This window comes from Sapajus apella, unplaced genomic scaffold (genome assembly GCF_009761245.1).
Source record: "Sapajus apella isolate SASKATOON/1434 unplaced genomic scaffold, GSC_monkey_1.0 scaffold57, whole genome shotgun sequence".
Taxonomy (NCBI): Eukaryota; Metazoa; Chordata; class Mammalia; order Primates; family Cebidae; genus Sapajus; species Sapajus apella.
In genome coordinates this window covers 3,548,330-3,613,661 of record NW_022436997.1, presented here as the reverse complement: position 1 = coordinate 3,613,661, position 65,332 = coordinate 3,548,330, and the positions used below count along the sequence as shown (strand labels likewise).

Sequence of the window (65,332 nt, the reverse complement as noted above, 5' to 3'; positions counted from 1 at the left end):
AAAAAAAAAAAAAAAAAAAAAAAAAAACAATTGGTATTTTAAAAGAAAATATGCACACACACACACACACACACACACACAGACGGCATATTGCTTTTTAAATTCTTACTTGCTAAAAGAAAGCCATTCTAATATAGAACTATATTAATAAATAAACATACAAATGGGGTGGAATTTTTAAATTACATTTTACAGTTTTTTAAATTACATTTTACAGTTTCCAGTAACGTCATTTATTCAAATAAAGATCATTAGTTGTTGCATTAACTATATTTTATAATATTCTATTTGGTTTCAAATAGAATTATTTTATAAATTAAGAGAATTATTTTGTAAATTAATAGCTAATTCAAAAGAAAAATATGTATCTTTATGGAAAGTTCTGACAATCATCACTTTAACCATGTGCTTTACTCATCCCACATTACTTTATAACAGATAACTTCACTGTTAGGTTTTTCTTATTCACTCTACTCTGCAGTTTCTCCTGTCAGCTTATCTCCTCTTATATCTCTAAACACACCTATAAATCAATGAAATTGAATCACTATTGTTAATATACATTCTATCCACATCTTGGCTGTTCTTATCTGTCTGCTTTTCATGGACATTTAATCTTCCAGATTATTAACATTCTGTCCATTTCAAACAAAGTCTTTCATAAAGTCTTTTCAAATTCCTTGGCCAGATGTTCATTTCTTCTCTTTAAATCCCATTCTAATTTTTACTTTTAATACTCATTGTAGCTTAAATCGCATTATTGTCATAGTACGTATGTGCATTTTCGTAGCCTTTTCATGTCTTCTATTGTGTTATATCCTCCTAGTTCCTAGAGTGCTGTACACTAACTAATTATAATCAATTCATTATTTCAAGGATAGTTTTTATTGTCTGACACTGTACTGGAATGTGAACATGCAGAAATTCGTATAGAGTAGAAATTGTTGAGAGCTCAATAAGGTTAAATATATTTAATTAAGACAAAGTTGAAAAAATGGGTTTCTTTTCTTTTTTTTTCCTCTGAATTTACTGAATTGCCTTGGTATTCCTAAGTTTAAAGTGAGTAATGTGGTGCCATTACCTGACCTATAAAGCAGGATTAAGTAATATTTTTCTCTTACTCTCATTCTGTCTTATGTAAACAGGCTTGTACTCAGAAATTACTGCTTTTAATATTCATCTTGTCAACTTCTTGATTCTTAGCTCCTTGGAGCCCAAAGTATAGAAAAGAAAAACCTACTTGAATATCTACTTTATCTCTTCCAGGGTTGTTACCAGAAAATATTTTCGACCAACTCTACATAAATGAACTTAGTGACGACACTTTTAGATTGGTTACTGCCATAGCCTAGCCTCTATATCCCAGCCATTTTTTTTTTTTTTTTGAGACGTAGTCTCACTCATGTCACCCAGGCTGGAGTGCAATGGTGCAGTCTTGTCTCACTGCAACATCTGCCTCCTGGGTTTAAGTGATTCTTGTGCCTCAGCTTCCCAAATAACAGGAATTACAGGTGCCCATCACCACATCCGGCTAATTTTTTGTATATTTAGTAGATGCAGGATTCCACCATGTTGACCAGACCGGTCCCAAACTCCTGACCTCAGGATATTTGCCCAAGTCTGTTTTCTAAAGTGCTGGGATTACAGGTGTGAGTCACCGCACCCAGCCCCCAGCCAATCTTTTACTCAATTCACTATCTCATCAAGGGCGTGGATGCTTGAGATTGAATTTTACTTTTTTATACCGAATCAAGTATTTTATTAAATTCCAACTCAACTACTTCTACTTTTCTATGTCTGATTTTTATTCTCACTTTTTGTGGAAAGTATGTCTGTTTATTTGGAGTAAATAAATGATCCATATAACCCACGGTCAAATTTTGTGAATTGGATACTTCTGGAGCTTGAATATTATCACTAAATTCAGATACTCAATTTGCTCTACATCCTCAGAAATTTCTCAAAAATAACAATTTCTAAATTAATTTAGAGTTTAAACTAATTTGGAAGAACTCAGAAAATATTCTACCACCTTTACTTTTGCATTTCTATTAGTGCAATGATTGACTTGTATCATTATCAATGCAAGAGCTAAGTGAATTCCAAATCATCATCTCAAATTTTGTGAAGTAGGGACCATGTCTTTCTTTGCTTTTATACAGAAAACACATTGCCTCTTGGAGTCATCTACAGGCCCATATGCTTTAAAATGTTTGAAACCTTGAAATGATGATGGCATATCAAACGAACACAAAATGAGGTGGAAAGACACTGTCACTTCATGAATTTAAACTCATTTTTCCTTTTTAATTTTATTTTTAAAAACATTTTAAATAGTGACTGTGAATTAGTCATTCTCAATATTATCAGTGCTAACTATGTTTTTATATATTAATTATCAAGACAATTTAATTGGTTCCACTATGAAGTTATCTATTTTTTTTATTTTATAAAATTTAAAATGTCCTTTAAAATGAGTTTAATTCCCTAAGCTATGGAGCTGGGAGGAGCAATCAAAAACCCATAGATGAATTTCTGTTTAGACCTTTCATATTATGGGTTAAGTGTAGCAACTAATTAATTTCACCTTTCGTAAGATCTCCCTCCAATATTTGAAAAGGAGTAATTTTCTCTTCTTTATCTCTGAGGGGAAATATTCTTTTTTTTTTTGTTTTTAAGAAAGAAAGGAAGAGAGAAAGAAAGAAAAAAAAGTATTAAAAAAAAAGAATGAAGGAGAGGAAGAAAGAGGAAGAGGAAGAGGGAGAGAGAACAGGAGTGTTGCTTTATTGCCCGGGCTAGAATGCAGTCTAAAAATGTGAATGCCAATAGTTGTGCTTAATAATGGAGATATGAAAAAATGAGGGAAGAAAATAACAAACAATCAGCCAACCAATATTTCATTTAAACCTGTAAGTAGATGTGATGTTGTACTGATAAGAGTGTATATTTTGTGTATTTAAAGTGGAGAGTTCTATAAATGTTTATTAAGTTTACTTGTTCCAGATCTGAGTTCAAGTCCTAGATATGCTTGTTAATTTTCTGTCTCGTTGATATGTCTAATATTGATGGTGAAGACTCCCACTATTATTGTGTGGGAGTCTAAGTCTCTTTATAATTCTTATGTATCTGGGTGCTCCTGTATTGGGTGCATATATATTTAGGATCCTTAGTTCTTCTTGTTGCATTGATCCTTTTAACATTATGTAATGTCCTTCTTTGACTCCTTTGATCTTTGTTGCTTTAAAGTCTATTTTATCAGGCCGGGCGCGGTGGCTCAAGCCTGTAATCCCAGCACTTTGGGAGGCCGAGGCGGGTGGATCATGAGGTCAAGAGATCGAGACCATCCTGGTCAACATGGTGAAACTCCGTCTCTACTAAAAATACAAAAAATTAGCTGGGCATGGTGGTGCATGCCTGTAATCCCAGCTACTCAGGAGGCTGAGGCAGGAGAATTGCCTGAACCCAGGAGGCAGAGGTTGCGATGAGCCGAGATCGCGCCATTGCACTCCAGCCTGGCTAACATGAGTGAAACTCCGTCTCAAAAAAAAAAAAAAAAAAAAGTCTATTTTATCAGAGGCAAGAATAGCAACTCCTGCTTTTTATTTATTTATTTATTTTTGCCCTCCATTTGGTTGGTAAATCTTTCTCTATCCCTTTGTTTTGAGTCTTTGTGTATCCTTGCATGTGAGATGGGTCTGGATGCAGCATACCGATGGGTTTTGGCTATGTCTTTTGATTGGGAGATTTAGTTGATTGAAATTTAGGATTAATAATAAAATATGTGAGTTTAATACTGCCATTTTGATGTTAGCTGGCTGTTTTGCCCATTAGTTTATGTAAATTCTTCATTATGTTGATGCTCTTTACTTTTTGATACATTTTCAGAAAGGCTGATACTGGTTGTTTCTATGTGTAGTGGTTCTTTCAGAAGCTCTTGTAAAGCAGGCCTAGTGGTGATGAAATCTCTGAGTACTTGCTTGTTCACAAAAGATTTTATTTTTCCTTCACTTATGAAGCTTAGTTTGGCTGAATATGAAATTCTGGGTTGAAAGTTCTTTTCTTTAAGGGTGTTGAATATTGGCTCCCACTCTCTTCTGGCTTGTAGGGCTTCTGCTGAGAGATCTGCTGTGAGTCTGATAGGCTTCCCTTTGTGGGTAACCTGACCTTTCTCTCTGGCTGCCCTTAGTATTTTCTCCTTCATTTCAATCCTGGTGAATCTGATGATTATGTGCCTTGAGGTTGGTCTTTTTGAGGAGTATATCTGTGGTGTTCTCTCTATTACCTGGAGTTGATTATTGTCCTGCCTTGCTAGGTTGGGAAAATTTTCCTGAATAATATCCTGAAGAGTATTTTCCAGCTTGGATTCATTCTCTTCGTCACATTCAGGCACACCTATCAAACATAGATTAGGCCTTTTCACATATTCCCATATTTCTTGGAGACTTTGCTCATTCCTTTTTATCCTTTTTTTTCTAATCTTGTCTTCTCGTTTTATTTCATTAAGTTGGTCTTCGACCTCTGATATCCTTTCTTCTGCTTGATCAATTCGGCTGTTTAAACTTGTGCATACTTCACGAAGTTCTCGTGTTGTGTTTTTCAGCTCCATTAATTTACTTATATTCCTCTCTAAATTGTCTATTCTCGTTAGCATTTTGTCAAACCTTTTTTCAAAGTTCTTAGTTTCTTTGCATCTGAGGGGAAATGTTCTTTGCTTGTACATCAAAAAATTTAAGAAGTGGAATGATTAAACATACCTCCAAGACCCAGCTTTTTCCAGTATGCGAAGATTTATGAGTACTACTAACACTGCCAGCAATAAGCAGGGAAACCATGCTAAAGTGGTTTCCCTGATATGTCCCTGTTTTCTGGTTCTCTCTCTCTCTCTCTCTCTCTTTTTTTTTTTCTATAACATTGGAAACTTGTAGCTGGACATCTCTTTTTGTCTCTTCAACCTTAAAATTCTATCTTTGCAAATTGACTTATTTCCTAGTGCTAAAGAATGAGAATAGATGATATTACAAATACAAGAAAGGGATTATCATAAATTAATCAAGTAGCTACTCTGCACATATTCCTTGAGTATCTGCCACATGCCCCAAACAAAATGAGAATAAATTACAGAGCAACACATAAGGAGGCTTGAGATATAACAAGACATTCAAAATACATCCACAATATATAAGTTAACAATGCAATATATAAACATAACTACATATATATTTATGTGCTTTATGTTGTAAATAAAGAATGGATTCAAAGAAGTGGAAGAATAACCAGAACTTCAAGAGCTTTAAGAGCTAGTAGAGGGTGGCCTCACAGAAATGGTGCCTCTTGATCTGACATTAAAAGGCCATGTTTAATGTAAAAAGACAGAAAGCCAACAGTAGAGAGTACTGGGCAGGATACAAAACCAAATAAAATGAACAAAAATCTTGAGTAAAAAATATGATATAAGTGTGGACAAGTAAAAACAACGTGAGAACTATATGTGATTATGAACATAAAACCAAGCTATCTACACACAGTCATTTTCTCACATTGTATAGCCTTGCATTGTTCTTACTTCAGGCCATAACAATGCAAAAATAACAACAACAACAACAACTACCCCACTGAGTTCCCATCTCCATCCTAGTTAATTACTTTTATTTTTTTACCCAATCTGTTTTATCCTATAAACTACTGATAATTAGTTCATCTAAGCACTGCCTGGATTCTGTCAGCCCCCCCTTCTCAAACTCTTAAATGCTTTAATTGTCTATGGTATGATGTCCATAATTCCAATTCTCATATTCAAAATCTTCAATGGTCATGTTTAACTTGGCTTTCTGAGAATATTTCTTACATCCCCCTAAGTGTTCCCTAACCTTCAGTTCAATCTGTTGACTCTGCTTAGAGTGCCTCTCCTATCTTTCAGTTATCAAAATTCCTCCAGAGATTCAAAGTGCACCTTGGTTTTTATCTTTTCTGTTCTTTGGGTGCTCCCCAACAGAAATGACAGCTCACTTTTTAATATGCCTATGTTTATTTATTGCATTCCTCTAGTCTTTAAACATGTATTTTAAACGCTAGTTAATTTTGATATTTTAACTTGCCTTCTAGTTCAGGTAGAAACTATACATTACCAGTAGTCCAGGACTAAAGATTTAGTTTGTGCTCAACAAATGGATGTGAATTGAACTAAATTAAATTGTATTCATCATGCATGAACAAATGCCTTGGCCTGTCGGATCTATTTACATGCAATGGGAAATTGCAAGGACAATTGCTCATTTTATAGAAGTATTGTTCTTAATCTCAACAATGGTTTGAAAACTTACTTTAGCATATTATTCCATGTATTTCCAACAGAATAGTGTGAAAGGACATTATTATCTTATTTTACAGATGAGAAAACTGAAACTCAGAGTGTTTATGTGCTTTGTTGAAACTGTCGCAATTAGGGAATTCCCAATCTAAGCTTCCAAATCAGTATCTTCTCATTTCAAGACTTGGGCTCATTCTAACAGACAACTGTGAAATATTCTTATCAATTCATGATAACTAGGGAATTCATGTACCTATGAATGACTGTAATTTTTTATCTCTCCACATCACCTGTGATCCAGTAAATTAAGCCATGTATTCAACAAATATTTATTACCACCCCAGCCAAACACACACACACATGCAAACAAGCTTAGATAGATACTGTTAGGCTTAAGAAAGCCTGAGCCCCACATCCCACATGGAGGTCTCTATGATTCTGAGTGATGGGGAGGATAATGGCAAATGGACTCGTCATCCAGTTGCTTCTCAAAACATCCAGGAATTAGATTTTTGTTGTTGGTTTTAAATTTATCTACAAATATTTGAGGTCACATTAAACATAATCTCTCTCTTTTTTTTTTTTAACATGAACATGTACCTAATGGGTTGAAATTACACAAATTCAATGGCAGGATTTGACTGAAAAAGAAATAATCAATGAATGAAAATTTAACACAAAGCCAGAGTGCTTTCACTGAGGTCAAAATAAAAACCAGACCTGAAGTCTATATGTTAGGCATACCACAATTATAGTGTCTCTTTTGACATTATGGATATTGATGAACCCTCACAGGTCAGGAGCTCAGCCTTGGAAAATTGCTTATTCAAATGATGTTCAGTCTCGTAGTTGCTGAGTGAGCCATAGCTCAGCCTCTCTGTGAATATTCCCAGGGCTTCTCAGGCTGTTCTCAGATGGAAAAGTTGGCAGAAATGCTCAGCTTGCAGTACCCTACATTCCATTTGGATCAATTCCTAGATGGAACAGGACCTAAATTATGTTGAATCATCCAAACATTTGGGGAGTGGGAGCAGTTGTAGCATGTGCCTCTAAATACATAAGGTGAAGGGAAATGTTTTCATAATTTAATTTACTTGGTCCATTTTTTATGTTTGCATTTTTAATGTGTTTTTATCCACAGTTGAGGACCCATGACTTTTAGTCCAAAGTTTTTATTTACCAGCATCAGTATCAAGCTGTTGGTAACAGTAAGCAAGTAAACATAGGATGAACTAGACGTGAATTTACGGCTGTGAGACAGTATACTCCAGAATTTACAAGGAGAGTTAATAAAGTGGGAATGTGTGTGCAGCTAACATGAATTCATGGGGTAAAAATTAGGTAAAAGCTTAAAGGTTTCCATTCAGAATAGAATAAAGAAACACAGCAGATCTCATGTTGGTACTTAAGAAGAGCCCAAAACACTATGATACAGAGTGTGAATAGATACAAATGCTGAGGCTGAGTCAAGAGAAACCAAATATAATGAAGACATGATACAAAATTCATAGTCTATAAATTTTAAAAGACTTTTGTGTCCAAAATATAAAGAGAAAAATATTAAATATAGGAAAAGAATACCAGATAGGAAGACTTGTTTAAATACTACTGAACCCAGGTTGCTTTGTATGGATAGGCCTATCTAAAGGCATAGCAATGGCAGGAAAAGATGATCCCAACCAGGTTTTATCTATTCTTAACCTTGATGTTAAACAGCCTTGTGGTATGAGAAAAAAAATGAAAGGAGAGTTGATTACTATGCAGTGTTCTCCAAAGAAAGCCCTCCTTGTAGAGCCAGGCCTGGTGAGTGCACTACAGTACAGGGAAGATTTAAATCCTGAACATCTGTGTTTTATCAAGCACTTTACATACACTGCTCCATGAAAGCCTGCAAGGTACTTATTCACTGAGCAAGATGAGGAAACCAAGTTGCAGAATAACTTGCTCAATGTCACACAACCAATAATTGAGAACGATGAAGTTCAAGTCATGATGTGTCTGTTGACAAAGTTTGTACATTTTCCAGCCATGCTAAGTGCTCCTTGGTTGATAAGATTTCTAGTTAAATAAGTAGAGGTCATTTTCTGAAGTTGATGAGAACTTGGAGAAAAGAAAAAGAATAAAATATTATGACAGAAAGGACACTTACATAAGAGAGCTGTCTACACAGCAATATTAACTCCTCAAAATATAATAATAATGAATAAGAAAATGGTTTCAGAGTGCTGTGATGCTGCTAATGACTAAAAGTGTGACTGCAGTTATTAATAATATAAAAAATTTACTCTGAAATACAGCATCTTCTCAACAAATACAACTAAACGTGCCCAAACATATGAAGAACTGTAAGATCAATTTCTTCCCCATATTACAATTAAATGTTTTAGTAGTTCATTCTTTTCTGTATTATTTAGTATTCTCAGAGAATTATGCATATATTTTACTATCTGTATTATGCATACATTTTTACTATCACGTAAGTGAAACGTGTAAAATTTGAATAGCATGGTATCAGATTTGGAAATAAATATGCTTGCCAAATACTGCCTGAGCTCTGTTGCCAGTTGTACGTTCAACTCATGATTCCAACATTCCCAGGTTTTCCTTTCAACTCTTCCTTGTACAAATGAATTGTCCTAAATTTGTGGTTTAAAAATGGTATTTGGTTTGTTCACTCATGCAAGAATGAGACATCCATTACAAAATTTCCTAGCATCCTGAAATTAGTTTGAAGGGAACACAGTTAGTAGAGTTAAAGGAAGGCAATTCTGCAAAAGGGAACAAAGGCAGAAAACTTGATAAAGACTAAAGGTTTGAGTATAATGGTTCCAAAAAGGAGGTACTAGATGAACAGAGTTGCTAAAACATTGTTAGAATTTAATGCTGGGAGAAGAGCAGAGTGAAAAAAATCACGAACTGGTCATCATCTCTAATGTACTAGGCTTCCAACCAATTCTATGACCTTGAGAAAGCTGTGTTAAGACTTAGGGAGTAATACCAGTACAAGCCAATCCCAAAATTCAGTGTCTTCAACAGCAGTGGATTAGCTGGGAGCTCATCTTCATATCGTGGGAGCAAGGGTGACAGGGCAACAATACTATCTGAAACATTTCCAAACACCAACGTGACAAAGGGAAAAAAGAATCTGGAAGAGCGTTCTTGGCTCTAAAAAGTTCCACATAAAATGACAACATCACTTTTATATAATCAAACAAATGATCTGGCCTCATCCATCCTCCTTCAGGTGAGGTGAAGTGTAGCCTTGAAGTCTTTTAAGTTGCTAGAGTAGAAAGGCCTTGGGATTTTGGATAGCCCTGCTGGTATAAAGTTTATCTTGTAATGTGCCTGTGAAACATACTGCTGAGAATGTAGACATAAGAGTGAGGAGGCAATGCTGTGCATGAGTGCCTTCTTGTTCAAAAAGAGTCCTTGCAGGACTGTCACTACCGGAAGTAGTGCTATCTCTTGGAGGCCTCTAAAACATATCGGTTTTAATTTAATCAATCCCTCCTGATTCTAGGAAGGTAGCACAGACCAGCCAACGAAATTGAATAATTCAGATTACAGAATTAACTCATTAATGCCCATTTGTACCACTCCATAAAACAAACCTCAGTCATAAAAAGACATAGATAAAGTATAATTTTTTTTCATAAGAGAGGGGGAAATATTTCCATCATGGGCAACCAATGTCCAGGAATGCAATGCCTTTCTAAGTGACAAAAGGCAGTGAAATGGCACCCCTGAAAGCAAAGCACTGAGTTTGAAGAAAGAAGGATAAGGTAGGAACGGTTTCTCAAATAATCTTTGTTTTCTTTTTTAACAATATTGTTGAGGCATAATTGTATACAAAGAATTGCACATATTTAAGGTTGCAATTTCATGAGTTTGAACGTATGCAAACACTTGTGATATCATCACCACAATCAAGGTTATAGACGTGTCCAACATCTTCCAAAGTTTCCTTATGTTCCTTTGTTTTTATTTTACTCTTTTATCTTGTTTAGTGATAATAACCTTTAACCCGAGATCTATCTTCTTAACAAAATTTGAAGTGCACATTACCATACTGTTCACTAGAGGCAATATGTTGTACAGCAGACATCTAGAACTTCTTCATCCAGCATAACCAAAATTCTAGTCATTGAACAACAACTCCTTACTTTCTCCTCCCACCAGCACCTGGCAATCATTATGGTATGCTTTTGTATCCACAAACCTTGCTATTACAGATACTTCATGTAAGTGGAATCATGCGACTACCTTATTTCAAGTAGCATAATGTCCTCCAGCTTCACCCACGTTGCTTAAAATAGTTGAATTTTCTTCTTTAAAAAATACTCAATATTATTCGTAGCATTAGTAATCATGATAATAATTATAATCCTATATGTGGAAATGTTATGCATTTATATTTATTATCCCATTAGGTCTTGTAAAAAAAAAACTGTGTAAGACAGAGCAAGTTACTTTCTTGAAAACTCTTAGAAATTTTATGTTACATGCTCATATGATTAAGATATGTTATTGTCCCAAGAAGCAATACGCTTCATATAGACAGGAAATAAAGAACTAAGACATGCACTTTAGCAAGGAGAGAATAGAAGGAGGGAAATTCCATGATTTAATAGCAACCATTCATCAAGATAGGTATACTGTCACTGCACCATTCCAAATTTATAACTAAGCCTGAAAAATATATGATATGATATTTAATTTTCAGTTTTAATTTTTCTCTCTACATGCTGAGAATTAGGGATACAAATTTAAATGGAAAGATCATTTTTCAGCAAACTTTTGAGCTTATGTCTAGTTCAGGGAAGGCATACATACATACCTACATACATATCTGCATATATAAAATAAAACCACCTGGTATTTGAAACTCCATAACTGTCACCATGATATTTTGGTTAAAGATCAGAATCCAAAGGAATAGAAAAACAACAACAAATAATTATTAACTTAGTATGTACGGAATAATATTCAGATTCCTTAGTAGAGCACTATTTCATAACCTTCCAAAATCTATCTAAAATATATATTTATAACTCTTTTCTCCAACACGTATCCCACAATAACAATGAATTGCTTAATATTGAGAAACCATGATCTTTATCAATATTTTTTCTTGTATAAATGCCTATAAACATTTAAATGTTTAAGTTTATCTTAAAGTTACATTTGCAATTAATATCAGCAAATTTGTTGCTATAATTACTCTCTCCATTTTCTATAATCCCATTTTACTTCCTATCACTATTACAGCACTTAATACATTTTACTCTGTGCTTTAAGTCTTGTACTACATATGTCTATTTCTGTGTGTGTGAAGATCTTGAGGGCAGGTATTGTGTTTTATTGATCTATTAATCCCATCAGTTACAAATTCTACAAGCATTTGTGTGTCTAATACTTTCCCTGATTTGAAATAAATTCCCATTGCTCTTTTAGTACACCACTTGCCTTCAAAGTATCTAGCCATTACACAAATTATAATGATTACTTTCAAACCATCCCAGGATTTGTGTAAGAGCAACCTGTTTAGATATAGGTAACTGAGCAATTAAAAAATGTCAGCACATTAGATTATAATATAGGACATCAGATGATTCATGATGTCACTATGAAAATTCTCTAGTATTTAACTTGAAGCCAGTGCTCTAGTGCTGGGAGAAAAATTCAGGTCATCTGACCCATCCTCCCAATGCTATAGGCGATAGAAGTCTGTGTAGCACAAAGCTGGGCTCTGCTCACCCTGAGATTGAGGAATGTTTGGAAAACATGTAGGGGTCTTAAAGAGTGCTGCCAGTGTTCTTTTTACAGTGATATTATAGAATTTTCTGGGATAAAAATCCATCCTTGCCTTCAAAGTACCTAACCATTACACAACTCATAATTGCCATCTTCAAAACTTCCAACTCTTCATTAAGCCAAACCATACACTAAACCAGGATCTTTATTTGTAATGATGCAGAGGGCAAGGGATAAGTTGTTCAAATAGTCTGAAATGTGAAGCACCAGAAGAGCACTTCAGTTTTGCCTGTATTGCAGCCCTCCTGTGTAAAGTAGTATGTAAAGTTCTGATCCATATGCCAGCTGGTTATATTGTGATGCTGTTAGGTACCAAATACCTCACCAAAATTCTGTTATCTATATTATATAGGGAGGTGGTATGGTTAATTAGATCTCTATTATCTTTGAAGTGTTAAAATGCTATCATTCATAGTCTGATTAAAGTTAGAGATTTTGTAAGGAACCCTCACATGTCTGTTGCCACTTTTGGGAATTTCCTGACTGCAGGATGCTGTAGTGGAAGTAGTCATTCTTTACAGTACAGAGGAGCTCTCTGTATTTAGCCACCTTTAAGCTAACAGACCTGAACCCCTGTCTGCTGACTTGTAACACTATATGGAACATATCATGTTATTGGTAACATTTTCATCTCTTAGAGGTTATTTCAAATCACAACACAACAAAAGGAGCTGTCTTGTGTTTCTTGAGTGAAATTTTATTGCCTCCCACTTTGCCTCTAGTGCACTGATGACACATTTAGCTTTTTCATTTTCATTGTAAGGGGAGAGCTGTCAATTTATAAGAGATGGCAGACATGTTCCAAAGGTCAGGCACAAATTCTGACAGTATGTTATGCTTAAGATGGTGTTGGGAAAACTGGCTAGCCATGTGCAGAAAACAGAAACTGGACCCCTTCTTGACACTTTACACTAAAATTAACTCCAGATGGATTAAAGACATAAGACCTAATACCATAAAAACTCTAGAAGAAAACCTAGGCAAAACCATTCAGGACATAGGCATAGGCAAGGACTTCATGACTAAAACACCAAAAGCATTGGAAACAAAAGCCAAAATAGACAAACAGGACCTAATTAAACTCCAGAGCTTCTGTACAGCAAAAGAAACAACCATTAGAGTAAACTGGCAACCAATAGAATGGGAAAAAATTTTTGCAATCTACCCATCTGACAAAGGGCTAATATCCAGAATCTACAAAGAACTAAAACAGATTTACAAAAAACAAACAAGAAAACCCACTCAAAAGTGGTCAAAGGACATGAACAGACACTTTTCAAAAGAAGACATATATGAAGCCAACAAACACATGAAAAAAATGCTCATCACCACTGGTCATTAAAGAAATGCAAATTCAAACCACACTGAGATATCATCTCGCACCAGTTAGAATGGTGATCATTAAAAAACCTGGAGACAACAGATACTGGAGAGGATGTGGAGAAATAGGAAGGCTTTTACACTGTTGGTGGGAGTGTAAATTAGTTCAACTACTGTGGAAGACAGTGTGGTAATTCCTCATGACCTGGAAATAGAAATTCCATTTGACTTAGCAATCCCATTAGTGGGTATATATCTAAAGGATTATAAATCATGTTATTATAAAGACACATACATACATATATTCATTGCAGCACTGTTTACAATAGCAAAGACCTGGGACCAATCCAAATGCCCATTGATGATAGGCTGGATAAGGAAAATGTGGCCCATATACACCATGGAATACTATGTAGCCATAAAAAACAATAAGTTTGTGTCCTTTGTAAAGACATGGATGAATCTGGAAGCCATCATTCTCAGCAAACAGACACAACAACAGAAAATAAAATACCACATGTTCTCATAATCTGGCATTTCTCCCCATGTTATCCCTCCCCAATCTCCCTACCCCTCACTGTCCCTGCCCTATTCCCCTACAACAGATCCCAGTGTAAGATGCTCCCCTCCCTGTGTCCATCTGTTCTCATTGTTCAACACCTGCCTATGAGTGAGAACATGCAGTGTTTGATTTTCTGTTCTTGTGTCAGTTTGCTGAGAATGAGAACATGGGGAGAAATGCCAGATATAGGTGATGGGGGGATGGAGGCAGCAAACCACATTGCCATGTATGTATCTGTGCAACAATCCTGCATGTTCTGCACATGTACCCCAGAACCTAAAGTGCAATTATATATGTATTTATATATATATATATATATATATATTTATATGACAGAATATCCTGAATGTAGTTTTCTTTAAGCTATTTTTCTCTGCTTGGGCCTTCCTAAATTAAGAAATTGAATAAAAGCTAAAATTAGAATCCAAATTAGTTTTTCAGCTATTTACTCACATCTTTTTAATGTGATTATGACTAATTAGGGACACAGGTTTTAAAAATGCCTAATCATTACATTGTTAATTACATTTATGAAAGATATTCCAGGAGATTAAAAGCAGGATGACATGAGGAAATAATATGATGACTAATTCTTCCCATTTACTATTGGACAGTAGAAAATCCAAATTATGTTTTAGAGAGTTATAGGGAATCCTATATTCTGGGTCTATTTTGCTTTACGCTAAGCCACAAAAATAAAGGAATCTTGACTAAAGGAGCATAAGTCATCAACGCCTAGCACAGCCTCAGAAAGTTAGCTTCTGACATTTGTTGTCCTGGTATCTTTCATTCATGTATCAATTTAACACACATTGACTAGGTACTTAGTGTAAGACATTGTTCTAGGACTGGAAAATAGATAGCTACGTCATAGCTATTATGAGGTCTATCTTTCAGTGATTGGGAACGGAAAATAAACAAACAAATCTATGCTTTCTCAGAAAGAAGTAAGAGCTATGAGGATAAATAGAGTGAAGGTGGAGATGAAGCAGAAGTGAGGGTTCAATGAAGCTGCTTTGAAGAAAAGGATACTGAGTAGACAGCCAGAGGAAATGAAACAGCAAAGGCTGCTGGAATTCTAGTAGGGAGAGCATCCCATGCAAGACGGTGGGGGGGGGGGGGGGGGGTATGTGCAAGAGAGCAGTATGCTTGATGTTTCTGATAAGCTGCAAGACCAAAAGTGGCTAAAGCAAAATAAAGGAGTAAGCGAAGAACAGAATTACAGAGGCTCCTGGTGGAGACCATGGAAGCCTTGCTGGTCGTGTTCAGATGGGAAGGTTTTGGAGGGTTTTCAGCACAAGAGTGACATGATATGGCTTATGATTTAAAAGAGTAATTAATTAGGACTAATGTGTAGAGAAGAGTTTTTTGGAGAGTGCTTCAAAGATGAAATTAGGAAACTATCAACAGACTTTAGAAATATCCAATAAAGGGTTGATGATAACTTGAAGTGGAATGGTAGTAATGGAGACGGTAAGTTGTTTTCAGTTAAGAGGGTAGAGCTGAAGAGCTATGGAACTGGTGGATTGTGAGTTCTGTTTTGAGTGTGTTGAATTTGAGATACCAATTAAATATCCCAGTGGAAATCCAGAATAGATCAATATAAGATAATGCTGATTGAAAAAAATATATATTCTTATGAGAATGAGAAGGAAATTCTTCAAATGTCAAATATAATTCAAAAAATAGCTCTGTAGCATGGTATTAGAAAACAAATATAAAATTTTAAAACAGAAAATTTAGGCTCAAATCTCCTTCCTTCCATTTTGAATAAGTTATATAATATCTCTAAGTCTCAGTGTCCTATCTATAATATGGATTCAAAAACAACCTTTCTAAATAGTACACATGGTAATTTTTTGAAGATTCAATGAGTTATTGCATAAAAGTACTTTATAAATTCTAAATCAATATTGTTTAAAAGTTTCTGCTAATCAGAATTGTCTGCTAATGTTTTATTTGTTTTTGTTTTGATTTTGTCTTATTTGTATGTTGGCTTTTAAATCTCATTATATGATTTTACCTGAAGTTAACTGGGACAGAAACTTCAAGAATGAAGCTTATTAATCTAGTGCTCTAAAAAAACCAAGAGCACAACTTTCAATTTTCTTCTAGTTTTGAAACTCTCTGGTCCAAATCTGTAACATTTACTATATTTTAAAAATTATATTTCATTATATAAATAGCTCTGTGAAGTCAAGCCAGTATTATATCAGATTTGATATGCAAACCTTTGCTTTCTTTAAAATTTTTCTAGTTGGGATACTCTATGAGATGACAATTCTGTGACAATTCTAAAGCCAGATGTCCAGGACAATTTTGAAGAACATGTTTATCTTCAGAGCCTATCATTCTTCTTCACATTCTTTTTGTTTACCTTACATTCACACTTAAGAGCTCAGGTCCTCTTGGCTAAAGTAATCTGACTGAATTACATGCATTCACTACGGTTTTTAACAACTTAATGCATTATTACACCATGCTCTGAAACATCTTAAGAAATCCTAAGTAATACATCAGCATATTCTGCAATAGAGTTTTGGAAGAGGGAATATTGAACACAAAAGACTAAACAGTAAAATCTGAAGTATTCCCAGATTTGCATTTATTTAATAAAAATAAATTGTAAAAATGTTTTTTTACTGTGTGCTTTTGGAAAGTAGTTCCTTTCACCTTTAGAAAAGATGAGTCTCGATCAGTCTGAAGGAAGTTAGGGAACGTGGCAGCAACCCAGGTCCCAAGTTAGTCATTTAAGAAGTCAACTGACTCAGTTACTTTTCATCTGACACGGATGCATGATTGTGTGAGGGTGGTGATAAAGAAACTGAAGAAGAACTGACAATGGAAGAAAAAATAAGGTCTACTTTAACCAGATATAGATCTTGATATCAACACTGTTGTTTGAAAATTCTCTTTTTTTCAGACTGTCCTTCATGAAAAATGTGGAAGGACTCAATTAACCAGATGTCAAAATAAAACTAAGTTATCTTGGGTCATATAGAATTATGAAACCTTAAAATTCTAAAATAAAATTGACTTTCTGTGCTAATAGCAGAGTTTAGACTGGGAGCTTGACATTTTAACTGCCAGTCCTTTCTCATTATAGCTTTTCTGTCTCTTCATTATTTTTTTTTTTGCAATGTACTTATTTCTATGATAGTATGATGAAACTATTAATTTTTTAAAAATATTTCATGGCAAATTAATTACCACTTGTAAGTCAAATATCAGGTCCATAAATAATAAAAATTATTTTTCTATTTATTGTTGTAATAAAAAAGCCAACTAGCATAGCATATGTGTCTCATTTTCTATTTTAGTAAAACTACATATAGATAACATAAAATTTAAAAATTTAGTGAAGGGCTTCCTCCTAGTGTCTTCCCATGAAATATGTTTTCAGAATATGACTACAATGTTTACACTATCTCTCTTTGGAAATGAATGACTCCTTCTCTGGCTAGCTTTTGGGAGTGAGTATACAGACTCCATTGTCCACATATATTAAATAGAGAAACAAATAGAATAAGAAAAGCCTGGATATCTTGGTGTCCAAAAGTTCTACATTGAATATAAAACAACATGTCTGTCTGCATCTGGAAAAGCGGATTTCTCTGTCATCCTCTCTCTATACATGTATTATAAGCTAAATTTTGTCCCCCACAAAATGTATCTGTTGAAGTCCAAATCCCCAATACCTCAGATGTGACTGTCTTTAGAGATAAGGTCTTTTAAAAAGATAATTAAGGTAAAATGAGGCCCTATGAATGGACCCAATCCAATGACTAGTGTCCTTAGAAAGAGAGGAAATTAGAACAGACACACACAAAGAAGATCATATGAAAACAGTGGAAATAGACAGTCATCTGCAAACCAGGGAGTGAGGTTATAGAAGAAAGTGATTCTGATGACACTTTAATCTCAGACTTCCAGCTTTAAGAGTTGTGAGAAAATAAATTTCTGTTTTTTAAGCCACTCAGACTGTGGTATTAGTTATAGTTACCTTAGCAAACTACACCAACACTTATCTTTTTTATTTTTTTAACATTCCTCAGAGTGCAAGCCTATATTTGTTTTTTAAATATTGTCACTCTGTAATTCTTCATATTGTTTTCTGTGTACTTTCCTTATAATTATTTGAATAAGATTATCATGCTATAATGCTGGTTTGTAGTCATGTACATCTTTACAAATATTCCAGCAACATTTGTTAGTGTGATTCCTTTTATAGCTTTTGGAAACTCAACTTGAAAATTTTGCTTTTGCAGTTAATAACATGTTTGAGATTTAGTTGTTTAGAAAGCATCCAGAATTTGGCAGGTACATATTAATATGCATAAATAAAGGCAGAGCTGCATCAACATGGCAAATAGTTTGTTACCCAACTAAAAAAATTGGTTACTGCTTCAAAATAAAGCATTTTTCATACAAGTGGAATTATCAACTCGACCCCTCTACCTCATCTGATCTCCCCGTCATCCATGACACATCATCATGATTTTTTTTTTTTACTGTTTTCAACTTGGTTTCAACATGGTTTTTCTCTTTTTTGTGTATTTTGGCTCTGTGTGACCTTAAATCTAAATTCTGTCTATAATTCTTACTCCCTCCAACCATGCCCTTTTTTCCATCCCCAATTGCCATCACAGATAAAATGCAAATGTTAGTCTCTGATAAATTGTCAAATTTCCAAATGATAAAAAACATTACCTTTTCTACTTTATTCATGAATAGATTTTTTGTGAGGATTCTTTTTACTATGATGTAAAATATAGATGTAAACTTCTAGAAGCAGTTGACTACTAACACATATCAATATCTATTTTAAAAGCTCTGCAGTTTAACTTACTAGATTTTCTTTTTTGCATCTTTGGATTCAAAGAAATTCAATATACATTTTCTGAAAACCCATTTCCACTCAGAACTAATCACTCTTCTACCATCCTCTCATGTAATCTGCACATTTTGCTGTAGTGAAATTATTATCAGCCCTTTTATGGAGAGGAAGAAATCGAGACACTTAAATATTTAATAACAAGGCAGTCCTCACTCAGCTAGTAAGAGATGAAGCCAGGATCCACACCAACAGAGCCTAAATATGGAGCTCATGTTCTTATCCATAAGATATAATGAGAATAATTTTTTTTAGATAAGAAAAAGAGAATTTTATCTAATAAAGCAATTTAATTAATTCACTTTACATCAACATAAAGTCAAGAACTATGGAATTTTACTTACCAGAAAATGAATAGAAATATTTCCATTAAATTAGGTAAAGCTTTCCCAGTTCATAAATAATCAGTCCTGTCCATTTTCTATTAAGCTGTGATTTGGCCTCATAATTCATGTCAACATGATCGTCCACATAGTTATGATCACTGGATTGTCATCAGTATTGGAGATGACACCGAATTGTCACCTTTGCACCAAACACTCAAACATGCATGTTTAGAGAAGCAGATAGTAGTTCTTAAAAATGTTCAGTGGAAACACAGAACATGTTGTTTTATTTTCTTTTTTCTTTTCTTTCTTTCTTTTTTTTTTTTGAGATGAAGTCTCATTCTGTCACTCAGGCTGAAGTGCACTGGCACGATCTCCGCTCACTACAACCACCACCTGCTGCGATCAAGCAATTCTCTTGCCTCAGCCTCCCGAGTAGCTGGGACTATAGGCAGCATGGTAGCTCACACCTGTAATCCCAGTACTTTGGAAACTGAGGCAAGCGGATCGTGAGGTCAAGAAACCGAGACCTTCCTGGCTAACATGGCGAAACCCTGTCTCTACTAATAATTCATTTTCTTTTTCTTTCTTCTTCTTTTTTTTTTTTGAATTGGAGTCTTGCTCTGTTGGCCAGGCTGGAGTGCAGTGGCACCATCTTGGCTCACTGCAACCTTCACTCCCTGGTTCAAGTGATTCTCCAGCCTCAGCCTCCTGAGTAGCTGGGAATACAGGCGTGTGACACCACACCTGGCAAATTTTTGCATTTTTAGTAGAGATGGGGTTTCACCATGTTGGCCAGGCTGGTTTGGAGCTCTCAACTTCTAGCGATCTGCCCAATTTGGCCTTCCAAAGTGCTGGGATTACAGGAATGAACCACCATGCCCAGCCACACTGTTTTATTTTCTACTACCTGTGTGTTATAGATCTGTGTTAAAAACAAACAAATAAACAACCACCACTACAACAAAAAGCCCTGGGAAATTAAGTTAATTAGTATTCTCATTATTTTCAGTATTTGCTATATATTAATATCTGACATTATCATAGAAACTAGAGGTGATAGAAGCAAAATACACAATATTGTGTTAGCTTAGAAGCAGCTCAGTATAATGAACCAAAGCAGGGACTTTAGGTTCAAGCAGCCCTGGATTGCATCTCTTTTTGTGATCGTGGGGTTTTAAATTAGATAACATTCTGATATTTATCTTTATCACCAGTAGAACTAGAATAATATTGCCAACATCTTGTGTAGTTTCATGAATTCAGTGAGATAATATGCCTTATATAGTTTAGTTTTAAATGTAATCCAGTATATGTTTCAGGTCCATACTACTGTGAACAGATGCTGGATAGGAAGACAGAAGAAATGTCACAGAAAGATTTCCCATTAAGTGAGAGTATAAATTTTAAACAACTCATCCCAACTGTAAGGTGATGGTATTAGTACTAGAGGTAATAAGGCAGCAGCACTAGCATCACACTGCTCTCTGCAACCTGGATTGGTAAACGATTTTGGGATGAGAACCAGGCTTATCTCTCATCCAAGGATTATATATTATTATGGATTCTATGGATTCTCCACTGGATAAATGACATATGACTATAACAGAAGCTAAGGCAATCCTTTCAGTAAGCTCCTTCCTTTTCTCTCTGATTCATGTGAAGTAAATACGTTTTCTAATACTTTTTCTAAATTTGATTAAAATCTAACATTTACAGTGTCTCAAACTTTCATTAACTAAATAAATATTCACTGATCTTACTATATGCAAAACCCTGACCTAGCCTCTATGAAAATTTAAAGATCAATAAATTTTATTTTCTTATGATGGTCTTTAAAATTAAACCATGACGCTTTTAAAATTGATGCTTTAAGAGAGTACTATACAGGTTTATAAGGGAATAAAGACTATCCCTATATGCAATTGGGGACTTATTTCCAGAATACATTGTTAAGCATAAATATAAAGTAGAAAAAAAAACATGTATTTCATGTTTTCATTCATCTAATAAAGAGGCATATGTAAATACACACACACTCATATTTATGTTAGAAATTAGAAGAATCAACCCCAAACTTTTAAAAGTATAGGAGAGAAGGGAACAGCCTGAGTGTATAAATAGAAGATAAGCTTTAGTTAATATATTTTTGTTAAAAATTTGACTTTAGAAAAATGAAAAAAATTCATGACCATAAAATAGAACTGAATTTAAAAAGAAATTTTTTAAGTAAAAATAAAAAACAAACAATAGATATACTTAAATGAAAGACTTGATGGCATAAATACACAGGAATTATCTCAAATGACTTTTAAATGTAATACATTTAGAATTATATAAAATATAACATTTTGCATATATTTAAATGTTCTTAGGATGATGTACCTTAAGAACAAAAAGAACTGCTCTTAGAGTATGTTATATAATATTACTAAATTTTAGGAATGATATTTTTTGATGGTGATATTAGTAATGTTTTCTTTTTTTAGTTTGGTTATAGTTGACTTCTATTTCCCTTTAAAAGCCTTTATTGAGGTTTAATTTACATGTAATAAACCATGCACAATTAAAGCATACAATTTGGTATGCTTTGGCACTTGCTGTATGTATATTTTGGTACTTGTTGTATGTATGAAGAAGTCATTCACTTTTATTGCTGACAAATATACCATTGTGTAAATATACCCCATTTTACTTGTTCATTCAATTGTTGATGAATGTTTGATTTGATTCCAGTTTTTAACTAATACAAATAAAGCTGCTATGAAAATTAATGTACAAGTCTTTGTGTAAATGTATGCATTCATTTGTCTTAAGTAAATACTTAGGAGCAAAATGACTGGGTCATGGAATAGGCATGTTTTTTACTTCTTATGAAAATTACAACTTACTTCCTGAAGCAGGTGGACGTGCTATTCTTAACAGTAGTGTACGAGGGATCCATTTCCTCCATATCCTTACCATCCCTTGGCATTCTCAAACTTTAATTTTTGTTACTGTAATTGTTGTGCAGGGTATCATATTGTGGTTTTAGCTAGCATTTCCCTAATGTCCAGTTTCCTTGGAAATTCTCCTCCATATCTCTAGTTGCTTTTGACAGGTAAGTTTTCTTAAAATATATTTGAATTCTAAAATGCAATGACTCTTTTAACATAGCTGTGTACTATGACAACAATTAACACTATTACTACAATTAGTACAATTTGAAAGAAAATAAATTAGCAATAAATTCTAGTTTTATTCCACTTGCAAGACCATATTTTTAAATGTGTAATTACCATAAAATATTTCTGTAAAGACCAGAGCTGTGAAAAATGTCTGATTCTCCAGGTAGTGGGTCCTGTTGTTACCATTTACCTTAGCTGGTGTTTAATGGTGATATAATATATTATAGATGTTCTGGTCATTTTTCCCTCAATCTTAAAGAAAAAATAAGACATCTGAGACATCCAGGCCCACATAATTTTATTAGCCAAAAATTTCTCAGAATGTAAAAAAAAAAATTTAAGAAGAAAAGAAAAGCAGTGATATAAAATAGATAATGATGTTAAAATAAGAAATGATATAAAGGAAATGGATAGAAGAGTAAAGAAAGGTGGTTGAAAATAGTGGCGAGAAAAGGAAATGAAATATAGAAAGTGAATAAAATTTAGAAAAAAGTCAAAGAATGTGGGAATGAGCCAGTTGATGAAGTCTCCTTGAGGAGAGTGGAATGGTATAGAGGAAAGGACAGGGCAGACCATGAAATCTTCTTGAGCACTATTTATTCCTACTTGAGTCAATTGCCTATGCTCCTTGATCCTCAAGTTTTGCTTTTGTATAGTAAGGATAATGATATAATAGGGTTAATGATATCTGCTCCAGATGATCATTATGAAGATTGTTTTAAAGGTGTATTAAAGATTTCCGTGCTCAGTAACTAATGTTCACTAAACTGTGCAAGGTGATCCACTAGCGAAACTTGAAAATTCAGTCAGCAGTAAGAGAAGCCTTATTACAGAGTCCATTGGCAGAAAGTCTGCATTGAAATGGGTTGGGCAAAAGCAGCAATTTATTCATGTCTTACAAACGTGGTCTTACAAACATCATACAGAGCTGGCACAAAAGAACAGACACTGTCTCGTACACCATGCTTCCTTCCAAAACACTTCTATTGAGTTACAACATCAGAACAAGTCAATTACTGAGTTACATAGTTCTTCAAACATGTATACCTCCCCATTCGGGTGGTGAGATTTGCTAATCAGACAAACAATTAATTTACATGTTTAATACAGTGCAGGATTTGTAACAGGATTCAAGATATTCACATTGATATTGTAATACATTCTAAAACAGTACAATTTTCAAAAATGATGAGATTACGTATTAATATCTCCCTGCCTGTTTCAATTCCTTTCTTGTTTTTCTTCTTTCTTAAAATCAGTTGCAAATAGTTTCACTCAACTTTTCACACTCAAAAACACTTGAAGTTTTAAAAGCTAAAAACTATTTACAAATTATCCATTTTAATTTTAAAAGTGTTTGTTGTTGGTTTCATTGTTCCATGTTAAAAAAAAAAATCACCTTCTTCCAACAACCAAACCTCACCTGCTACCACCATTAACTTCTGGCTGCTGTGAGAATACTTAGAATTGGCCCCTTACAACTTTTCAGAGGTCCAAAATATATTCTGTTCCATGGCCCATGATACCAAAAGCATATACATAAAAAGGCCATTTAACTTCCCCAAACTACACACCAACTATGGTTCATTTCATGTTGCTTTCACAGAAATGCTGAGTGGAGCAAGATGCTGTGAGGTGACTTTGTAGTGAAATGAAGACAATGATTGGGAAATATGCTTGTTTAATCCCAAAGTCATTTTAAAGCACAAAAAGAGGTTGACTTTTAATCTTTGTACATACAGAATGTAATACATTTTCTTTACATTAGGCATAGTCATAAAAAGCATGTATAAGTTGTTTGGAAAATGCATTTTTCATAGAATTTACAAACACTGTGATATCAAACACATTCTCAAAAACTGCTAAAGTACTGACACAAAACCTGACTCAAAATGTAAATTTTTCAGTAGACTTAATTTCTAACTTGCATATTTAATAATTCAACTGTACTCAAGTTCACTATTACTTCTCTAAAAACTCAAATATAGTGACATAACTCTCAAGTTAATTCTTTCCAAATAATCACTGGGTACAGCTTTAATCTAACAGGTTCAGAATGAATTTCAGAACCCTGGCAATGGAAAATGATACAAGACACAAGTCTGTAAACTGCTCTATAGACAACAGCTCAAGACAAATTCGCCTAGAAAAGATAGTGAAACACATTCTTTGTGTTGTGCCAATTTGACAGCCTAAGTATATTTTCTGTGAACATATGTAAATTATATTAGAATTTCTCTTGAACAATTTTGTAGCCTTACATTTGTTTGTTGGTTAAGTTACACTTTTTATCTGGCAATGTAAAAAAACTTCACAGTCTTTTCAAGTAGTATCTTAGTCTTTTCTGGGGAACAATAAGTTAAATGAAGATGTAAGTGGCCATGTCCCCTCTGGGTACAAACGGTGGCTCTAAAAGTACACTTGTACACTGTACATATTTCCTATAAGAAAATGCACTTCTAACGGGATTTCTTTTTGAAATTTCTTTCTTTATCCACTAACTAATTCAACAACTTCATGAGGGTACATAGGGGTCTCTCAGGCCACACTGAGGCTTATGACAGGCAGTGAATAATCCAAGGCCATGGTTCTTATGTGAGGTTATATTTTACAAAATTTAGACTCACATGTAACCTTAGCGGGGAGAAAAATCATATTTCAGCCACAGTGTTCTCAACTCAGCCCTTTGATAAAATAATTTCTCAGCTTGTTCACTGTCCTTTTGAAATGAATTTGTTGCTCTTATGATAAAATTGCATCAAATAATTACAAACCAAACTGAAATGACCAGATACTTTTGTATGCAGGACAACCATTTGCACATGACATAATTAATAAATACAAACTAGAGAACATTTCTTTTGTATCTTTGGATTTAAAGAAAAATTGATTTCCCAAACCTGAAGATAAATGGATAAATTTTCACAAGGCAAGGCATACTTTTTATTTTTAAATCTTAACAATCACATGAACTTTTTGTGACATGTTCCAATGAGATTGTCACATTTATAATTTGGGATTCTGGCACAGAATTCACAAAATGTCTTACTATTCCTATTTATATCACTGGTAACCTGAAGGAAAAATGGAATATCTTATGAAAATTTATCCAACTCTTCTAATAAATAGGGAAATTATCATGATACTCATTTGAAGTTACTTTCTGGTCTACTAATTTAATCCATTTCTAACAACAACAAAAAAAAGATAGCTTGGTTTCACAAGCTTGCAATCCAGTATGGAAAGAAAGAAAATTTCTCCTTGCCTAGTAAAAATCTTTAAGTTCCAACTCATGGCTAGGATGCTAACCATCACAGAGCACATGCCACTTGGCAATTTGTCTCCTGGGGTAGTCACAGATCTCTTTCCAGTGCTCTCCACCAGTTCCTTCTGCTGCTGCACCCAAGACTAACTGCCCGATCACCTCATTTCGGGCCCCCCTTTCAGAATCCAAAACCAAAAATTCAACACTTATATCTTCAAGACCCTCACAAGGAATATCAAAGACAAACAGCTCATTGAACACTGCATTGGGGGTGCATTTCTTCACATGAGTCTTCTTCTTGGAGATTCTCTTTTTGGCATGGTACAGGTTCACTTTGACATAGGGATCTGCAATAGAACATAACAGGCATTACAATGGGGAACTGGGCTAGAGAGCTGATATCAACATAACAGTGTCCTTAGAGATCATGGCATGCCAATGAAATGTGGTTACCATGAAAATAAGTCAGAACAAAGGGAAATATGGATAAAACTTGGCTTTTCTCTTGTCAACAGAATTAAAAATAAGGAAGAATATGCAAAATTAGAGAAAATGGCTCTAAATCAGAAAATAGGGAAAAAATAATGGTAGGAAAGAGGTAACATAAAAGGAAAGAAAATAAAATGTTCTATGGAATCATTCTGATTACTAATAACTTAGTGTAGAAAATAGGGTAGAAGGAAAATATATATATTAGACAACTTCTAGGTTTATTGACTTGTATGACTTTGGGTAAGTCTCTATTTCCCTGACTTTTGGCTGCTTTTTCCACCTAATGAGGATGTAGAGACCACAATGGCAATGGTCTTTTTAGTTTTAACTTTTCTGAATTTCTTCAGCCACAGGCTAGATTTGCTTTCTGTTTCCCAGTGTTGAGCTTCTCTGTGTCATTGATAATATGTAGATTTTAAGTTAATGCTATTTTATCACAATTACTTTAGTCTTTTTCTGGTGGCAGCATACAAGTTAATTTCAGCTTCCTAATCTAATCTTTTAAGACCATGTTTTCAAATCCCATCATTAAATAATAATAATAATAACATTAGATGATATTTAAAGAAGTACATATTTCTAGCTCCTACAATGCCTGTCAAGATGAATAGCATTATTTCCAGTTTCTACATAGTTTAAGAAACATACCCAATAATATTTTGCTAAGGGATGAAATTAGGACTTGAACTCAGGTAATTTTAAACTATAGCTTATTTTGTTTCTCATTGGACTATACAATAAAAAATTGGTGTTTTGTTTAGTTTTTGTAAAGTTAATCACAAAACTAAAAGCTAATTTTTAAAGCAGACACATAAGGAATTAGAGGAAAGATAAAACAAGAGAAGAGTAACAGTAGGTCATGGGCTCGTTTGCAGTAAAATACATTCCACTCATACAATGAACCTGAGTATTTCAGAAGCATTCTTACCTGAAAGTCCGGATACATCAGATTTAGGCAGATGTCTAGCTTTTAAAACAACCACAGTTAGAGTATTTGTGGTGGACTGATAGCAGAGAGAGATCAGTAACTCACCCCTTCCTGAAGACTTCTAAAGAAAGAGAAATGTAATATAAGTATTTCTATTATTTTTTTAGCTTTGAAGTTTGCACTTTCATTCAAGTTTAAATAGCATTGTCATTTAAATGTAATCTTCTTGGTTATTTTTATTTTAATATGCTAAGGAATCAAAGAGTAAAAGCTTTTGTGCAGTACCATCACTGCTTGAAAAACTACTGCCTGCCATCTTGTGGTTCTATTGGGTACTACAGGATGTTTCACTTTGCAAAAAATTGGCCACACCCATTACTTAGCAATGTTTAAAGGATATTTAAATTATATCTTACACAGAATTATATATATATATTTTTGCTTTTTAATAACACCTCTACTTTTCAAAGTTATTAATAGTAATAAAGTTTACCTAAGTCTTTGCATGAGTATGTGTAGGGTCAAATGACTCTACATATACTCATGCAAATAATTAGATAAGTTTGATTTGATTTCAAATTCTTTAACACTGACATATTGAAATTTGAATTTAGACCAAATGAGATTTATTCTGATCCCAACTATCTTCCTAGCCCAAAGGTATAATGGAGTTAAAATTCTCTGCCTCTTTCCCAACAGCAAGTTTCCATTTAAGCCAAGGAATGATTTGATTTCAAGTATTGAAGAGAATAGATTCTGAATTTTTAATACATTGTTTTTGGGCAGTATCATAGCGTCCTTCTTTTCATGCTACTTAGATTTTATTTGTACTTTAAAGATAATGAGTAAGACATCCGATAATTCAAAGTAAAAGTTTTGACTGAAAGTAACGAGGTATTAACTTGGATTTTTTTTGCAACTAAAATGATGGCTGACACAAAACTAAAGCTGCAATATAGTTATACAAAATCTAACATGGATCAGCTATATGAGTAAGCACTCTAAGGAGAATCAGGGTAGGAGACAAATTCTCATTCCCACTGTGCCACTAAGCCAGCCAGGTGTCTCAAACAAACTGTTGAATGTCTCTGAACCTTGACCTTCATTAATTTCAATGAGAGGATATAGTCAAAATGAGCTGTCAAGTTATTTTCAGCTCTAAAACACTATGTGGTTAAAAAAACACATAAATTAGTATATTTATTGATTTTTATAAATCATTCTATTATAGAGAGAAATTATTCTGAATTACCACTATTGAAATCAATTGAGTTTCAAATTTAAAGTGAAAATGGGGTTAAATTTGTTTAATGATATTTTATTATTTTTAATAAACCCAGAACTACTAGAGTAGTATAACTACAAAAGCAGAGGAATTCTCTTCCTACTATACAATTTAGAGATGGACATTTGTAATTGAATATGACGTGATATTGCCTCCTTGAAAAGCAATTCCATGAAAGTCAATACAATTTCCAAACCCTCAGGAAGAATTGATTTAATTTTAAATTTCAATTTTAAATTCAATTATGCTGACCTTGAAACCACTTTGTTAACTTGATTATGAATAAGAAATCTTCACCTGTATTTTAAAGTAACAGTGTCTGTCAAAATATTTATAATCGAGATTAACACATTTATATAAGTGATATCTAAATATCCTTCTATAAATAATACCTGTTTACTTTATGTCATTAAAACAATTTTAATATTTCAGTATGGATTAAATTTTATTTTGTCTGCTCTATTCCCTTGCTCTCCATTTGATTATAATTAATAATAATTAAACATGGTAAGGATGACATGTACAAGCTTATCATATTAATTAAAATTCCTTGGACACAGAAAAAGCTACATAAAAGATTGTTTATAAAAACTTTGAGCACTGAAAATAAATTACCCTAACATTTCTTTTGATGATCTCTCTGTTCATTAACATTTTTCCTTCAGATAATTCAATTCCCGAGAGAGGAATTAGAACTTCCCCAATGATATCATCTCTTGAAAACCTGTCAAAGCTCAAAATTGTGAAGTGCAAGGCCAATTCTTGGATTTGGGTATAGGGGATCCCATAGAATGTAAAGGTTTCATCAAAAGCTGGATCCAAGGTTTTCCTCAGCACTCTAGTTTTCACTTTATGCTTCTTCTCTGGGAGGATCGTCATTTTGATATATGGGTCAGAGGTCATCGACTGCTCATCCATGGCTGGCAAGCCACGGGCTTCCTTTATATTGACCACAAATGCTTTTCTCTCGAAGTTGTATTCTAAGGAGAAGAAGAGCGTTCCCAGCTTCTCTTGTTTCTCTTCTGAAGAAAGGGAAGTGCTGGACTTTAAACTATCGGGGGAAACTGCCTCTTTTTCCCCTTCTAAAATGAGCTTTGGGGTTGCATTCTCTGGATCAGAAGGGCTGCCAGCTTTGAGGTTGGTTTTAGGAAAATTGCCATTGAGATCTCTCTTTTCAAGATCCAGATGTAGTGAATTCTTTGGCACAGCTGGTTTATTCTTTTCTTCATTTTTGTCATCTGCTCCAAACTTCTTTTTGCTATTTAGGTTTTCAGGGTAAATGTCAACTCCCTTAAGCACATGCACAAACTTGTATGGAGGAGTCTTGTTAGACTTGGATGATTTTCTCTGACAGCAGATCCATGCAAAGAGAGAGACTGTGAAGACCAGGCCAAATGCACTGAAGATCCCCACCACTGTGGGGATTTCATCTGAAAAATCAAACGACCAATAATATACATTAAAGAAGCAGAGCCGGAGATAAGAGCCTTTGACAAGCCTAACAGAGCTGGCAATTGTTATAGGTTGGATAGGTTGAATTACTTTCCAACTGTTCTAGGTATGAGTTAAGCACATATTTCACAGTAATTTCATGGATAAACAGATCCCCACAGGGAAAAACAAAACAAAACCAAACAAAACATAAAGTTTGGGGGAAACTCTTACATTTCAGTAGTTTTTCATTAACGAAATGAAAAGATGAAAATGGTCCTGAATCAGATGCGGAGGAATGCTTAATGGCTCTGACTTATCTTTGTTTCCTCAGATAACATGAGGCAACTACAGTATGATGGATCGGTACTAATTTCATTATTTTTAATTGTCATTTTGAGGCTTTCCAGAGCGTCATTTCTTACTGGAATTCTAAGTAGTTCTTTATATACCAAGAATTCAAGCAGCAAACATTTAGGAACTCAGTGGTCCATTTAATTTTAGGAAATTGTGAAACAGTATTTACCATTGCCACAAACTCATTAATAATTTTTATCCCTATTGTGAAACAGTGGTAAAAATATACATATATTAGAGAAAATTAAACAAAAACAGAAGAGCAACAATACATGCCAATATTATGTAACTTATAATACTACCATTCCCTTTTATGACAACACAAAATTTCTCAAACACCGAATTATACAAAGTATAAATTAATTAAACTTTAAAAGATAAAAGCAGAACAATAATTATAAGTGAATCAGCATTCCTTGACATGTAATGAGAACAGTGAGATTTAGACTTCAATTTTATCTATAACTGTGTTTTCCCCTAGCACATGGCATAGTAAATGATAATCAAACTGAAATTGTCATTATTTTCTTAAATGATGGCACATTAAATTACTGACACTAGGTAATATTCATTATGCATAAGATTTATCCTATTTTATATGTAATCATATTTCTTGAACAAACGGTTAGTTACACTGTGGGAGTAAATGCAGTATTACTACATCTGTACGTAGTGAATCAATAGAGTCAATGCTTAATATAATCAAAGTCAATATGACTACTGTAATATTATATACATTTAGTTCCATTGCAATATGCTTTTTGTTCTAACTAGCAAATAATAAAGTTGAAAGTTCCAGTCCAGAAAGGGTTAAAACTTTTCTAAATAACCACAAGAAGACCAATCTTTTGTTACTTTCCTTCCCCATCCCCCAAAATCTTCTGCCAATCTACTTCATAATTACAAAACTGAACTCAAAGAATGTAAGGTTAAGAAAAGACAAAAAAAAAAAAAACTGAAGATAAAAAAATACAATAAAAATCCTGTATTTTAATGTACAGAAACTGAATCATTAAAACAGTGACTACCACCGTATAAAGCAAGAGCTAAACATAATCAGCTAAACTTAGTATCAGCTTTTCAGTTTTTCCTTCTATTCAAGTCTTTGTGAAAAAAAATGCACCCACATTCCTGGAACATAATAATCCAAGGCCAGGGAGCCAAAGCAAAGTCATGAACTGAGACATTTCTTTAGCCAAGGTAAGAACAATAAAAACAGTAGAAAATCATTTATTTTCTAAGTAGACTGATAGTCCATGCTAGAACATATTTTCATTAGCACAGTCTCCAAAAATCCCTCTGTATTAGAAAATCATTCAGATTTCTAATGAAGAACTGGGAATCAAAGTCATAACAAAATAAACCCAATAACCCAAATGGAAGGCTGGGAAAGAAATTCATTTATGAATATAGTATCACAAATTGTCCCTATTTAGTATTTACATCAAATGGCAAACATTTTATATAACATAGAAACATTTATGTACTCTCTATATATTCTCTACTGATAAAGTCTTACAATCTTGAAAGCAAAGATCATAGTTATTTCACTCAGGTTAATAACAATTATCACACAACTATAGATATCACTCCTCTTCACAAACTTCTATGAAATTTAATGATTTAATAAATACTTGTAAGTAAAATTCTGACTTTTTGCCTTTGGAATATACTGGGATCTAAAAATAGTACTTTTTTATTGTAAGAAGTACATCTAATTTTATGTACTAAAACCAAAAACTTGGTGTAAAAAAAGGGAAACTGAACTGGAAAATTGGATCCCTAATTCAAGTAGCTTTCAGCTAATTGTGCAACCTGCAATACTTCCCTCATCTCGCTGGGCTTCAGTTAGCTCAGCAGGGAAATGAAATGGGCTGAGCCGGTTCATTTTGAAAGTCCCTTTAACTCTACTACCATATGATTGTCTTTCACTAGCAACATATTTCAAAGATACAAGAAAATCATAGCAGAGAAAAACATCCTTATGGTACACCCTGTAATGAAATATACATTGCCAAACCCCAATAGACAAGTTGCTTTTTTTAACCAAGATCAAAGCCCAATGTAACCAGAGATATATTTATCTTCTCCTAATAAAATATAGGTTTACCTACAAATAAGAATCACCTACAAAATAGATGAAACCAAGATGGGAAAAACAGACCCCTTTTTCTTTACTCAGTGAATGCTTCTATATAGAGAGGCACCTGAAAATTTAAGAACTTCTTGAAGGTAAATTCTCCCTAACAGAAGACAATTTTAAAGAGAGAGATACCAAGGAAGGGAGAGAAGCCACAGTAATAAGCCACATTTGCCTGTTTGCCATTCTCATTTTCCTTTAAATTAACTACCTAGGAAATCTGTATTCAACAACCAGGGAAAAAATAAAGGAATAAACAGCCCACCCCAGAGTATTCAAGGAACAACCGCAGTCATAAGTTCAGTAACTTGCTTACCAAATTCTTCCCTGCTGGTGGTGATCGGAGCCATTTTTTACTGCGTGTTCTGTCCGAGGTGCTGAAGGGAAAACTGCCTGGCTGGATTCACTTGCCTGGATCTGAAGCGCCGGCTTTCCGAGCGCTGAAAACAACAGCGCAGAGCCCAGGGGACCAGCTCCTGGAACAGGGAGGAGGCAAAGAGGGAGGTCCACTCGCCCTCGCACGGTGATTTGCCACCTCTGTTCCTGTTTTGGCTCTTCTGAGAAGCTCGTCTCCGAGACTCCAGACGTGGCTGGAACCCGAATTGACGCAATCCTGACGCTACAGGGCTGAAATCAGCACCTGCCCCCCTCCCCTCCTCCCTTCAAGCTTTCCTTCTTGCTTCCTCCCTCCTCTCTTGAGGATTCAACACACGCTCACCAATTATTTTAACTGTTGGACCACTAGAGATTAGCTTTGCTGTTTTGTGGGGGCTCAGAGGCACACCGAGATGACCCCGGAAACTGATCTCTGTCAGTTCCTAATATAAAATCTCCTGATCACCTAGATGAATAAAAATATGTTTCTGAGTTATCACAATAATGTAATCTACAGAGGAGAAATTTCTGCATCCAGTGACTCATTTTAAGATGCAAAAACATATTTTCTTGCTTTTTAATTTTTTCTTTGACATGTTATACCTATGATACTTATTACATTTAGAAAAATTCACTGCAAATTGATCCATTTAATATAGAATAGTTTTCCCACTACAATTTTTTATGTTCTAATGAATTATTAGTCTAAATATTTTGCTGGTAACGTTGTTCCTTCCTGATCTGTCAGCTCTCTTCCCTTTAATATTTGACCAGTTAAAGCACTTAGGAACAGATGGGAATAATTCCTTGGATATTCAGACTCTCTCAGTTATAACTTTTGCATATAATAAGACTGCTTCTGAAATGAAATTTATGGTTAAAAGACCTGACTTCTAGTATGTTTGTACAAAATAGTTACAATAATCAGACCAACCTCTAAAATAGCATTGATAACATTAGTTATTTCAAAGGAAATCATTCATTTTTCTAAACTGATGATATTCTTGGAGGTGAAAAACTGGGAATAATATGGTGTCAGATTCTGATTCACTTGAATCTGAACAGTGTGCCTTTCTAAAACAAATGCTTAGCAGTTTTTCAAAGGAAAGAAGTCAGGCTGTAACTCCAACTGTCAATTATTGCTCTGCAAAGAAATTCTTTGCTCTGGAGTTAATAAGCAAATGACATTCAGTGTGTACTTGGATGTGGGAGAAGGGATACAGGGTGAGTCTCAGAAAGCTACTGTGCAAGTGACAAGCTCCTGTGCATTGGCTAACAGCAGCCCAAATCATCAGGGCTGTATCTGGGGAGAGATTGGCTTCAGTTCTTTGCATCATGGAAAATTTTATAAGCCAGTCTCTTCTTTGCCTTTCTGTTTGCTCCCACATAGTTGGCATTTGAGTGTTCCTCTAACAGATTTTTTTTTACTTTATATCTTCATGCTATGAAAACACACAAATTAATTTGCTGTATTTAATTTTTCCACTGGCAGAGTCTGTGGTTCTGTCTTTATCATTTCATTTTATTCAGATTACCTATTTCTTCAGTTATGCATGCATGCATCTGGTGGGATTGTCCCTAGAAATAAATATCCTTTAAGTTAAAGAATAAGTGACATTTATTTGTGTTGTGTATCATAGGTAGACCAAATACATGGTGTGATGTTTACTAAAGTGTATGTTTTCTAGCTGTTATTGCTAACGTATGGTTAAGCTCATTTGTCATAAACATAAATACCTTATGTATATGTTCTATATAAATTAGTATCTCATGAATTTTACCTTCAGATGGTAAAATGTTGCTTTCTGTAAACTGTACAGATTGCTTAAACTCTATTTCTATGGAACCCACCCCATCCTGTGCTGTCTCACATCTTGATAACCTTTTGCCCAGAGCTAATGCTATTATGAACTTAGTAACTATTTCATTGCTTGCCTTATAAGCAAACTGAAAAGAGCTGTTATTAATTAAAATGTCAGAAGTTTCCCTCGTTTTCATTTGATGAATAACATTTTAGTTATTATCCAATCTCTTTAGACAAGCTTCTAGCAACACCAGATGAGGAGTGGGCAGCAGACAGACCCCACAAGGAGAAGAATCTGTAAGTTTCTTATAATTGAGATTCACACCCTACCACATTATTGAATCATTCTTTTTAGATCCATTAAACAAGTTATCAATTCACTGACATGCAAAATACTGCTCTAGCAGGGGAGATTTGGGGGGAGGAGTTGTTGCTAGGTAACCACTTTTTTACCACCCAAAACACACAGCCTCAAACAAGTTCTTGCTTTGGCAAACACAGACCATTCTGTGCAGGCGGCAGTATTTACTTCAGAATGATTCTTTCACTGTTAAAGTGGTTCAACTTTTACAATACTTTTTTTTCCCCATTGCAAATGTCATTTATAATTTGAGAAACAATGAACAGAACACTTAGTTTTAAGAAATTCAGTTTAATTTGAAAGCTATGGATGACTAATTATATGATTGTTTTTATTTTATAATTTAATTTAATTAGTATGTATTTTGATTTTTAATTATCAGTTTATTTATGTTATTTATTAATTGCATTGTTCAGTCTATATTTTCTCTGTTCCATTCTTCAAAAAATATTACGGTTAATGTATTTAGAGCCTCATGCTAAGCAAAAGATAATTTCAAAGGTTTTGAAAATGTTGGTATGATCTTCAGCAATCTTTAGTAATTCCTAGATTAGTAATAAAATATCATTTTACTGGTATGTGGGTGGAGTAGACTGAAGTATCTCATAATGGGAAATGGATAATTATTTCACTGTTATTATTATATTATGAATCCTGGCTCTAATGCTAATGGAATAGATTTATATTACAAGTGCACCCAAGTAAAAATCCTGCAAGACAAATGTGTCCTCATTTGGTATCGCAGAAATCCCTTTACTACATTTGTTTTTCTTCAACATATTCAGCATTTACTATATGCGTTTAATAGTTTGTAAATGACAGTGAACCCAAGCCACTAAATAAATAAATAAAGCTTATATTCTTCTTTTTTTATTTTCTTTCAACACATATTAAACGTGTATCATTAGATTTTCTGCTAAGTGAGGGGTTTATATTTGTCAACATGAAAATAAAATGATCTTTGTCTTCATGGAGCTTGCAGACTATAGAAGAAATTGACAGCTTTTTCTCTAGAACTAGAAAAACACTTTTAGATCATAATTACATGCATATATATTTTGGCTTGTACTTTCTACAAACTCTGGTCAGCACTATCCTACAGCCATCACATCTCTCTTATTCAGTCTATTCTTATTGACCCTTTCTTGCTGACTATGGATTCCTTATGATTCTTACGCAGATTGCATTCCTTCTTTCCCTGTATCTACCTATACATTCTTTAAACTTTAAGAATCAGTTGAAGTTTCATTTGTACTGTGAAGTTCTAACTTATTAGCAGTCATGGATTTCTTCTGATTTAAATTCTTATAAGACTATCTGTAGTGAAATCTTTTAAGTCAGCTTGACATATCCTTGATCTATATAACAACAATTCCCAAAAAGATAAACCAAAGACCTTCATTAATGCTAACCCCCAATATTCCACAAGATTCTTATTTGTCTTTTATCTTCTCTGTACTATTTTTTAAATCACTCCTGTCTCCATTTTATTTTTACATTTCAGGTCTGCCTTCACAATGTGGCCTTTGAATCCACTTCTCAAATTGCTAGGTCGTGGTATCTCAACAAGAATTTGATCTAGAACCATTCTAGCAGATTTTTTCTTTCCGTTTATCTTGAAGGTGTTTCTTACTAGCTCCTCTCTCACCTTTTTCAATGTATTCCTAAGTAAGATCTCTCTTAGCCTTCCATTATCACTAAAAAACTGGAAATGGGCAGAGCAGAAGTATACTAAATTATTCATTTTAGGTAATGGAGATGTAACAAATGTTTTGTTATTAGGCAATATTTACTTTCAAAACATAAACCCTGGTAAAATTGGTATGGATAAAATCTCAAAAAATTACTGGATTACATATAGTCTTACACAAAATAGACAGATATAACAAAAAACAGTAAGCAAAAATAAGGTCAAAATGAATCATAAAAATAATACAAAAGAAAAACAAGCAGGTAAAGTGAGTAAAATCTAATCATCTAAGTAAGCATAGAAGATTTACAAATTCCAAGGTAAAAGGTCTTACATTGAGTTAAAAAATAAAGTTTAACCATATGCTGCTCACAGTAAAAATAATTAAGTGAAGTGGCCAAAATACTTCAATAACATAATGCACAATGATTTATTAAACATAGAGAAATGAAAAAATTAAGTTTAAGTTAAAAAGTCAAGAATAAAATCGGCCAGGCTTGGTGGCATGCCTTTGATCCCAGCACTTTTGGAGATCAAGGTAGGCAGACTGTTTGAGCCCAGGAGTTCCAGACCAGCCTGGCCAATGTGGAAAAGCTCTGTCTCTGCAAAAATTATAAAAAATATTTCGGTATGGTGGCATGCCCTTTGGTCCCAGCTACTTGGGAGGTGAAGGTGGGAGGATCATCTGAGCCCAAGAGGCCAAGGTTGCAGAGAGCCATGATGGCTTCCCTGCACTTCAGCCTAGGTGACAGAGTGAGACCTCATCTCAGGAAAAAAAAAAGTTAAGAATAAAACATCAAAATAAATAAAATATGCAATTTAACAATGTGAAAGTATATACTGACAATAAAAAGGGAACCGTTTTTAAGGCTTATGTTCCAAATAGCTTACCATCCGATGCATAAAGCAAAATTATGAAAAATATTGATGAGAAATATACAGCAACATGACTGCTAATTACAGAGATTATTACTTCTTCCAACCACTTACAGATCATTTTAATTGAGGTTTGGGCTTTTTTTTCTGGGATGACAAAGTTTAACTGTCATTTTTTCAAAAATTCGAACTGTAAAATTCAAATTATTTTCAAGACATGAAAACTCTTAGAGAACAGAGGTATTTCCTCAAATATTTATTTCCTCAATTATTTACTAGGAAGTCTAAGAAAAGTGAGAAGATATTAAAATATAAAATGTTCTACTAAAAGATATGGACCTAAAAATCAAGAAACTATAATCTTCAATGATTATATAGTAGAACATCATTGAAAGAAGTAGTGTGTGTGTTTGTGTGTGTGTGTGTGTGTGTGTGTGTGTGCATCCAATAAACCAACAAACCAACAATCTCCTCACCAGCACGTGTAAATAACAGAGAAACTTTTACACAGGGTCGGGAGGTCCATGGTGGATAATATACATGGCAGTATTGTGGTAGCAGGAAGTTGAAGGCCACCTATAAATATCCACTGCAATATGAATGAATAAATTGAGTTAGGATTCTGTAATTCTGAATTCTCTATCTATATCTAAAATACTTATATATTCCAACATACTGATATCTTATAAAATATTATGTTAAAGAGAAAATTAGAGTTATGGAAAAATACTATTTAAGTTATAATGGATTTTATTTGTGGCAGGCCTGCCAAGAATAATTAGAAAGCCATATGAAATGTGTTTGAAAAAGTTAGTATTACAGCATTTATGAATTGATGAAGCAACTAAAGCTTCTAGGACCAAAATACGAGGGAAACTACAGAGAGGTAAGCTGACATTTTGCAAGTCACTTTTCCTCTCAGGAAATTTTTTGATCTTAAAAGAAATATTTAAAAAATGGAGAAATCAGAAAATGAAACAGGCTAAAAAATAGAAATGCAAGTAGATATTTTACCAATCTCATAGGACTGAAGAAGCAATATAGTTAGGAAATGCCTAGGGAGCTAGGAAAAAACTGGCTGGAATCCTCAAAAGGAAGAAGATACAGAAATGGTTGCTGTCCTCAGTGATTTTTAGACCCAAGACATATGCTCAGTATTTCAACTTTCAACTTTCAGACGAGAGGTGTAGAAGTTAAGCAGAAAGTCACTGAAAAAACAAAATGATGGCTTCAGCTGACTCGTGGTGCTGAGGATACAAAATATGCCATATTGTCCATCAATATAAAGAACTCTTAGTAATCTCCACAACTCTAGTTGAGAATACTGAATAACTACACCAAGGACAACAGATAAATCAGTAGTAGAATGAACCTTATAACCCTAGCTCCATGTAGCTTAGTTCCTGAGTCAATAAATGTAATGTATTTCCCCACAAAGTCATTCTACCAGGGATATTCAAACTCAATCTGAAAAAGATAATATCACCTATAGCTGCTACAATTTTTATATACAGTTTCTAGCATACAGTTAAAGAATATCAAGGAGACAATATGCAATAAAAATAGGTCCATAGAGTAACGACATAGATAACTTCATTAATATTGATGAGATAATAAAATAAAGCTATTAACCAGAGAATTAGAATTTAGAAAGCTCAGAATAACATTCTAGACCTAGAAAACACAGTTTTGTCCAAAATAAGAAGTAAGTGAACATAATGAACAGAAGACTGAATAAAGTAATAAAGAGGATTGGTGAACCAGAAGAAAAGTCTACAGATAATATCCAGACTAAAATGGAGCACTAAAAGTATGGAAATTCAGGAAACAGTTTAAGAGATACAATGAAAAATGGTACACAGTGGTAGCAGAAGTACAATGTGGCAACCCAGAAGTGAGGGAAAGACAAAATGAGGTAGAAGCAATATTCGAAGAAAAATAAGTGACAATGAAATTTCTCAACCCAATGAAAAAGATCAATCCATATATTCAAAAGGAACTAAAAATTCCAAGCAAGTTTAAAAGAAAATCACATAAAGCCTCATAGTTAAATGACTAAGACCAAAAGGCAAAGAAAAAATCTGGAAAACAATTAAAAAATGAGATAATAATGTTCAAAATGCAGCAATAAGACTCAGCCGACACCTCGCTAGAGATGACAGATGTCTGAAGACAGTAGACTAGCAACTTTAAAATGCTAAAAGAGAATGACTGCCAATCTTAAAATTTAATGACAGCAAAAACCAAGGTGAAAGAAAGAAGTTTCTAGAAAAGTGGAAAATGAGAAAATCCGTTGATGGCAAATGTTGACTAATGAAAGAAAAACGGTCACAGACAAAATACAAATGCAGGGCAAAACAAAAAACATGGAAAAGCGTAAAAATATGTCTAAGTATAAATGAATATTAATAATAAATATGTATGGTGTGAAGTAACATATAGAGGGATTTCAAATTGTATGGCCAACAATAATTTAAGGGGTAAAATGGAATAAGTTAAGTTCCAATGTTTTAAAATATAGGAAATGTTAAAAGTAGTAACTTGAATTTGTAATCTCCAAGGTAATTACAAACAACAGTAGGAAAAAATATCATTAAGAAGTACTAAAAAGCAAATAAAAGCTAAAAGAAAAAAATAGAAAAGAGAGAGAAATAAGCAGTTTAATAGAATGTGAGTAACAATTTGGAGTACATTAACCTAAAAATATCATTACATTAACGAATTAATAAATACTCCTTTCAAAAAGAAAAAAAGGTTTTGTCAAACTAGGAAAAGGATATAAAACCAACTGACTAATTCTATACTGCTTACGAGAGACAAAATTTAAAAAAGAGAAAACAATAAAGTGAAAAGAAAAAAATCATATCTCTGTACACCAACCGAAGGATAATACACACACACACACACACACACACACATACACACATACACACATATATAAATAGAAATATATATAATATCACATGGAATATATATATACCATATGAAATAATATATTCTGTTAGGTTTGTATAAAAGTAATTGAGGTTTATGACATTAATTTCAATGACAAAAACCGCAATTACTTTGCGCGCGCGCGCACACACACACACACACACACACACACACACACACACACACATATATTCTGATATATGTGTGTACATGAGAAAAGTAGATTTTTAATTCAGACAAAATGGAATTAGAAAAGATAACATTTTAATACAGCAATATAGGGTAGGGTGATAAATTTTTCACGATGTAAGGAAGATATAAAACTCTTAAATTTGTATGTGATCATATATATAGCTTTAAAATATATAAAACAATCATGGTAGAACTGTATGAGAAATATAAAATTCCACATCATTTTGTCACAACTGATGCAAAAAGCAAACAAAAATTAGTACAGACATAGAATAAACAAATTAATAAAATTGACCTAGTTTTCAACTACCTTACCCAATAATCTTTACAAGAGAACAGTGAATATAGATCACAGAAGAATCTCAATAGAAATTAGAGGGAAAAAATTGTGAACTGAATAATAATGATAACGCATCATATAAAAATCTACAGAAAATAGCTCTAAATGTGCTTAGAGAGTATATGGTGTATACTCTCCAGGTATACAATTCCTGATAACATTGACAGGAAAAGAAAAGAGGGAAGAATACAAATTACAAATGACTCAAGAACAAAAAAAGGCAAGCCACAGAGTAGAAGTTAGTGAGTATATTTGCAATGTATATTCCTGATATAGGAATTCGTTTCCAAAATATTTAAAGAAAAATCAATGTTTAAGAGACAGACCTTCCAATAAAAATGGACAAAAGCCTTGTAGAGACACTCTGCTAAGAAAGGCATAATATCCTGGCCGGGTGCTGTGGCTCACACCTGTAATCCCAGCACGTTGGGAGGCTGAGGCAGGTGGATCACAAGGTCAGAAGTTCAAGACCAGCCTGGCCAACATGGTGAAACCCCGTCTCTACTAATAATACAAAATAATTAGCCAGGTGTCTTGGCAGGCACCTGTAATCCCAGGTACTCAGGAGGCTGAACCAGGAGAATTGCTTAAACCTGGGAGGGGTACCTTGCAGTGAGCTGAGAAGGAGACATGGCACTCTAGCCTGGCCAACAGAGTGAGACTCCAACTCAAAAAAAAAAAAAAAAAAAAAAAAAAGGAAAGAAAAAAAGACAGAAAAAAAAAAAGGCATAGTATCCCAAAGGTGGATGATCGTAGGAAAGGAGCTTGGCAGCAGTCACTAAGAACATGCAAATTAAAATCACTCATAATGGATAGTACTACATACTTACTAAAAGGCTCGATGGGGTAGTTACTAAGTGTCAACAAAAATATAAGGCAACAAGAGTTGTTGCTTTGTGCTTTGGTGTGTTTATGTGAGTACAAACATTTTAAAAAATGTTTTACAGTATTTAGTAAGCAGAACGCAGCCATATATTAAGGTCCTCCAATTCCACCTATTGCTAAATTCTAAATTGAAATGACTAGAGTGTTCATAGCAGTGTTATTTGCAGTTGCCAAAAATTAGAAACAGCTTGCTTTTCCTATCAATATTAAATTGGATAAATACGTGTATTCAGTAGAATACTATCAGATATGAAAAACAAAATGCTGCCACATATAAGAAAAATATATTTAGTAAATATAATGTCAAGTGAAAGAAACCAAAGAGAAAAAGAGTGAATATTATGTGATTCCACTTATTTAAATTACATAAAACCAGAAAACTTAATCAATAGTGGTAAAGTCCATATAGTGATTATATTTGTACGGGTCAGTAACTGGTATGGAGTACATAGGTGGTTTCTGGGTTGTTGATATTCTCTGTATTGATTGGGGGAGACGCTATATTGTTTTTTGTTTGTTTTTAATTCATTAAGTTGTTATGTTATAATTTGTGTACTCTTGTTTATATATGCTGTATGTCAGAAAAGTTTACCAAAAGTTATGTGTTTTCATAAACTTATTGCTACATGTTTTACGAAGGCAAATATATTTTCAAGCACACGTTTATACGTGCCTATAGGTGCTTATAAATGCCTATAGGGAGAAGAATGTGACTGGTAATTGGACTTAAAAAAAGTGAAATTAGAGATGGCCCATGCATACATTTAAGATGTACCTAAGGTTGTTTTTTTAAAAAATAAAGCCTGAGTATTCTTCTGAGCAATCTTTAACGTTTTAACTATCTGCTCACTTTAAATTCTATCTCATAATCAAATATTTGCACTTACCCTTTGTATTTACAGTAACATATTAACTCTGAGCTATTTCTTTTATCCCAGTATATATAGAGTAAAAATAGGTGGTTAGTAGGAAGAAAGGAGTAGGAAAAAACTCTGCATAAAGATTGTTGAAGACAATGTATATGAAATATGAACTTCTTGAACTTCTACATAAAATGAATATGCATTTCCAAATGTTCTTCACCATGGTCTCAGCCTTAGCAAATGAAATGTAGACGATAAAGGTCTCAGCTTTCACCCAACAATCCTAGGAGCTGCACAGCATGTGTGGAGTCCGATTATATATATAACACAGCTAGGGATGAAGTTCAGGGAGCTGGAATAATTGTGTAGCATCAGAATGGTGGAGTAAGGATTGGAAAGTATAGAACTCCATGACCTGCAAGCTTTCTTTCAATTATTAGACGCTATAGCATTGTTCTCTACCCCAGATAAAATGCCTTTGATTTCTACATCACTGAACCCTGTATCCGGTGTTACTTCCAATGCCAAAAATCTACATGTAGCAATCAACATGCCCCTTCTCCCCGCAAAAAGATGAAATATATCTTTGCTTTATGTAAACTTCCTTTACTTCACGGTACTCACTTCTTCACACAAGTTGAACATTCATCTGCTTATCGTTTTCCCCCCCATCCCTTCAGACTTATATCTACTTTCAGGTGAAAGGCTAGCAATAGTTTCTTACAGTGAATCTTGAAATAAAATATTTTTGTGACTTCTCTTGAGGACATGTGCATTTTAAAGACTTACATCTGTGAATGGAACCAAATATCATTCTATACTCCAGGAACTTACAAAAGGGGTGAAATTACCTGTGTCCTCCCCTGAGCATCTAAAATCATGTAATAATCATGCTGCTTTGTTTCTTTTTACAGTAAATCTCCTTGGCAGGCAGGACATACACTCATAAGCAGTATTGGAGAAATTAAGATCAAAATCTACAATATGATTTTAACAGTGGCAAGGAAGGAAAAAGAAAACACATTGAAAGGTTAACTTAGGAAATCATTTGATATCTGAGAAGGTATCACCAATAAAGAAAGGAAACGTGAATGATAGCTTAGTGAGTCAAATCACAACTATTAAAATGATATTTTTTAGGTGACAGTGGATAATCCTGGTTAGAAATTACTGAAATTAATTTAGTCAGGTTTGTACATTTTTCTAACTCCTTCCATCTTTTACTGAAATTAATTATTTTTAATTGAACTATAACCTACTTACTCACTTTTGGCATTCAACCACATTTAGTCCATTGGATGTGCAGTCATGGCTTTCAAAATTCCTGATTATTTCTACTAAAAGTTATGGAAAATTATGAACTGCCATCTAAACATCTAAGGCTAAATTTTTGCCAATGTCCAGGATATGGCATGGGCCAACAAATAAAGAAAGGAAGAAAAGGCACTGTCCACCTCCTAGCTTAGGTGACCTAATGGGGGTGGCTCCCTTGTTTTGTTGCTCATGACCCTATCACTAGCCTTAAAGATGACTTCACTAACTACCCTGCCCCTAACCTATGCCCAATAAATGCAGATGCTTCTGGACATTCAAATCTAGCCTGTCTCTGCTTAGAGGTAGCATGGCCTCCCTGAGCCCAGCTGCACTTTATTTGTACTTCTGTGTCCTGTCTCTTTATTTCTTGGATCCTATGCCTCAGTAAGGCATAAGGGACACCCCACGACCCTGTGGGGCCCTTAGCCCTACAATCCATAAAGAAGCAAGATGATAAATTGTACTTTTGACAATGCAAAGACAGGATACAGATTAGTAGGAAATATTTGTAAATCACACATTCAACAGGAGATATCTACATGTCTATAGTCCACTGAAACATATTAAGGAATATCAAAATTTAGCAATGATAAAATGAAACAACAACCTATTTTACAAAGTGGATGTAGAATTCAGGTATTTCACCTGAGAGAATAAATATATGGTATGTAAGCACATGAAAAGGTGTTCAGTGGCATTAGCCATAAATGATGCAAATTAAAACCACAATTTCCTTTTTTTTTCCTTTCTCACCTCTCAGGCATTCAGGACTCCTAGAATTTTTTTTTTAATTTTTATTTTATTTTACTTTAGGTTCTGGGGTGCATGTGCAGGTCATGCAGCGTTGTTGCACAGGTGCATACTATATCCTGCATTTCTCCCCATGTTATCCCTCCTCATCCTTCCGATACCCTGCTGCCCCTCCTCTAACCCCCCTGCAACTGCCCCCAGTATGTTCTGCTCCTCTTGCTGAGTCAACGTGTTCTCACTGTTCAACACCTGCCTATGAGTGAGCTACCACACAGTGCTTCACACGGAGTAAGGAATTTACTCACGCCTAAATTTGACTTCTCCTTTACTTTATCAACTCTGTTTTCACTTTCCTGGGCTTTTCCTTCTCCTGGCCCAGATTTATCTGATTAATTAGATTCAATTTAGCATTGGGTCATAATGGCTTTCTGAAGTTACTTCTCTCAGGTACTATTCATAACTTTTTTTTTTTTGAGACAGGGTCTCACTTTGTCACCCTGGCTGGAGTACACAAACTAATAACATTCTCATCCACTCAAAAATGCATTCTGAACTGGGAAAGGCTGTTGAACATTCTATCTCTTTCCAAAGCAAATCTGAACATGAGCATCTGTATCACAGTTTACTTGCTCTATACAGTCTTGCATTTTGGCTATTTTTACATTTCAAATGGTGTGATCTTAGCTCACTGCAGCCTTGACCTCCTGGGCTCAAGAGATCCTCCTGCCTCAGTCCCCCAAGTAGCTGGGACTACAGGCATGCACCACCATGCCCAGATAATTTTTTTGTATTTTTGTGTTTTTATTTTTGTAGAGTTGAGGTTTTGCCATATTTCCCAGTCTGGGCTCTAACTCCTGAGATCAAGTGATCTGCCTGCCTCAGCTTCCCAAAGTGGTAGAATTATAGGCCTGAGCTACGGAACTCGGCCTGGCCCTATTTGTAACTTAATAGTCACTGCATTTGCAAAACCATCTAAAGAAGTAAGCAACGTGAACCTTGTAAAGAAAGGTGGGAAAAAAACAACTGTCTCATCGTGGGGGCACTACATAACACATCACTTTGACAATTCTTTTTTGTTAAACACTTCCCCTACCTTGAAGATTTCTTGAATCTTACCTTTAACTGACTTTTCTTTATGATTAGGCATATGTTTGCTTTTCTTTATGTCAGAACATTTTGAATTCATGGAGCAGCTAGAAAAAAAAATCAAATGAATCTTAAAATAAGTGCTCATCCAAGAAGTCAAGGTGATAAAGGTAATTTTCCTTTTTGCTTTTGCACTAACTTCAGTAACTCTGGAATCAAAACTAAAATCTGAAGACAGATACCTGGAAATAAATTCTCAGAAACAAATTAGGAATTTGCATTTAGGATAAGAATTGTATAAAATCGTGTGTGCTGCTTGTCATGTGCATCATAGTTCTGTGAATTTCTACATCCAATGGAAGGTAAACACATTGGCCTAACCTATAAAAGTAGTCGGATTGGAAGCATGGCATACAATAAATGAAGTACCTACTGAAGTGACTCCCTTTTCTCTAGGGATCCTAAGTTACTGAGTTTTTTTCAGAACTGGATTACTAAATGATTACAAGGTATATGCCCAAATCCTTTGAACTGCACAGCTTCTTGTCACTCTTCTAAACATGTTTCGGGGTCAATTTCCAAAGTGTTTTCTTGTCATGGATTCCTTACTTGTCATTCTTGGCACTAATTCCCTATACAGATAAAGGTGTCCTTATGTAGAGACTCACAAGCTAATAACATGCTCTTCCACTCAAAAATACATTATGAACTGGGAAAAGCTGTTGAGAATTCTCTCTTTCCAAAGCACATCTGTACACGAGTATCTGTATCACAGTGTACTTGCTCTATGCAGTCTTGCATTTTGGCTATTTCTACATTTCAAATGGCCTTTGTGAGCTTATGAATAATGCTTCATTGCCTGCCTGGACAGCAGCTTACATGTGTAATATGGTTCTTTGTTTGTATCTGTCCATATTCCATGGAAGTGCATGCATTTTCTCCTCTCAGGTCTCTGTATATTTAACTACAATCATCCAAGCTTTGTATCACTCCTATAACCCCTTGTGATGTGATGATGTTTGCTTCCATTTACTTCTTGTCAATATTCAAGGGAATTTCACTCTAAAGCAAAGTGTTAGAAAAAAAAATTCTTTCTACTTTAAGTGTGCTTTTTATTTGACTGCATTACTAAACTTGATATAGATGGCACTTGCATTCCATCCATGACCTCACTTGTATATGTAGAAACTATTGTGCTTTTATAACTTACTCCTGTTTTCATTTACTTTTTATTTTACATGTAGTGTCTTTTTAACCAATAAAATACATTTCAGACCAATATATTAAAAGCATTATACTATTGTCTTGGTTATTTCAAGACCTTAAATGAGTAATCTAAAATAATCTTTCATTGAAATTGAAACCTAATATATTTATTTGTGATAATGCCATCAAACTAAAATTAACAAACATTTTATGTACATTAGCAAATCTTTTCAAAACATAAAACCTAAGCATTGCTAATATAACTAGATGGTAAAAGGAGTTTGAAACATCTACTGAGGACAGTGGGCACAATAGTTTATCTCTAAATAAAATAGAAAAGGACAAAATGCAATACTCAAAGTAATGTGAAATGAAATTAACCAAATTCTGTTAATTGGCAAGAATTTAAGCTTCATCATATATACTATTTGTATGAAAATATTACTAATTTTATTTTGTAGATAAATATATTAAGGCCGAACATGAAAAGTAGTAGAGGTTTTCTTTTTTGTTGCTTACTTATCCCCAGAATGTAAGTTACCACTGGAAAATGAATCCTGAAGTGGTTGAAGGAATTGATAAGTCCCCCGAGGCCACACTGTAGAAACTGTTAAAACTGAGTAAATTGAGTTGATATTTCAACTGCGTTCATTTTTGTTAATCCTTTGACCTTGTTGAAATCGCGTGCTGTGTTACTCTGCTGTTGAACTTGTCTCTAACCTGGCACAGACATTCTCGTAGCAAACCAAAATGAGAAATGAAAGAAGAGAAGTGAATCCAACACTCATTCTTTAATTTAAAAATCTACTGCAAAATGTTTGGAACTCCTTGAAGATAAAAGCTCTAAGAAGGGATTACCTGTTCTTTATGTATCTCACACACTGTAATTTCCCCAAATTTTTAAATCAATGTGGTAACGTAAGGGCACAATATGTTTCAAAGCAGTTAACAAATTAGTGATAAAAATATAAATTCATTTATTTATTTTTAAAAGAACAGTGCCCTTTTTCTTTTAATATAAATGTTTTCATTATTTATTGTCTCTTCAAGCACCTTTAAATTCATGACTCATAATTGAGAGATAGTCCTTTACACAGGTTGCATCATCTGATGGCTGTGACTGAGGATGATGATGCAGAATGCCCGTGTCTGTATCAGTCAATGAATCGGCAGATGAAATGACTGGAAATGAGTGAATCATCAAGTGTAACCTGTGGATTCTATGAGCAATATGTTTCCCTTTGTACTAATGCAGCTTCCTTTAATAATATAATAGAACCATAAAATTTTATAGCTGTTAGAGACCTCAGAGATCTTTAAACCCTACTGTTTAAAATCTAGGTGAGGGCATAAATATTCAGTTTAAGAATTTTGATACAAGGTCACATAGCGTGGTAGTGGACAATCTGAATCACCATTTAAAAAAAAAATCAATGTTATGTCCTTTTCAAAATAACTTTCAGTTTCCGTATTTGATTAATGCAATGCACTTTATCTACCTCTTTTATTGATAAGCATTCAAGAAAGTAAAAACAATTTTAAGATGTTACCATGTTTAAAGTTCTAAGAAAATACTGAGAAACCAAAATTGTTTATTTTGTTTATTTTTCAAGATATTTGAATATGCTATTGATAATTATGTATTTTGGAATATTAGATACACTTTATAATTAATGTTTAGTATGAAAGGAAAAATAAAACATTTCCTATGTGAAGACAGGCCACTGGGGGAACCCAAACTTCTCCTGATGTTTCATTAACAACTGCCCCTCTGATCATCTAAAATTAAAATGCTTCCAGTTATAAGTATTCTTCTCATTGCTTCTCTGCATGACTTGATATTTATGGGATCAATATGTAATTTAGTATCAGTATGTTTAATCATAATCAGCCGGAGTGCTGTGTTTAGCTGAACCTATAAAATGTAATATAATGATTCTAAAATGTTTAATTTAAAAATCACTGCTTCTGTGCATATGAATCAGAGACCTGTGTTTAATTATTGATAGCAATTAGTACACAGAAGCAGACAAACACCATCTGGTGGTAGAAACGCTTGTATGGCTGTCCTCCTTTTACTCTTGGTTCTAAAGTAATGCATCATTGATTGGGCTTCCCTCATGAAAAAAAAATTGAGTTTATTTTTATACCCCAACTCCTGGAATTTCTGTTGCTTTACTACCCATAATATCAATAGATACTATTCACAGAGCTAAGACAAAGCCATCAGTACTATAGGGTAGTCAACTGGGTTTTAGCATCATAACCAGACCCCAAAACAATTTCTCATAAAAATTCACCCTGAATGCATCTCATGAATAATAATAATAGGAGAGGTGTTAAAGTGAGTGAACCTCAAGGTCAGATGTTCAGAACAAAAAGCAGTGTTCAACATAAAGCCTATAGCAAATGCCAAATGTTAACTAATTAGGAAAATATATCATTCAGAGACAAACAGGTGCACATGTGTGCAAGTGTGTGTGTGTGTGTATGTGTGTGTGTGTGTGTGCATAATTAAGGTAGTTTGCCTTCTTCAATATTATAAAGTTTAAGAGAGTTTCTGAAATGAGGGTAGAGGTAACTACCAGGAATACTCTCAATGGACCCACCATTGTTATCTCACTGGGACATAAAGTACATTCATATACCTACTGTATCCTCAATAAAACTGCTTAAGCCCAGTGTGGGACTATGTCACTCAGGCCCCAGAGCTGACACCTTATTATTCCTTATTCTTCTTATTGTTTATCCATGTCATACACTGTAATGTCACACATTGGGCAAAGCTGAATTATATGTGTTCCAAGACCTGATTCTTCTCGGGCCTCTGGTTATGGGGCTGCGCCAGAGGCAGCTCAATCTCCTGCGAGGCCACCTGTAGCATCAAGTACTCTTGTCGAGGTTTTATGGTTTGTCACACGGTCAACAGGCATACTGTGTAAAATTAGTGCCTGCTATGCCATCTCATGGGGCAGAATGCAGCCCAAAAGGGGTTCTGCCACCTATACACATACTTCAGTAGTGCTTAATAATGCTCTTTTATGAGCAAGGGCCTAATTGCTAAAACAACTTCCGGGGCAGGTACAAACAGTATCGTATCCTAATCAAAGTGAAACTAGGGTAGAGAATAAAGGTTTTTAAGGAGAGTCTCAGGAAGCGTTCTCAAGCCTTAAACTATGTCTGATTTGTATATCTTTGTCTTCACACATTTATTGGTTGCTTCTATCCATTTGAAGATCATGTGTCTTTTGGTGGAGTTCAACCTGGAGGGATCAAAGTAAAAGCAAAACAACATGAGTGATCTACAAGGTCTAACAAGGTCAACAAGGGGCTGGTGGCAGGACATTTCTGGTTGCATTATAGTTCTGTGTGATTTTATATTCACAATGTGAGGCCCTGGTCCACAACCCAAAGGATGGAACTGATTCAGATCTTGTTACAAATATAACTCAGCTTGGCCCAAAGCATGTCATAGAGAACATGAGCTAGGTTAAAGAAGAACGTGGAAGAGAGAGGAGTCAACTCTGAGGCCCTGGTGGCATAGTGCCACATTGGGAAGGGGGTAGGCAAGAAGCCCAGAAGCCCCATCCAAGTTATTAGTGATCTACATTAGACCTTGGCCTGAAAAGAAGTCTGGGACATCAGGAAGAGAGCCTCATAATTTAAAGATAAAAGGAGAAAAAAAACTCCCAAGGCCAAGTCTTTAGGGTAGGTCAATGCATCTAAACCACGTGCCATATAGCCCTGTGAGCCTACGGACATGTTTCAGGCACCTTGTGCAAGGTTGTAGCTGAACAAGGGAAATCTCGGTGTTCTACCCTAGGTTCTATCCACTTTATTTTACATAACAAGTACCTCCTATCAGTTTTACATAATAGATTTCCATGAAAAATTCCATTTGAAGAAAGCATTCAATAAAAAGCCTAAAAGTTTATTTGACTTGACAATAAGGATGATGAAAATGCAGCATCTCAGAAGCCAGACTGTAAGTCTGTTCAGGTTAGCATCATGTTTTACCCCCAAGGATGGATGATGGCACTTAGGCTTCTGTGCTGTTATGGCAGGTTAAAAAACTGAGGTAGCGCTTACAGGGGTGGCTGACTGGGAAAGTGATAGGCCACAGCAGCTGAGATCTGTAGAACACTGTGCAGTGTAGAATGATGGATGGGTTGGGTACGTGCACTGGTGTCTGCTATATTCTCAGAAACTGAGGTTGGAGAACAGGTTTCTGTGCATGACCTCTGCCAGTGGAAGGACATTTGGTCACACCTTTGATTTTATAAGAAAAGACACATGGGTTCTTCATCAGATCCACTGATTTAATCAAATTTGTGAAGAGGTTAAAAGTACCACAGATTGCTGTACTAGTTTCTTTATACATTGCCCATGAACTATAGATAATTGTGGCTACAGCTGTTCATGAAATATTCATTCATTCAAACATGGCTTAAGAAAAGTCATGAACAATGAAATAATTTCAGTGGGGCAAACTTGTTTTAAAGGTCACCCATATATTTCTTCCAAAAAATGTTCTGGTAGAAGATCAGAAAATATAATAATTTTATCATATAGAAATAACAAATTGAGCCAAGTTATTTTACTAGAAAATAATTCTAATTATATTGTTCCAAAAATACAACAAAGAGGAAGCATTTATATCCCGTACAAGTAAGTCCTTCTTAGTTTCCCCTACATTCCATGGCAGAGCCCACTCTACTAAAATAATTTTCCCAAATTCCTACTGCTATAACCATGGAGGAGCAGGAGTTTGGAGGGTTTGTGTGTCAATGTATAGTGAATATTTCTTTGAGATGTGTCATTTTTCTATTCATTTCCTGTCCCTTCCTTCCCTGACTCAAGAAATTCCCTTTAAATTTATAATTTCCTCAGTAATAAAGTTTGTAAACAGGCTGGTGGAAAGTAAGAGGGTTTATCTGATTAAAAATATAGTAGGTCATATGGGTACTTAAAGTGAAAAAGCACATTTTAAAAAGTCATACCTAATAAAGAATTTCAAAACCTGCATTTGAAGGATGAGGTCAAATTGAGTTCCTAAAAAAAGAGATCAACTTAGACCCTGTAATTTCTAACCATGTGATTGTGCGTGGCTCCCAGAGGTTCTCTAGAGATATGTGCTATGAATGAAAGGCAAACCATTAGATCTGTGGCACTCAGTACATGATAATAACAAAACCCAGAGAAATTCCTGGTATAGATTTTTGTAAAAGAGGCTTAGTAAAATAGTTCAAATTTAATGTTTTTATGTTATAAGCAAATAAAATAAACATGATAAAACAAATAGATCATAAGGAAATCTAGTTAAAATATTGAGAGCTTATAGAAAAACATGCTATCATATTAGGAAAATTGTTAAAATTTTAGCCACAAATGTACTATAATCTACAAAAATAAAAGAAGTATTCTTGAAACAACTAAATTTTAAGATTTCAAGGAATTGTTAAAAGTCAACTAGCTTTGTGACTCCGTTTTTAAGTATCCCAAGTGGGATCCCATATAGAAGGCCATTGGTTCCTGAACCTACCTATCAGGCCATGTGGAATAGCATTATGATTAAACTCGCAGCCTCAACAGCAAAGCAGACCCCTTACCAATGATATATCTTTAGCAAGAGACTTGACCTCCCTAATCTTCAGTTTCTGCATTTGTAAAATGGATGTAATAATAGGACAGTTGACCCTCCTTATTCACCAGTTCTATATTTCTGAATTTGCTTACTCAGTAAACCTTATCTGCAACCACAACTTGGATACGCTTGGTGCCTCCATGTTTGTTTGTGGTTATGCACAGAGCAACAAAAACGTCACTTGCTCAATGTGTACATCCCCAGCTGCAGGTCAAACAAAGCAACTCTCTGCCTTCTTGTTTCAGCTCTCCTACTACAAACAACTGTAGTTTTCATCATATATTTAGTGCCAGTATGTCTGTATTTTTGTGTTATTTGTTGCTGTCTTCACCAATTAAAAATGGTCCTCAATCATAGTGCTAAAGTGCCATCTAGTATCCCTAAGTGCAAGAAGGCTGTGATATTCCTTATGCAGAAAATACATGTTTTAGTATCTAACTTTATTAGCTCTATTTAAAGCTTTATTCAAATGTGAGTTATGCGCTATTGGCTGTGAATTCAATGTTAATTAATCCGTATTATATACATTATATTCATATAAGATATCATATATATCTTATATTAAATAGCATATCTTTAAACAGAAACATTTTTAAGACTAGGTTATGTATTGATTGGTTGATAAAAATGTTGTAAGCAGAGACTCATAGGAACTTAACCCTGGATTATCCCTAGGAACATTGGTTCAGTGTTTGATAACTCATGACAGCATTGTAAAACATAGCTACCATAGATAGCAGTAATATACCCTACTTACCTCTCTCAGGAGATAATATATTTTAATCTGCTCAGTACTGGACTCGATACTTGATACATAAAATACATTTAATAAAAATAAATACTGTTATTAAACACAATATCATAAAGAAGTCTCTTCCATTTCAGACATTCACATTAACTAACTTTTACTAATTTGTCTCACCTGAAAAATTAGTGTGTGTGCTATATTTTTCTTTGTTCAGGTGGCCATTGCAATGTAAACCATGGCTACTGTTTTAGCTTGTTCAGGCTGCTTTAACAACTTATCATAGATGAAGTGGCTAATAAACAGCAGAATTTTTTTTTACACAGTTATGGAGGCAGAAAATTCCAAGTTCAAGACACAGGCAGATGTGGTATCTGATGGAGGTCCCACTTCTTCATAGATGGCTGTAACCTGACATGGCAGAAAGGGTGAGGCATCTCTCTGGAGTCTCTTTTAAAAGGTCACTAATCACATTTATAAGGGCTTTGTCCTTCTGAACTAACTGCCTCCCAAGTTTCCTACCTCCTAATAGGATTACCTTGGGGGTTAGTATTTTAGCCTGTAAAATTTGGGGGAACATATGCATTTAGTTCATTTCCGTAAGGTTTACATGAATTTTCTTTGTTTCCTTATTCAAAATCTCCTCTTAGATTTGCATCAACAAACACATTCATAATACTCCTTGAACATGGTCATTTGACCTGCTACAGAGAAAATACTTCTCAGTCATCAGTGTTTGCTGACTTTGGAGAGGGATTTGGATATAAATATATCTATAGATGTACCTGTGTGGCAACATGTGATGGGGGAATAATGCTTTGCTAGTATGGCGGGAACAGCCTTGTTCACTCAACTTGTGAACTGTTTCTCCCCCCGGGAACACAACTAGATGGCATTTCCCAGATTTTCTTGACATTAGACTGAGTTGTACTAATGTGATGTGAGAAGAAATTATGTATGCCATTTCTGAGCCTGGCCTATAAAATAACCCATGTTCTTTCCTTTTATAGGGCTTGATGCTGTGCCTTTGGAAGCTGCTGATAAAACCTATCTGTTTGAATCACACTGGGAGGAAATTGCCCACCAATTATGAGCATGTACTTTAGACTTTATTTGAATGATAAATTAACTTATATTTAACTATTATATATTTTGGCATTTATAGCAACAACCTTACTTATATAGCTGGGATTCAGAAGACTTAAATTTTGGTATAGGTTCTACCATTAGATGATGATGATGTTTAATCTCAGATGAGATATTTAATTTGGCCATATCTCAGCATCCTCATCTGTATAATGGCACTAATGATATTTTTTCAACCTATCATACAGGATCAAAAAAGACACCTAATAAGATAATGGATCTGGGAGTACACTGCAAGGCATGATATATGATATGAATGCAAGACACTATAAAATAATTTGGGGTGCCCATGTCTCTCAAGTGATGAGTAAATTGAATTAATGCATCCACTCTATGAAAAACATATCCTGCTTCTTCTACATATGAATGATTTCCTGCTTGCTTCTGTAATTCTAATTAGTATAGATGGAACATCATGATATTCTGAAGAGAGGGTTAGCACTGCCTCTTACATCACAATGTGGAAATACTCCCCTGTGCATCATTGTCCAAAGTGAAAGCTCTAAATTACAAATAAAGGTCAACCATAATCTAGTCTGCAACTTCTCTCAGGCCTAAATCACATTAATCTCACACTCTGCAGTAGATGTATAAGTGAAAAATACACCAATGTGTGATGTGAGCACTCAGGAAGATGATGCTGATGGTTCATTTCTGAAGACTCAAAGAAGCATTTAGAATTTGTTAATCCACTTTCTCATTTTTTCTATTAATTGTCGAACATACTGAGTTTCATATATAAAGTAAAAATGTATTTTAACTTAAAAACATGTTGATTTAAATTTTTTGAGGGATATAGAAAATTTTTCATATCACTAATGATCAGATTTAAAATTCACACTACTAAAAGTTATCTGATGGAGCAAGACATCTATTTTCTTATAAGCTAAGACATACCTGAGGCACCACTGTAGGTGTTCCAAAATTTCACCCCCCTCATCCCAGGCCCCACTCCCTACTAACCTTCTACATCTACAGTGCTCCAAACTATCATTTCTAGAATTCTTCACTTTTGAAGTATATAAACTTTTTGAAGTATATAAACACCTACATTATAAGAAGGAGACCATGTTATGTGTAATCTTTTGAGAATGACTATTTCCACTTAATTGCCAGGGTTTATCCAGATGATGCTACAACACTGCTGTTTGTTTTGATGCTTGCATACTGTGGGAGGTAGGATTATGGCAACCAAAGATGTTCTGGTCCTAAAATCGGAAAGTGGAAATAGGTTAAATTACATCTACAACCTTAATTCTCTGGCAAAGGAGAATTAAGGTTATAGATGGAATTGGTCGGGATGAGATGTGAAGATTATCCTGGATTATCAGGATGAGCCCTATGCAATCACAAGCATTCTTTCAAGTGGAAAAGGGAGGCTAGAGAAAGCATTTCAGAGTAATTCCATGTAAGAAAGACTATAGTAGGTATTACTGGCTTTTAATATGGAAGGAGGCAATGAACCAAAAAATATGGAAAACTTCTAGAAACTGAAAAAGCAAAAAAAAAAAATTAAAAAATTTATCTCTGGAAACAGCCCTGCTGACACCTTGATTTTAACACAGTGATACTATTTCAGACTCTGACCCTCCAGAACAGTAAAATAATAAATCTGCATTGTTTCAACTCACAAAGTCTGTAGTAATTTGTAGCAGCAGCAATAGAAAAGTCATACATATACTATTTCATTGAGTGAATAAACCACTGATTACTCTTTGACACTCCTATTGAGGAATGCTTGTGTTGTTTCGAAGCTGTCAGCATTGTGAACAGTGATTCTAAGAACATTCCTGTACACATCTCTTTTTACACAGGTGCAAGTATTTCTTTTTGGTATGTACTTAAACGTGAAATTGCTGTGTCTATGGATGTGCAAATAGTCAAACATAAGTGATAAATTAAAATTATCATCCAAAATGGTGCATAAATTTATATCCCTACAAACTATGTATAATAAGCTATATAGTTTTACATCTGTTGACATTGTTAAACTTAATTTTATCTTTTTTCTAATTGCATGGCCTTATAATGCTCTCTTATTGCAATCTTGATTTGCAATTCTCTGATTACAAATGAAATTGGTCATATCTTGTTTGTTTTCTGGTCAATGTGCTCTTTCTTATAAAATATTTATTTGTTTCACTTATTTTTAAATTGGGTTATTGGGTTTTTTATCTGTTAGTGTTTTTATGCCGTTTTATACTAATCCTTTGTAAGTGATATAGACTAAAATTTCTGAGGACTTGCAATGACTGACACTAATTTAATATAACAGTATTTTTAAATAAGCATTTAAGGTCCTTCAATACTTTGAAGACTATGTTACATGTTACATGTATGGTAATCTTAAAAAATATCTTTGCCTTTGGATAGGATCTATAATTCCTCTAAACTTCAGGAATTTTCTTGGTGTCTATAGTATTAGTGTATCTCATTATCATGTCTAAGTGTCTCTCCTCATTGGCACTTTCTAAGCACTTTCAAATTGTGGTGTATCATCTTTTTTAAAAAAAATGTAGAAAATGTATCTCCATTATTTACTCAAGTCTTTGTTCCTCTTATTTTTCTTTCTTTCTAGAACTAGCTGCATGCCAGCATTATTATTTATAGCTTCTGTGTATCTTAGCTATGTTTTTCTATTTCTTTACTTTTTCCTTTTTTATTGAGGGTAAATTTATTTTATAAATCTGATCTTACAACTTACTAATTAATTCCTCAGATGTACCTCATCTTTTTGTTTTTAAAATGAGTTTAAGGTATTTATACTTTTCATACATTTCTGTTTAGTTCTTTTACACTTTCTTAAGTTTATTTTATGTTGCTAATCTTCCACTGGCTTTGTGAAATCACTAGCATTTCCAAGTGACTAGCTGAGATGTAATTGCTTGACTGAATCAAAACACTCTAGGTTGTGATTCAATTTTAATCTTAACACTTTCAAAGGTATATTTGCAATTTAAAAGTAAGATACAAATATACTTTTAATTTAGAGAATATGAGGGCTAGCAGATTTTAGCAAAAAATATTTTTAAATTTCTCAACTAATTTCTGAGCCATCTGAGATCTCCCCAAGAGGCAAAACATAGTAGGAGATATTTAATACTAATTTTTGAAACGCTGCTGGATTTAGGGCCTGATTCATTCAGAATCAGCCCAGAACAGTGCCTGACACACACAGCAGGCACCCAGTAGATATTTGCTTAATGAATCAACAAATAAGTACCTTGTAAAGATAGCATAATTTAGTGCTCTGCACTTCTTTAATTAATCAGAGTAGAAAACTCCCAAATAAAAATAGAAATGCATGTGTCTGATTTGCCTGATATCTCTAAAGTTGTGTGGGTGGGTCATAGCAGAATAATGTGCACCTTAGTCGGATTCTACAGATTGTGATGCTTTTAAGAAGGTAATGTGGTGCAGAATGTTTCTGTTACATTGTTTCACTGAAAATTCTCCACTGCGGCCCTCAACAGAATAAGGATATGCCTTTAATAAATACCAATTAAAGCGTTTTTTCTTGGACTTGGATTTTTGTCTTGATTTTTTTCTCATGAACTTAATAAAGTTGAGGAATAGTACCCTACAAAAACAACATTTCCTGCCTTCTAAATTCCTGTTATGGATCAAGTTTCTCTAGTATTTATAGCATTGATTTAGACCAGAGGTAGGGAAGCAATTTCAGTACAGGGCCTCAAAGTAATTATCATAGGATTTGGAGGCCAAATGGTGTCTATCACAATTTTTCAATTTGCCATATAATGTGAAAGCAGTCACAAATAATATGTAAATGAAGAGGCTGTGACTGTATTACAAAAAAAAAAAAAATTCTTATTTACAAAAGCCAGTGGCAGCCTGGATTTAGCCTGCAGGCTATAGTGTGCAGTTCACTGACCACTGATTTAGACATTTCAAGTAATCAAAGACATATACATGGTTGGTTACCTCAGACCATTCTGAAATTCAAGCCAGCATGGTATATTAAGGATTTCATATTTAGATGAAGCTCAATAGGCAGCCAAGGCCCGAATCTTAAAACATGATTATGATCAATTCCAAAGAATTTGAATTGTATCAATGATAATTTGTTACTGAGTTTTATGCAGGGTAATAATATAAACAAATCTATTTTTGTAGATTAATCACAGGGGCAATGAGCAATGAGAGGGAGGTAAAGCTGGAGAACGAACAACTAAGAAGTCATGCAGCAACGAGTTTAACAAAATATGAAGGCCTAACTCAAGAGAAAGTAATGGTGGTGACTATGAGGAAGGTTGGATTTGAATGCTGTAATGGGTTTAAAACTTCCAGGATGCAGTGGACCTAATTAGAGGTAGAAAATAAGCAAGTGAAAGTCTCTCAGAAAGATCCAGAGCTTTGTTTTGACCTCAGCCTATGGGTGAATGCTGTTGCCCTTTACTAAAAAAGAATATGTAAAAGGCATATTTGATTTAATAGGATAAAATGATTAGCTCCTTTTAAGAAACTGGAAGTTTATATTGCCTGTGAAATATTAAAGGGAAAATGTCTAGTAGGCTGTTGGTAATTTGCCTCTGAGCTTAAGAGATAGGTGTACATGCCAAAGAACAGTGAATTCAGCATGGAACTCTATGAGCACCAGTATATAAGGGAAGGATGAAGGAAAATGAAATTAGAGGAAGATTTGCATTACTGTTCTTCCTCATTACCTTTTTCGTCTTTCCTTTGAACCTTGAAGTTTCCAGGTTGCTCTGGTTCTTCCCACTTTTTTTTTCTGTCACCCCTTTTTTTTTCCTCTCTGGACAGTTTTATCCATTTATACATTTGGCTTCAAGTTTATGAAACTCCATACACTATTTCTTTTCTGAAACTTTATTTCCCGTTAGATATAAATAGGTTCAGCTGAGACAACATAAACTTAAAATGTCAAATACTCATCTAATATTCTTACCCAAGCAACACCCCCAACCTCTTGAACTCTCAAGAAAAAATAACACTGTCAACATCTATGCAGTATGTTTCCTTTATCTTTCACATGTAGTCAACAACCCAGCACATTGCCTCTTCTCAGGTGTGTCTTCCTCTCTACTGACACGGCCCATAAATTTATCACCTCCTGCCTTGGATAACTGGACATCTTATCTGTATTTCTCTGTCCTGATGCCTACCAATTGCAGTCCATGTTTCACAGTGCTGTGGAATGATCTTATAGGAAAGAAATCTGGTTGTTTTGCACACTTAGAAATATTTAGGCCTTCATACTCTCAGCCTCAACAATCATGTATGACATAAGATTTGACAGCAACACTTTTTGAACTCTTCGAAAGAATGCCTTGCCTGTCATTGCAAGGGATTTGAAGAATAATTAAGACCAAAGCTGACTGAGATGAGAGAGAGAGACTTTCACAAATATTTTACCATGTTAATTTTCTAAATAATCTTCCTTCAGTAACATTCTCCTCTTAGCTTATAATTCTCACATCTCTTTGATAAGAGGAAATAAAAGAACTTCTCAAGAGAAGTTGCTACTATCATGTCACATTTTTTGTTTATTCCAAATATTAATAACCCAAATTCCAGTCACTTTTTTTTCTGACATCTTTAATAAGAATTATGTCTTGAACAAATTTGATAAGCTAGGAAGAAAAGAGACAGAGAGTTAATATAGTGAACACACCGGATTAGTATTCCAAGCAATTTTTTCTTGAGGTAAAATTTTGCTTCTCCATTTACTCCTCCACAACTCTGCAGCTTACTGTTAATTCAATTTAAATATTTTGCCTTTAGTAGTAACAACAAAAAAAGTTAAATAATAATAATAAAGCTAACAATTATGTTGCTTCAAAATGTCTAGATTTGTAAATCCTATAAATATGTTAACTCATGCAGTCTCCAAAATCACCAGAGAGGTAGTTGTCCTTGTTTAGAAATGAGGAAAGTGAGAAGTGAAACTTGCTCAGAATGAAGGAGTATATAAGTATTGGAACTAAGCATGTATCATGCAGTCTGATTAAAGAGTTCATGTTCTTGTCCATTGCCCAATACTGCTTCTCTTAACCATATGCTGTACCAAAATCATATGATTAACAATATAAAATGATATCAGTCTTGCCACTTATATCACTTCTTGAATAAAATATAAACTCAGCTTAGAATACAAAGAAGTTCAAATATTTCTGCATCGTATTTTGTCTCCAACTTCCCAAGGGTTCTTCTGACACTGAGTCTGGACACACACTGCTCCCACTTCCCTGGAATATCTCGACATGATTTGGCTAATAAGTTGGTGATAACTGGAAGGATCACAACCAGCAAAGGAAATTTGTTGGCATTAGTGTCTTCTATAAAGTGTAAATTAACAAATTTTGAAGTGCTGTCTCAATCACATTTGAATCCTTACAACATAATAGGAATTCTGAAAAATGCATGGATAGATAAAAGTGAAAGATTACATTATTACCCCTAATTACGTAAAGCCTAACTTTTAATTATACCAGGTTTGGCTGTTTTCTTAATTTATTAATGCTAAATTAAAGAGAAAAATAAACTTTGCATGTATTATGGTCTGTAACTATGGAACCACATGTCACTTTTGATCATATTTCGAAAATTCTTTTAATTATTTATCTATCCATCTCCCCTCCCCCCCACACACAAATACAGTGGTTCTTTGGATTACATGAAAAACACATAGATACTACATTGTCCTGCATTTTATTGTGAGCATTTAGTGTTGCAATCCCTGTGGCAGTGCTTTAAAACAGACTATTTTCAGAGAAAAATCTCCTTAGAAATTTTTCTTCTGCATAATTAGTTTCATGTCAGAAAAACATTATAATTTGTTTAATATAGCTATTTTTGCAAATTTATGTTGTCTACAAAGTAGCAAAATAGAGCAGAAAAAAAATCAATGGTTTGGTTTTAAACTGGCTTATTCCATGCATTTCTTAATTTAATATAAATTTATTGAGTATATTTTTGTGTGTTAAATCAGTCTTCAAGAAGTATACAATGAAAGATATTCATTCAATAGTAAATCTAATCCACAAATATTTATTCTGTGTGTAGAACATGCCTTGTATATTCTCCACACATCTACAATGAACTGTAATAAATGTTTTCTGAGGTGGTCATGTATGGTGAGTGGGGTTGAGTTTAATTTAGTGTATTGTAACAATGCCAAGGTGGGATACCTTCTTGCTGTGGGAGAGTGGATAGAGGAACCAGAAATAATTTCTAAAAGGACAGAATTTGAAGAATGAATCCTTATTCATATGACCTTGGAGAACTAGCTCAACTAGTTTGAGACTAAAATAATCTATAGGGAAAAGGATAAGATTTAACACAGGCCATACAAGTTCTCTTATGAATTCAAAATATAAATTTTATCAATTTATCAAAAAAGAAGAAATATAGCTAATGAAAATGGAGAGCAGCATTTTTTCTTAGGCTCAAGATTTGCAACAAGAGATTGAATTTGAACTCCACAGAGCCTCAATAAGAAACTAAAGAATCTATGCCCTGTATATGTAGATTTCATATATACCATATATAGATCATATTTATACCATATGTAGATCATATATAACATATATAGGTCTTATATAACATATATATATCCTGTATATAACATATATAGATCATCTTATATATATATACTATATATGATGATATATATATATAGATGAGATATATACATCATATATACTTATTTTACATACACTATATATATAGATCATATACATACATACCATATTTATAGATCACTTGCATACACATCATATTTATAGATCATATATATACACCATATTCATAAATCATATACATATTTATAGATCATATACATACACATCATATTTATAGATTATATATATATACACACACGCCATATTTATAGATCACAGGCATACACACCATATTTATAGATCATGTACATACATACCATATTATAGATTATATGCATACACAACATAAATATAGATCATATATACATACACACCATATATATAGATTATATAACAATATGATCCCCAAACTGTTTTGGCATCTATTCATCATTAAAAAATTGAGCATACTCCCCAATATGTAAATATTTACTCATTTATAAATTATATATACATGGAACACATAACCAATATAATTCTGCAGAATCTCTACAAAGAGGTAATACTTTCCAACTGATTTTCAGATTCTTGATACCTGAACCTTTCAAGAAAAATAGGGGAAAAATTATGGTCCAATCTTGATCAACAACATAAATGTTAAAATTTTAAAGAAAATATTAATGAACTGAAACTGGCAATACATTTTAAAAGATGATAAATTTGAGTTAAGCTGATAAATGTAAATTTGAGCTAATATTTAAAAAATCAAATAATATACCACATTAAAGGATTAATAGAGGAAAATTATATCTTCAAGTCAATAGATGTAGAAAAAGCATTTGATAGAATTCAACAACTGGCTGATGATATTTAAAAAACCCCAAACTCCTTTTTAGCAAATTTGAAATGAAAGAGAAAACGTTCTCATCTGATAAGAGGTATGTACAAAATTGCCCAAGGCAAAACTCATGCTAAAAGATAAAGTGTTTTCTTTATAATTAGAAATATGACAAGCATGCTCCTTATACATATTAGAGGTTTTGGCTATAACTTTATGGCAAGAAAAACCAATAGAAATTTGACTATAGAAAAGGAAGTCATTAAATTGATATTTCTCTTTAGTCACAATTGTGTATGTAAAATTTCAGCTGAATGGTATTAGTTTAAATGGGTTATATTATGCTGTGATAACAAAGAAACACTAAAGTCCAGAAGTTTAAAATAGTAAAACCTGTTTTCTGTTCACACTACATTCTAACAAAAGCAAGTAGGGAATGGCTTATTGATTTATCTAAAAGACCCCAGTTGATGGCGGCCCAATTGAGACACATGATTTCATCATTATATTGAGAGTGAGAATAAAAATTAAAATTGATCACTAGCAACTAAATTTTTCCACCAGAAGAGACAAGTATAATTTCCACCCACATTTTATTTATTTCATTGACCAAAGCAAGTCAGGAATGTGCCTAACTTCAAATGGGTGAGAAAATATAGCCCTCCAGATGGTCCCAGTGACTGGGATGTTTGTGAATAATCATAATGGCAAATATTGTAATCTGCAGGTCAAATATAATAACTAGTAAAAGTTCAATAAAGTTACACGATATGAAATATATATATACATATACACACACACAAAAAGCAATTGCATGTTCACTAGAATAAATAGCTAGAAAATATAATTTTAAAACTCTTAATTTAATAATGGGAATTTGAAAAAAATATACAAAGTTCCAGAAATAAATCTAAGATGTAATACTGACATGGACAAAAGTATATTTTATGAATAAAAATGAAAGAAAATTTAAATAAATAGACATAATATGCTCCCAGGAGAATCTGTAAATTTAATGTTATATCGGTCAATTAAATTGATCCTTGTGTTTGCTTGTTTTCATATAATCAACAAATTCACTGTATAATTTATAGCAGAGAGCAAAGAACATATAATTGTTAAGAAAATCACCCAGGTAGTAATACTTGTATTATCAAAGGGCATAAAGTATTAATAGAGCATGAGATTAACACTTAGGACAAAGCTATAGAATAAGAGTCCCTGAAAGAGCCATAACTATATGGAAACTTCATTTATAAGATTGTTAAACTAGTATTAAAGATTATTGAGAAGAGTATGGATTCATTAATAAATGACGCTTAAATAATTAGTATCCACTTGGCAAATAAAGACATTAAAATGCAATGCCTACCTGACAGCATATACTCCTGGCCTTTCATCCTGTCCCCACACTCAACTGTATCATACATTCTCTTTTCTTCAACATTCCCTTCTCCCAGGTCATGGAATCTTAATTATTTTGAGGGTGACGGTAGATTTTCTTCTGAAACTGATAAATCAAAATTTTTTTATTGCATTTTAGGTTTTGGGGTTCATGTGAAGAACATGCAAGATTGTTGCATAGGTATACACGTGGCAGTGTGATTTGCTGCCTTCCTCCTCCTCACCTATATCTGGCATTTCTCCCCATGCCATCCCCCCCAATACCCCACCCCCTGCTGTCCCTCCCCTATTTCCCTCCAACAGACCTCAGTGTGTAGTGCTCCCCTCCCTGTGTCCATGTGTTCTCATTGTTCAACACCTGCCTATGAGTGAGAACATGTGGTGTTTGATTTTCTGCTCCTGTGTCAGTTTGCTGAGAATGATGGCTTCCAGGTTCATCCATGTCCCTACAAAGGACATGAACTCATCATTTTTGATGGCTGCGTAATATTCCATGGTGTATATGTGCCACATTTTCCCTGTCCAGTCTATCATCAATGGGCATTTGGGTTGGTTCCAGGCCTTTGCTATTGCAAACCGTGCTGCAATGAACATTCGTGTGCATGTGTCCTTATAGCAGAACGATTTATAATCCTTTGGATATATACCCAGTAATGGGATTGCTGGGTTAAGCGGAATTTCTATTTCTAGGTCCTTGAGGAATCGCCACACTGTCTTCCACAGTGGTTGAACTAATTTACACTCCCACCAACAGTGTAAAAGTGTTCCTATTTCTCCACATCCTCTTACACTAAAATTAACTCCAGATGGATTAAAAACTTAAACATAAGGCCTAACACCATAAAAACCCTAGAAGAAAATCTAGGCAAAACCATTCAGGACATAGGCATAGGCAAGGACTTCATGACCAAAACACCAAAAGCATTGGCAACAAAAGCCAAAATGGACAAATGGGACCTAATCAAACTCCACAGCTTCTGCACAGCAAAAGAAACAGTCATTAGAGTGAAT

The 65,332-nt window shown here is 34.1% G+C and overlaps 1 protein-coding gene across 1 annotated transcript; it reads right to left on the bottom strand.

Moving 5' to 3' along the window:
* Window positions 1–23,252: 23,252 nt before the first annotated feature.
* SYT4 (synaptotagmin 4) lies at window positions 23,253–33,000 on the bottom strand. The gene is made up of 4 exons (XM_032245260.1): window positions 32,605–33,000; window positions 28,976–29,790; window positions 27,076–27,196; window positions 23,253–26,002 (listed from the first exon to the last, which is right to left on the bottom strand). The coding sequence occupies exons 1-4, from the start codon at window positions 32,636–32,638 to the stop codon at window positions 25,695–25,697; spliced, it is 1,278 nt and encodes a 425-aa protein (XP_032101151.1). The 5' UTR covers window positions 32,639–33,000; the 3' UTR covers window positions 23,253–25,694.
* Window positions 33,001–65,332: the final 32,332 nt, after the last annotated feature.

Bases quoted from the DNA above. Each gene is read 5' to 3' on its own strand.
- SYT4 (XM_032245260.1), bottom strand. From the start codon at position 32,638: ATGGCTCCGATCACCACCAGCAGGGAAGAATTTG. The intron at 29,791-32,604 runs GTAAGCAAGTTA...TTGATTTTTCAG, and splicing joins CACCAGCAGGGAAGAATTTG to ATGAAATCCCCACAGTGGTG. The intron at 26,003-27,075 runs GTAAGAATGCTT...GTTCTATTGCAG, and splicing joins TGATGTATCCGGACTTTCAG to ATCCCTATGTCAAAGTGAAC.